Genomic DNA, 54,846 nt, shown 5'->3' on the forward strand with positions numbered 1-54,846 from the left:
AGTTTGCAAATGACCATTTGGATGATACAGAGGAGTCATGGGTGAAGGTTTTGTGTATAGATGAGACCAAAATGGAACTTTTTGTGTCATAATTCCACTAACCTTGTTTGGAGGAAGACGAATGATGAGTTCCATCCCAAGAACACCATCCCTACTGTGAAGCATGCAAGCATCCTCATCTAATTTTATAAGCCCTTTGCAAAACAGAACGGCAGCACACTGCAGTGCGACTGGAAGAGTTAGGCCAGTCTTTAGAACGTCTGATGAAAATTCGACCTTCAAACCAATCTTGACTTTGTCGGACGCCATTCCAGAACCTTGAAAAAGACGGACACTTGAAATGCTTCCTCAGTGTGTTGAAAGGCCATTGGGCTGTTGCCCACCTCGGCCACCTGGGGGCAGCATACGTCAGTCCGACATCTGTACTGGAGCCTACGGATGTCCCTGCTCCTCTAAACTCCTCACGGAAGATAACGAATATATGACTGTGAGTCCTGTTATTTTGAATGTCTAAATGTGTTGCTTAATCCAGCATTTGACATTACTTGTGAGCATTAGCAATGAGCTAGCGGACTGAAAGGCTTTTATACGTGTAATTCTCCTGGCTTTATGTTTAGTTTGACATTAAACTTGAACTGCGACACCGCAACAAATGTGGAAAACAACTACTGCGTTCAAGAGATGCCAAATAGGGTCGATATGATAATTCCAGTTTTGAAATGCTTACGTATACCGACACACTGGAATATTATCCCCGTTTCATCTCACTTCATTTCTCAGATTGTAATGTTTCAATCTTTATCATTCGGGTAAAATAAAATGTTGCCGGAGCACTGGCGAAGTCAAGGATTCCGCAGTCGCTCCAACTCTTGACTGCTCCCTTTTTACGCTTTAACCGTCTTATCTTCTTATATTTGGGTGTTCACTTCCAGCTCCCGCACTGGCTGTTTCCCCCCCCCCCCCCTTCTCTTCGCTCTCCTCCAGAGTTAAGTTTAGCAGGTGCGCTCGGCGGCGGCGTCGGCGTCATCCTCGGAGCACCTGTCAGCTGTCTGCCTTCATCACGAGTGGCGCGCCGCCACGGGGGCCGCCAGGAAAGTAAACCCGCGCACGCACTCCTTCCAACCCCCGCTTATCAACAGCTGCATCTTATTATGTGAAAAACACCGCTGCCAATCAACTTCCGCTGGAGACGATTTATTTATTCCGCTTGTCGCCCTCTACCTCCTCAGGATTCAGACGCTCACCTGGTAAATGTGAGCAATTAGAATGGCGCAGAGGTGGCAGCTTGTGCAAGTTACTTTGAACAAGTCGAATGTAGCTTAGCGTGGAATGTAACGCGCGGCACGGGCGGACGCATCAATTTTGCACAAACGCCGCACTTTTTGGAGAATGAGTCCAAGTACAGGGAGTCCTCGGTCTACGACTGAGATCCGTCCCCACAGTAGCGACTTAACTCGAATTTCGACTTAAGTCGGATTCCACCATTAAAGTCTGAATTTACATCAAAATACTTTGTATAAAAAAAACAAATACATTGAAATAAATAAGATGATGTACTTAGCATGACTGCTGAGAGGTGGAAGGAGAAGAAGAAGAAGGGGAGGCGGTGCTAAGCTATTGCCAAGGAACCTGGTCCTCAAACCTCTCCATCTCGACAAGTATCAAAGAAACTCGTTTTGTGATCATCGTATCCGACATAGGAACGGAACCCTTCATATGCGCTAAAATACGGGCTTTGTCTTTAATAATTGTCACCACGGTCGACCGACTGAAGCCTGCGTGGTGTTGCCGTCTCTCCTTTCTCCAATCTTTTTATGATCTTGAGCTTCGTTTCTATGGTAATAGATTTTCTTTGGACTATTTGCGGCGATAACGTCTAAAAATGCAAAAATACTTTCGGCGCACAAACACGGACAAGCATTAGCCAGACAAAATGGCGGACGGGGGACGGGCGTTGTAAAGCCCAAAACGCCTTCGGTCGAGACCGTCTTAACCCGAGGACTCCCTGTAGTTCCATTTGAGTACCCGCCGATACAAAGTAAACAAACTTGATAATGCCAATATGTCTTGCAATTGTGATGAAAATGTTTCAGTCTGACTAAAATAGCTAAAAAAAAAAAAAAAAAAAAACATTTTTTCACACATGCCATCAATTCTACTCTCACACTTTAAGAGTAACAAGTCTTCACTGTGATTTCACAGGCGCGTACGCACCCGCGCGCACTCGCAAATCTGCACAGTCGAGCACGAAAAATGACACGTGTAAAATCTGTTGGAAGTAGAAATGCATAGATATTGAAAGACATCGCTTATTTTGTGTAGTCTGGACTAATCTTCCCTCTAAGCTGCGCACTTGTCACACACTCTCAACGCACATGAAAATTGATCCAAGCGCAGTGAACCAAATTTTATTTCATTTTATTTTTTTTAACTCGGAAGCACACGGTCTCTTCACAACGAGTTGCTGCTCAGCCTACTTCTACTCCCTAGTTCACCTGACACCGCCTCCCTCCGCTCTTAAAGGGGTACACTCATAATTACAAACAGAACACACACCCGCAACTTTTTATCTGCGGGCATGACTGGCGGACCACACCCGTAACTTTATATCTGCGGGCATGACAGACCTCAATCGTACATTTTTCCAAATGTGAGTGACTTGAGTCATTACAGGCATTTCAAAATCAAACTGCATGCCGCACATTTAGCTTAAATGTAGCCTGTAACACAAGGCATTTAAGTTATGTGGCGTTTCGGTGTGAACAATTAGGGTACAAGAAACTGACCTGCACTAAAGCAGTGATTCTTTTGTGTACCACTACACACTGACAATCACTGGTAGAGAACAATAATGTGACCCCATAAGCGCATTCCAAACCCAAAGCAAAGTGAAAGCAGTTCCGTGCACAAATGGCGAGGTCCCTGCGCCCCCGTCATAGAAACTCGTTTCAGAAACAAAACATTCTCAAAGACTGTCTGGCGGATCAAACCAAAGTCAGCCGGGGCAACGTCCAAGATCGTCACAACCGTTGCGACCACGGCCCCAACGCAAAGCAAACAGACAGACAGACAATTTCTTTCAATTAGCCCCGAGCGGGCGCGCCAATACATTTTTATTTGCGCCTCAAGATGAAACGGCCCTGTTGCACGTCCTGGCCAGAATGAAGACTAATGGGCTATTGTGGCGCCGCCGAGTTCTTAGATTTCGTGTCACACCGCCAGCCCTTTGTCGTCCAACCCGCCCTCCCTCCGAGCAGACTGCTGACCGGGCGCAGAAGCGACGTTTAATACATTTATTCACGACGCGGTTTCATTTTGTTTCGAGCGTTATTGGTGAGAAGCCGGATCTATTCATCACAGCTCGACAACAGCTGCGTATAGAATCATCGCTCACTCGACAAAAGTCGGCCTGGGCCCAACAAGCAGCCTGCTGATCTCGCTTGAGGACGCGTCGCATCTTGTGCAAATTTCTCTCAGCCATAATTAAAGCGTGACGTCATTTGGAGCCTCGTCCTTGAGTTTGGGCAATATTTTCAGGTTAAATGACACTTTTGTTTCACAATCAGAGACAAATAATGGAGTTCTCTCTTTAATCTGGACTGCTTGGGGGTTACATTTGTATGAAAAATGTCCCAAAAAGCCACAATAACAATAATGAAAAAAGCTAAATAATAATAAAATCCACCTTTTGTTCATTTATCTTACAATTACATAATTATACAGTGCCATACAGAAGTATTGGCCACCTTGTCAAATTCTTACGCACAATACAAAAATATTAAAATAAAATGAAATATTCAATATAAAAAGTATTTTACAAATGTTTGCTCTCTTGTAAAAAATAGTAAAATGATTTACGTCGTTGCCTTGATTTACGTGTTTAGTTTCATGAACACGCTCATAACTCAATACATCAAATCATCTTTCCCCAGTGAAATTAAATGTTAATGGCATTAAAAGTCTCTGAAAAGCACCAAAAGATTTTTTTAAAATGAGAAAATTAGCACACTACAGTTTTGAGATTTAAAAACATACTATTAGCATCATTCAATAAAAAGTAAATATTTATTCAACCCTTGCATCCTTCTGATGTGTGTGCCGTAGCCACCAGGGGGCAGTATAATACATGCATGCGTGTATTGTAGACTCAAAGTTGTCCAGTCAGCTGCAGTAATTGTCATTTTTCGCAGGTACAGTGACGCCTCGGTTCTCGACCACAATCCATTCCAGAAAACGCTACGAGAAGTGATTTTATTCAAAAACCAAATCAATGATTCCCATTACAATGACTGGAAAAAGAAATAATGCGTTCCAAGACTAAAAAAAATTGGGCTTTTTAAAGCTTTTCCTGATAAACTGCATAGTAGAAATACATGTATAGTTTAAATACTTTATATAATAAAATATATTTACTTTTTGCTTAAAATGTATGCTAGGTTGGGAGTGCATTGCCGTATCTGTAGTGACTCGGCCTCCAGCATTGTAAACTTTTTTTTTTTTTCCTCTTTTTTTTTTTTTTTTTTTTTTAAAATCAACAAAAGTGCACAATAACTTTAAACAAGCAACTTGCCTTCTTTGGAGCCATGATTGGGGTTAATACGTCCTCCATAAGAAGAAAAACTGTCACCACCGGGACACGTCTATGTACAGAGGCTGTGTTATACAGAATAACAAAAGTCTGCTGGTTGCACCGCGCGCGTTATGTCATTTCCATTTCCCCCGCCCGAGGGGCGTTCGAATTGACAAAGTGCGTCATGGGTGGGTCAGCTGCTTGCACCGCGCGCATTATGTTATTTCCAGGTTTTTTCGGTGGCGTGTTAATTCACAACAGAGCGTGTCGTGGGTCAGCTGGTCTGGCCGCGCGCAATATGTTATTTCCGGGTTTTGTCAGGGGCATTCGAGGATCGATTTTCGTTCAAACGGAAGCAAAAAAAATAGTAATAATTCAAAAAACATTTTGTTTTAAAACTGGTATGAGTCTTTACTGTATATTGCCCATCTTTATTTGTTGATGCAACTTTTGTGTTCATATATCTGTGCTTAAAGGGTAATAAAACCGACGGTTGCTTGTTTTGTTACCTCTGGTGCTTTGCATTTTGTGTTGGCATTAAAGTAGTGGACTTTTGTCAAAGTTATGTGGCGTTTGGGTAAATGCACAGCTTATAACCAGCACTTTGCCTCCGTTTAGAAGAATTATGAATAGAATTTTGATGGAGGGTATGAAAGGGAAGGGTCAATATCCATCCACAGCAGCTAAAGTAGGCATCCAAAGCAGAGTGGAAAAAAAAATAATCTAAATAATAGCTATCAGTACATGAAGACGAGTGCGTCTGGTTAAAAACATTTTCATCCTTTTTTATTTCCCCCCATAGATTCTGAATGAGATCTGCCGTCCCCCCCTGCATGTATTCATGCCACATGCAAACGGTGAGACTGTCAGGCTGACAAACAAGCAATCACCCAGTTCCCAAGTGAGGAAAAAAAGAAGACAGCCCTTTCCTTTCATAAAATATATTAATAAATCAACGGAAGAAGCGCGCGTAATCCATTGTAATAATTTCATTAAATGCCCTCATCATACCTGGAGATAAATCCATTCAGGTTGTGGCAATAAAATTGGTTTTTCATCAAAAGAGGAAAGGCTATTATTTCTCTCGCCTTCAGATAGGACATCATCTGTCGCACTGATACTGAACAATCTAAGAGGATTTATAACTCCCGAATCGAACACATCCACGCCGCTCACAACACCACATTTTTAAAAAGGGGGGGCGTTATCATTTTGACACACACAAAAAAAGGTTGTTTTCATACAATGATGCTGAGATGGCAGAAAATCTTCAGATTGCTCTTTCACTTAATCAGGTGCTAAACACTGTGTTGCTGAACCTGCTCACAATTTCAGCGTAAATTAAAAAAAAAAAAAAAACGTGTTGTCCATGTCGGTGAAAAACTGCTCGACAAGCGCCGTGATGCACAACACGTCCAACACCTGGCGCGAGCACAGCATATTTCCCCCATTGCGCTTAAAAGGAAAATCAGCTGCCTGCCGTGACATTATTAGCATATGGCCAACTTTTATGCTTAAATAAGATTAGTCATTTCATACACTTAACAAGAGAACTTTGACTGAATGCCTCTTTTTTCCCCTCCTTTAGGTTAAAGTGAAACAAGTTTTTTAAAAAAATTGAAATATATTGTTCGGTATGACATTTATTGAGCTTGGCCTAAATATTTTTCTATTTTGTTCATTTAGGGTTAAAAACAGTGCTTCAATATGATTTCAATTCTGCGGGTCAATTTGACCTTGGACAGAAGCGGTGACAAAATGCCAAAATGCAAAATAACATAAAATACAGCTGCAGCTATTAAATAACATCATTGATGAGTCAAGTAATCGGATAAAAAAATACTTTAGCATTATTAAACAGGCAGAAAAAAAAATTGCACGTGAGTTGCTGTCGCCTTCTTCAGGTCCCAAACTATATTTGTGGCTTTGAGTGTGTGTGGCTTTAAAAGCTGTTGGCTGGGGCTGGTGAGTGACGTTTCAGTCAGCGAATGAGACTGTAGAGCTGGCTGCTGCTGCTAACTAGCTAATTGTTAGCCAGTCTGTGTGTTGGGGGCCTCGGCGTCAGTTGTGGCCGTAGCAGCGCATGTAAGAATGATTTTATGATCCATTCAATTTGTTACCGTTACTTCCAGAAGGTGATTTAAAGTGTGCTGATCCTAAACTTTGGACTTTCTCCGTCTTAAATTTTCTTTCCACTTGGGTCGCTGCCGTCGTGCCGACGTATTTCTACACGGAATGGTGAGTTAAGTCTGCAGAAACATCACTCCGTGTGGAAAAAAAAAAAACATCACAACGCTTTGAGGCACAGATTTTGCTTTGATTTATTTTTTTTGGTAATCAAATTATTAATTCGTTTCAGCCTTAATGTAAGAAATATTAGTATTCATTAAAAAAATACAATGGAGTTGATAAGGCCCTATTGGCAGTATTTACAAAGACTTTTTTTCCTTGTTCCTGACACTTTGGGGTAATTAGAAATGCTAATTAGTCAAAATGAAGCAAGAACATTATTGCTATTTCTAAGAAACTAATATAACGGGAGGTTAATAATGAGACGGAAACAACGTTTATTGGGAGCCCCCCCTCCTCACCCCGACCGGTTTATGACACTTGTATAATTGAGCCTCTGAGAACTAGAGCGGCCTAAACCATCTAATTTTATTTTTATAATCAGTGAAATGCCAATTTTGAAAAATAGCGGGTAGTCGATTATTGCGCTCATCACTTTTCCTGATTCATCAGCGCAACAACTGGCCAGATCCCATTTCCACGATGACCGTGCCCATTAAACTGGGCTTCACCAACTTCAGAGACTTCTGAGGAAGACAAATAAAGTAAGCTGTGCTTTAGCGTGGATGCCGGTGCATTTGCATGTTGGCATAGAGCTTGTGCACCTACGTAATAAAAATCACGTGACTGGCCATATTGCCGGTCAAACAAAGCATTGTTCAACGCTAAGTCAGTTGAGACGAAATGAAAATACATCTTATAACACAACATCCAGATTTGTCTGATACCGTTAAACATTTAGAAGGTGATGATAAACGACAGTACGTGGAAAAATGAGAGACACTTGGCATAGAGGACCCGTATTTAATGCCGAAGTCGATGTTTTCGCCAATAAAGTGGATTGTTGATTCACTTCCGCTTGTCTTGGACAACTGGATCTACATGTATCTGGTGAGTAAGTCGTCGAGATTTACACGGAAGAGTTTGAAAGTGTAGAAAAGCCTGGACGCATACATAAAATTCGTTGCTGGATCTGTTCTCAATCAAGAATAAATCCCGCATAGTGATGGAGCCACTCAGATTTTTTCAGTACAAATACCAGTTTTTTTGAATGAATGACCCCTGGTTTTACACAAACTCCCGTTCATTAACTATGATTTGGGGAAAAAAAAAAAGAACCGAGTCGGTTCCTCGTACACGGAAGCGTGTTGCGGCCACATGTTGAACTTCGGTAAACCTCTCTGTTTATTTATTTATTTTTAATATGCATTTTTCTCAAATTAGTCCAATGCGTACTTAAAAAAAGAAAAAAACCGCTGGGATAGGCTTCAGCCCCCGTACACCGAAGCGCATTGCAGCCACACGTTCACCTACGTAAACCTCTGTGTGACCGACAGTTTCAGTTCAGCTTGGAAAACTACTCGATGTATGTGTGTATATGCAAATGCACTCAAGACACGACATAACTCACACTAACAACCCTGGCTAAATTTCTAAAGCTCCTCTGTGGTAACGATACTTCCTTGACACTAAGCACAATTTTCCTGTTAGCTAGTGCAAAACAACAGCAACAACCACACAAATAAAGTTGTGAATCGTGAGCCTCAAATAGGAAAAAGTTCACCGTATGGAGATAATATTAGTCTCTCTCTATGTGCTTCTGCATGAGCATGTGAGAAAATTGTGAAGCAGTGTGACAAGAAGTGCAGAAAACTCAACTCTAGAACTCACGCTCATCTGTCAGCTGCCCGTGTGGAAGTTTTCGACAAAACTCGTTTCACTGTGCTGGCAAAGAAAACGTGACAAAGGAAGAGCGATGGTAGGGAAACTATTTGCCGCCTGGAGGAATTGGAAGGGGTTGGTGTCACAAGCTTTTAAAAAATGCATCAAGGGGGAACTCGGAGGATGACAGTCATGACCGGCGTCAATTCCAAGACTGAAATGTGCTGCTCAATACTGAAAACAAGCCCAGCTGGACCACAGTAACAAAAAAATTATTTTATTTTTTTTAAATATCTAACCAACTTCCTCTAATTCTGCTCACGATGTTAAAAAGACAGACAAAAGGAACCCCCCAAAGGGGTACAAATTGGAGTGAGGAAGAGCAGTCTTACTTTATTTTCACTTCATTATACATTAGTTAACGTCTACGGCAGTAAAGAACCGTATAATAGCATTTTACGCCTTAATTTACATGATTTTCTATGTGGGGAAAAACGGTTTTGACATGAAAATAGCTCATCAAAATCTCATGAACATCTGATATTGACTCTCCATCAGTTCAAGTAACAACCCGGGTTGAACTTAGCCCCTACCTAACATACAAAGTTTGTTTTTGTTTCACTTCGACAATACGGTGAACCCTGCTTCATCGTTGCGAGCATCCTTGTAATAAGTGAAATCCACGATGTAAAAATACCTTACTTAAATACACCTTGGAAATATTTGTATGACATTTAAGGTATTTTTAAGGTAACTAAGCAAAATTTTTTAAACAAACATTTAAATATGTAACATGTTGACAACAAGCAAGAACAATGGATAAGACAAAAATGTCTAAAACAGTATTTAAAAAAAAAAAAGAGTAACAACTGTAATAACACCCTAAAAAAACTGCAATATAGCAAGAATGACTATAATTTGGTGGGAACTTGTAGCTTTTCAGAACAAGTACAAAGTTGAGTATTTTAGCAAATAGGTGGGGAGAGGTTACACAGAAAATAACCTGAATAAGAATTTGTGAACAGTGAACCACAAATACGCAGTATCGCTGTATAAATCACCGATGGGTGTATTTCTCCGAGCTCCCATTGATGGCGATATATCATATGGGCACATATTGACGAAAAAAAAAAAAATCTTTTTTCACTTACAACATGGAGTGTAAATACACCCTGTGTGTGTGTGTGTGTGTGTTTGCTCGCCGATTGTTATTTTTCGCGCCTCTTGAGAAACTCAAAAACAGATTGTGTTGTTTTTTTGCTTATCATCACACATGGATGTTTGACGAGGAGCCTTCTGCTCGAAAGAGTCCCGCTCCTCTCTCTCTTCCCAATTACAAATAATGCCACTCTGTCTAGCGACAACTTTCTTGGGCTTTCCGCATACTTTTGAACCCCGGATGCAGACAAGGCTGAGGTTGTTTGCGCAAGAAATATCAGTAATCCAGTCGTTTATTATTTGGAGGCGGTTAAATGCTGGGGTCACAACATAGCAAAACTATGGTTTCGAATCCTGGTGCCCAAAACTGTGAGCCCAACGCTCGAACCAGTTACCCCACTGTGCCGCCCGAATGCTTAACATATCTTTTAAAATGAGATAGCTGCATATGACCTTCGCGATCCCGCTGACTTATACATCATACAGCTAAAATAAACAACTTGCTGCCGTTTATCTCGCCAAAGTCTTTAGGAGCGTTTTGCTAGCGCGCGCGTTCCGACTCATTTCCCTAAACTGCTCCAACGTATCCTTAATAGCTCATTTTGACCTGATGAATATTGGTTGTTCATGAGTAAATGGGACTCATGGAGGTCCCAAAGTTGATTAAGAAAAAAAAAAAAAAAAAAGTTTCCTCTTGTTTGCATTTTTTGAGCAAATTCCATCCATCCATTTTCTATATTGCTTATTCTGTTCAGGGGCGGCGGGACCTGGAGCCCATCCCAGCTGACTTCAGGCAAACGTCGGACTACACCCTAAACGGCTCATCACAGGGCAGACAGACAGAACTATTTAATCTCACATTCACATTGTCCCCTTAAAAATATACCCCCCTTCAAAAGTAATTTTCGCTAAACAGTGAAAACACTTTCAGCTCCCCCCTAGGGATTTACACCTGGATCAGATAAACTCTTTAAGCACCATTTGTTTGAACCCACCAATCTGTATGTGAAGACTACAAGTAAAATGTGTAACCAACAGGTAAGTCAGAGAGCTGTCTAGTGGTTAAAAAAACAAGCTGAGAGAAGGAAAAAAAAAAAATCAATCAGATCCATTGCGCAAACACTATCCGTATCCAGTACAACCATGGAAAGCCCTGATGAAGAGCGAGAAAACATTGATTGGGAGATCCTTCATCCAACAGCAAGGTAATGACCTTTTACATGCAGAAAAAAAAAAAAAACAGGTGTTTATCGATGGTATAAGTGAATGGTTGGAGAATGGTCATGTCAATTTCCAGACATGAAGACCAGAGCACTCATTTTAGACAATGAGGTGACTGAAGGGAGCAAGTCAGATGTTTTTCCATTCGGATTTTATGATACAGAATATTCAGTAGGTATGGAGGTGTGCAGAGAGCAATGGAGTGTGCGGTAAAGAAGTGGAGAAAAGGGGTCCAAGCAGGGAGGAGCAGTTGGCGGAAGGCGTCTGGTGTTTTCTATGTGACAGAAGAATCTTCGCTAGGATGAAGGGCAAAGTTTAGAAAACAGTGGCGAGGCCCGCCATGATGTACGGATTAGAGACGGTGGCACTGAAGAGACGACAGGAAGCAGAACTGGAGGTAGCAGAAATGAAGATGCTGAGGTTCTCGCTTGGAGTGAACAGGTTGGATAGGATTAGAAATGAGCTAAAATGAGCTAGAAATGAGATGGTTTGGACATGTTCAGAGGCGAGAGAGTGAGTACATTGGTAGAAGGGATGGAGCATGCAGTCACACGATCAACCAAAACTGCCTCGCGATCGACGCATTGAGCACCCCTGGTGTAACTGAATTTCCTTTGACATGGCTCGTAATGTTGATGACTTTCGACGTAATGCGCTCGCGGTACGTGAAGCAGCACGGAACATGTGCTTTTGGCATCACTTCCCTACGTGCTAAGTACGGTTAACCTGCATTTACCGTTTCCGGGTGAATACTGATTAATTAGGAGCAGGTTTGTTTAGTTAATGTTTATGAAATAAACATGAAAAACAATGCAAAGACTCAACAAAATAAGTGACGTCTTTCAATATCTATTTTTTCTACTTATAAATATTACGCGCTCGACTGCAGATTTGCGAGTGTGATGGCGCGCGGGCGGGAACGTACTCGTCAAATGTGAGTGATGGGTATATGAAAGTTTTTTGAAAAGGCAAAAAGTCTGCAGGTAATTTTCTAGAGATTATTGATGAACAACAACAGAACAAGAGCATGGGGAAAGGCTGGAAATGCATCACAAAAGACGTATGCAAAAGTTGGAGGACGCTAATATGTAACAGGTTGAATATTAAGTCTTATTAGGCAAGTTGTGCATTTGATCCAGATATAAATAACTGGAACTGTATAATGAACAGCGGATCTCCAAACCCAAATATATTCAATCCCGGCAAAAATAATCTTGCATTGGGCCGTTTGGCAAACGTTAGCATTCGGCAGGGACCCATTTAGTGTTACAAGCTGATCCACTTAAAGCGAGATCAATGGTGAGTAAGGAATGATCATGACTGCCCCGTTTCCCCCTAGTATAGCATTTTCACGTTAATCACATTAGGACACAGATTGCCGTTAATGAACCGTTCAGGTCTTGACAGATCGATCAGTTACGATCGTGAAGTGGGACAAAAGGTCTCGACCGGCGAACGCTCTGCAAAGCCAGCACTCTTTAACTGCCCACCCGGGGAAGTTTTTAAATTGTTGATTGTTATCTGTAGGAAACAATGGCAAATGATTTTTTTTTGAGCAGACGAGGCCCAACAGAACAATCCGCGGACACGAGGGACTGCTGATGTGGAGGCTAGCAATCGGTCTACTGGAATCATTGTCATGACAGATGCCGTCGCTACATAATGCATAATCATCTTTATTGCTGCGTTGGGAACTTAAGTCTCGACACTGGACAGTTTACAGGCTCTCATTGGTTTGGTTAGCAAAGCACAGTTCAAATTTGCTCAGGAACCCTGGAAATTACAATTAGTATCGACTTGTTTCAAGTGAATGACACAGCAGCGAATAGAGCTATAACTATTTGAAGGAACTGGGTAATAAGGAATATTGGCAATATGGCAGTAGACAAAAGACAAAGTTGCCCGGTCTATCGCCAAAAATCTGTCACTTTGTGTCTTTAGTTTCCATTTTTTTGTTGTCCCTCTCTATCCACAGCCTGATTAAAGGCTTGTTATCAACGCGCGTTCTCCTAATGAGCAAGAAGGCAAGTGGCAGCACAGATGTTCAGAGAAAGTTTGAAACGGCGACGTCGTCTCCACGCACGCAGCTCCTCTCGAGCTGCGTGGGCTGACGACAGATGTTGCAACCCGTGTGACAGTCATGCTGTACCATTCAGGTATATTAAATCTCTGACAACCATGTGTGTCCAATTACTGTATTTTTTGGGAACCCCTTAAAAAAAAAAAAAAGAAACATTTCACAGTGTTTATAAACATCTGTTACTCGACAGATTTAGATCTAGAAATATCATAACTTCGCTAGTTTAAAGAAACCTACAGTCTGTGTTGCCAACTTTAGGTGTTATTTTCTTTTCCTCCTCTGAGGAGTACTGTAAATGAGGAGTAAAATGTCAGTAAAATATAAAAATGAAGGGGTTCAAGCATAGTGCTAGCCTGTGCTTGAGCCAGTCATGGGAACAAAATTCAACCATCCATCCATCTTCCGAGCCACTTATCCTCACGAGAGTCGCATCCCAGATGGGGCAGGAGGGAGAGAACACCCTGAACTGGTCGCCGGCCAATCGCAGGGCACATGGAGACAGACAACAGTCACACTCACAATCACACCTACGGGCAATTTAGAGTCTCCAACTAATGCACGTTTTGGGGATGTGGGACGAAACCGGAGAGTCCACCTGGAGAAAAGCCACGCAGGGACGGGGAGAACATGCAAACTCCACACAGGCGGGGCCGGGACTTGAACTCCAGTCCTCAGAAGTTTGAGGCAAACGCTCTACCGCCAAATTCAACTATAATTTGTGAGAGAAAAACAACAACAACAAAAATCTATCGTATTTTCCACACGTTAAGGCGCACCTTCAATGAATGGCCTATTTTAACACTTTTTTCCCCCATATATAAGGCGCACCGCATTATAAGGCGCATAGAATAGATGCTAAAGTAGAGGCCGCGGTTACGTTACGCATCCATTAGATGGAGTTTCACTAAAGGCTCAATATTGATCTGTATATGAGGCGCACAGGATTATAAAGTGCACCGTTGGCTTTTGAGAAAATTAAAAAAAGCATTTAGGTGCGCCTTATGGTGCGGAAAATACGGTAAATCAGAAATGACATACAGCCCAGCCCTATTCCAGATGTACTGTATAGAGTTTGCAGTTTGCGCACAGGACATGAAAGGCACTCTGGCCTCCTCTGAATAATACAAATACTGTACGCTGCAGCGGCGCGCCGAGCTAGAGGACATCACGGCGACCAAAAGAATTTTAAAAGTGTGTCAACAGGGGCGGACTTAAAGTTAGGCAAAGATGGGTCATTGCCTGAGGCCTCAAAATTTCTCGGGGCTTTAAACTTTGCAGAAATGAATCATATATAAACTTCAACCAAAAAAAAAAAATGTATTCTTGGTGCACATACTTAAAAACACACCAAAATGCTCCATGGATCAGAATCACCTCGAGTGCTCCCCCTCCATTCTCATGCAATGGACTTTTCCATCTTCTCACTGATTTGATTCAGGAAGAGCGCAGTTGATTGTTTATGAATGTTCATATCAATGAGATTTACCTGCTGGATAATAATACTGAATATTGCCTAGCTTGGAAAATAGATGAACTTTCTCAAATTTATGTTTTTTAGTTGATGATAAACAATATTCAAATACACTGCACTACACCAGTGGTTCCCAAACTTTTATTTTTCTTTGCAGCCCCCTTCCCCCCTTTGGAGATGATTTGATTCCCCCACCCCATTCGTAACACCGCACTCCCCAGTTTGAAAACCACCACAACTGCACTACAAAGAAGTGGAAGATCCCATGAAAGGGCCCGAAATTTTTTGTTGTTGTTGTTTTACCTTGCCGCACATTGCTCACAGAATAACGACTCTCTTAAATATCGGTTCGTCAGAGAGAATCAGAAGTTATGAGTATGTCCTTCAGAAAGATATTGCAAACGCTGTGCTAAATCTAAATCTTTAGTGGGGAATTTTCACGGAATGTCACTTTATAACAACTTTTTATTGCTCTTGAAAAAAATGTGACAGTTATACAAGATGAAATCAAAGCGCCGAAGAATAGATGCAGAGAAAATTATGGCAACACCTTAGGTTGGAGTATTCATTTTATTATATATTTTTTGTGTTTTTTTTGGGTGGGTTGGCTGGAGTATTCATAATGCAATATCACATGACCTCCACCGGCGCCGAGTGAGGAATTGCGTTAAAATATTCACGTGTGTGCGTTTAAGCATGCAGACCGCGTGTGCCGTGTATGTATTTCTATGCGATGCTGTCTCTCAGCCTGACGGGTATATTGTTGAGTTAGAGAGGAGCTTGTGCGCACGCACACTTGCCACGGCAACGCGTCCTTGCCCGCTCAACCCCGTCTGACAGCGAGCCGCCCCACACACACACGGCCTGCGCCTCATGCATATGGAGGAGAGGGCAGAAGTGGGGGGGGGGGGAAGAAACAACCATCTGTGTGCGTGCGTGCGTGCGTGCTCGACAGAATTCGTCTATGATAAGAATCGCCCATCACAGCCTGCCACTTAAATATTTGTCAGCGTAACAGCTCTATACATGAAGGAGTACTGGTATTAGTAGTCCCCCCACCCCCACAGAGTAAGAAGCAAGTACGGATGGAGTGATAAACATGCTGGGTTGTCAACCAGTAATATTAATGGGGTGATGTGAATTGGTGATGGGGTATTTGTTAGAAGAGGTACAGCTAGGTATGGGGAGAGTGACAGTGAAATTCAGTTATTTGACCATAATTCGATTATACTCACTGGAAGACAAAATACAAATACAGACATCAGGACTGATAACCTTCTGTCATTAAAAGAATGACTATTCTTGGAAGACGACAACTTTCTTTCCCCTGGAAATATATGAATACTCTCATAAGAAGCTTTTCCACCCCACATTATCACCTTATTCTTGTAATGATTTTTTTCTCAGAAAAAAAAAAAATACAATTCTTAAAAAAACTATTAGATATGGAGTTTGTTGGCTTTGAAAAAGTATTGCATTTTTTTCTGAAAAAAAAAAAAAAAAAATTTAAATTCTTGGGAGAAAAACTACCACCCCAAAAAAAGATGATTACTGAAGGATTACACTTTTTTTTTTAAATAAAAATACAACAACATGAACCAGACTTTATTCTCCTAAAAATGTCCTTGAAAAACAGTTACTTTTTTCTCAGAAAAATAACATTCTTGCATTATTCTTAAAAAAAAAAAGGGGTCTGTAGCTATTGGTTTTCTGTAATTAGTCTAATTTTAACCAACACGCTCACACCGAAGAAAAGAGAAGTAAGACAATGAAAGTCAGTGACTTAACTTGGAACAAATACGAGCCTCACGATTCTCTCTCCTCTCCCAACTCCTCTGAGGTGGCTGCCCTTGTGCAAGTGTTCATTTGATAACTTATGTACAATAGTTTTCACAGTAACCCCCCCCCCCCCCCCAAAAAAAAAAAAAAAAAAAAAAGACTATTCTTGTAACATTGCATACATACAGGTACAGGAACATTTTGTCCTTCAAACAAATATAACTATTCTTGTCAGATTGCAACAGTATAACTTGACATTCTCGTTTGATTTTAAAAATACTGAAAGATCGTAAAAGAAAGAAATGGAAGTATTACCGTAATTTCCGGCCTACAGAGCACACCGGAATATAATACTCACCCAGTACATTTGTAAAGGAAATACTATTTTGTACATACACACGCCGCAGCTGTGTAAAAGCCGCAAGTGCCCACATTGAAACATGAGATATTTACAAAGAAAGACACGGTACACGTAAAGTTTTCAACAACGCGATAGCGAAAACAGAGCTGTAATAAATGAATAAATAAATTAATTAATTAAAAAACTGCTGTGGCAGCTACACAGTTGCAACACACACGGTAGCGCTAACAGGGCCGGTTAAAGAAAAAAGAAAAACCAACATACCGGTAAAAGTCACTTCCTCGCCACATTAATTCCACCGTCTCACTCTTACCTTTTCCGCTCAAGTGCCCCCTTGCAGCCGTTAGAAAAAAAAATGCACAAATTAGCAGCATTAGCGCTAAAAAAGCATGTTAAAAAATTTGCGGCTTGTAGTCCAGAAATTACAGTACAATTTTACAAATTTTTGAAATATACGACTTTGTGGATTTTTTTTTTTAAGGAAAAATGCGTCATCATTTTTCAGATTAGTTTTTCTTGAAAAAAAAAAAAAGATAAAATTAATGAGAATATTCTATGACTGGGGTGAAAGTCAACCAGTGTGATAGATTGCAGGGGTCAACCTTCCAAGTGCCACAATATTCCAGAGATGGGGGGGGGGGGAGAAAAAGAGTCAGACTTCTTCTGTTTGAACAAAAGTCAGATCTGGTGGAAAGAAATCCAGAATTTGCGAGCAATAATTTGCTGCCTCTCTCCCACAAGGTCGCAGCTGGAGTAGTTGTCATAATAAAAGAATATAACCGTGATGTGAAAGACGAAGGAAGCGATAGATGTGAGGTGCCCAGAACTTGCAGATTTTTTTTTTTCTTGAAATTTTATTTTATTAATAACACTGGGAGCAGAGCATTTTCTCGGGATTTCAAGGTGTGCCTTGCGTGCCGGCGGAATGAAAGTCGCCGCAGACAAAAAAAAGGTCGGCATGCGGCATGTTTAATTCTCTGCAGTGAGGCAAAGGTCGTGCATCGAAATTCCACTGAAGTCCAAAGGAGGATCGTAATGAGGAAGGAGGAAGAGTGGGAGGCGTCATCATCAGAAGACCAATCAAGGGAAAATACTGCCAGGCAGAAAATAATTCAGGGGTTGAAAGGCCGCGTTGACGAGTGGAACACGGACAACGTGCGTCCGTGAAGCCGATCCATGTACGATTTTTTTCCGCTTACAAAACAAAAAGATCAATATGGTGGTGCCTTCGGGTATGAGGTTCAATTAATTCCGTCAACTCCAAACATTCATATCTTCAATCATCTTTTTCCCCACTGAATTAATCCATTCAACCCTCCAATAAAAGCATTTTTAATAAGGTGATACTAAAATGTAGTACAGGGGCCGGGAACCTTTTAGGCTGAGAGAGCCATAAATGGCAAATATTTTTAAAATGTAATTCCAAAAGAGCCATCCAATATTTTTAAAACTAAACAAGTGCATTTTGTGTAAGATAAACACTTTAATAAATCTTTAAATTCATTTAAATATTATACTGTTGCTAACCAATGATGACAAAAGTACTTTTTACCATTAGCGCGACTTCTTTGCTAATGGCTTAGTCGTCTGTTTCATACGTCATTAAATTAAATTTCATGCAGTGTGAGTCTGTTATTCATGAACGTAGTTTTTTTTTTTTTTTTTTTAAATGTGAGAAAGACTTTATATGCGTAGGTAGAACAAAAAATTGTCAGTCCAGCAACATTCACACGCCGCAGTGTGTGACGGGAAGTCCCGATTTTCACAATCAACTGGTTTGCAGGTTGAATTTTTTTCATTTGTCCCCACTTATGTGCGCTTGCCAACAGAGGCATGTCTTAATGTAAAAAAATGGTGGGCAGCGCATAAGCACTCTGTCATTATAAACCACATTGATGGGCTGCGTAAGGACTGTAACATTTGTAATTATGAGTGTACCCCTTTAAGAGAGGAGGGCGGCGGTGCAAGGTAAACTAGGAAGAAGAGTGTGTGGGTGTCATTGGAGGCTGTGCAGCAGGTCGTTGTTAGAGAACGTTACATGTGGTGCCAAAATGTTTAAAAAAAAAAAAAAGTCAGACTGACGCAGTCATGCAATTGACCAGAACTTCCTTGCGATCGATCGCAATGGACATATCGAGCACCCCTGCTGTATACACTACGTCGTAATGAGGGATATGCAAGCCATATGCAACCACCAAAAGAGCCAGGTGTGGCTCCCGAGCCATAGGTTCACGACCCCTGATGGAGTTCTTTACAAAAAGCAATAAATAAATTGCCTGGATAACAACTCTTATGTCGTTGGGTCACTCGTATCTCAAGACACCACCATTTATTTTGTACTTCTTTCGCATATCACACAAAAACTACTTTCATTCTTGTAATAATAAATATTTTTCCCAGTACTTCCTGACAATTTTTGCCTGTGGACTGTGCGTTCGTGCACACCTATTTTTGTGTTCTGGTTCTGCTAGAATAAATATGATTTACACATCTCGTCAACAAAGTCACACATGAAGCTGCACATCACGAGGACAGAAATAGAACTCAGCCGTGAGAGATGAATATTTGTGTGGGTCACAGAGCTTTTTTTTTTGTTTTGTTTTTAAGAGTGTGAGAGAAATCAATGAAGTGTTTGATCACCATTATTATTTTCACTTCGGGATACAGCACTTAAAAAATAAAATTTCTCAAAATATGCCTCCTGCTGTGTTGGAGAGTTCATAGAATGATTTTTTAAAAATTATTTAGTGTTTTTGAACTACGACTGCGATTTGTGTGCATATGCTGTAATACAGTACGTCACTCGGTATCAACGGACGCCAGACGACAAAATCCGTCTCTAATGACTCACAAACGGTCCCATTGTCACACTCCTGGGTTCTTCTAATATCATCCTTAATGGACAATCTACGACACGTGCCCGCATCTGGACATTCGTGTGCGTTTTCACTCCATTAAAAAGCAATACGTTTCCGGCAAGTGGCTGTGACCTGCCCAGTGGGTATTGTCTATTGCTAGTTGGTGATATTTGTGTTAGTGTCACAGTGAGTGTGCACAGAAGCTGCTGACAGGTAATCGGCGTCACACTGGGGTGCAATCACAAGGTCTCACACGCACACACACGCGCACACACACGCACGCACGCACGCACACACACACACACGCACACAAAGTGGTGATTGTGTTGGGAAAGGGGCTTAGACCTTCAGGGCAAAAAGCCGAACGGAACGCAAACAACTTGCCATCAAACAGTTTAGATGCAAGCAGCAACGGGGGTGGAATTCTGAGAATGTTACACATTTATACTTCCATCCACCCATTTTATAAGCCGCTTATCCTCACAAGGGTCGCCTATCCCAGCTGTCAACGGGCAGGATCAGGGTACACCCTGAACTGGTTGCCGGTCAATCGCAGGGAACATGGAGAAAAACAGCCACACTCACAATCACACCTTGGGGCAATTTAGAGTGTCCAATTAATGTTGCATGTTTTTGGGAGACATTGGGAGGACAGGCAAACTCCACACAGGTGGGTCCCAGGATTGAACCCGTGACCTCAGAAGTGTGAGGCCAACGCTTTTCCAGCTGAGCCACCGTGCCGCCTACATTTATACTTCTCATTCAAAACCACGCAATCCTGGCGCAATTTGTGTTTTGGTCCAAAGACAAGCTGGAATGAACAAAATTTAAAATAAAATAGAACAAAGCTTTTCAAGAGTAAAGTGTAGAAGTAAAAAGCAACAAAAACTCCAGTCAAGGATAGATACCCAAAATTTCTACTTCAAGGGAAATTCTGGTGGTTTGGATTAACAATGTATCCAATAGGTCATGCAATACGTCCTGTATCTTGAAATTGTGATGTGACTCTCTCTCATTTATTGGGATTTTGAGAAGCTTTTTATCAACTATGAATTTTCAGGGGCGCCGTCATTTTGGAGAGTCACATGACCTGTGCGCGCCATTGTGATGTATTACTTGCCGCACCAAAGGCTTAATTACATGGGACACCATTTATGCCCAGGGCTGATTTCTCGGATTTAAGTAACGGATGATCAGGAAGACGGAGGAATACTTCCATACAGATGAATGTAATGTGGATAAATGTAAATAATGTAGAATTTTTGGATAGTTCTTCAGACGGGAATGACACGGAGTCTGACGAGCAAGCTCCAGTGGTCGGGGCGCTCGTAAGCTCGTCAGACTTCCCGATCAACTGCTATTGCTATTTCGTCATCAGATGAGGATAAATCAGAGAAAATAACGCTGGCCATAATTGTGTCCCGTCGTAATCGAGCCTTTGGTGCGGCACGTAATACGTCACATCCGCGCACGTAGCTCATGTGACTCGCCAAAATGGCGGCGCCCCTGAAAATTCACAATCGTCGATGAAAATCTTCTCAAGACACCATTAAATGTGAGATGATTAACATCACATTTTCAAGATAGAGGACATATTACATGACCTAATGGATACATTGTTAATCCAAACCACCAGAATTTCCCTTTAAGTAAGTATTTTTACATGAAACTGATAAATGTGGCAATAAAATCTGGGGACCGCTGCACCGTACCGACTAAAAAGAAAAAAAACGATGTCACCGATTAATCGACGTCAAGCCGGGTTTCATCACGACAGCTTAAACTACAAACATCGTTAATCACGCAGCCCTCAGGGTTCTGTGAGTTTCGGGTTTTAAACTTCACTTTCTGGTGCCAGTCCCCTCACACTCCACAATTAGCTCGAACCCAAATCATCCTGCATCGGTACCGCAGACATCAAACAGCGATGGGCGCGGCGCGAAAGGTGGCTTCAGTTCCGTTCCTACTTGTCAGCGGGAAAGAGAGCGTCTCTTCCTCCAGATATTTTTAGAAACGGATTAATTTCATTGGGCGAGATAAGACGCCAGTAGTAGGACGGCTAAATAAGTAAATAGGACATGGTGGGAAAAACAGGAGGCGGTGTCGGGCTAGTTTGGCCCTGGGCACATCCATTGATGCGCCGGAGATAGAGATGAGATGCCTTTCATCGTTTCCCTCTCAAAAGCGAGCACATCAAGTTCCACATCTGATGTCATTCAGCTACTCCGAACGGGGATGACCCCGTCTCATTTGCGCTCCAGTAAGACAGACTTTGAACACGACATTGTTAGGATGCACACAAGAAGCATTTACAAAAATCTCGAAAATCCTGACACAGAATACCAAACAGCTGCTTTGATAACGATGATACCTGTAAAAGCCCAAATTTTCCATTGCTGCTGCTTAGTAAAAACCAGCAATCACACTAGCGCCATGTTAACAGGGCCGGACCGGTAAAAGTCACTTCCTCGCCACATATATTCCACTGATCTCACTCTTACCTTTTGCCCTTGAGGCCCTTAGAAAAAAATGCACAAATTAACCGCATCACTGCATAAACCGCAGGGTTGAAAGCGTGTGAAAAAAGTGACGGTACTTTCAGAGTTGAGTTTGCATTTGCAGGAACATTAGCATGTGTGGAAAACTAAAGTTTCAAGACAGATTTTGCAGTCATGTTATTCGATTAAGTGATTTCAGTTTTATACATGAAAACCATGCATTTGTGTATATGTCGCCGCTCAACAAGTGTCTGAAATGTATCAAATTATCTATCTGCACAAGACCATTTTTATTTTTTTCCTACCTGCCTCCCATTCAGTAAAAATAGAGTTACGTGGGGGAGGGGGCAATTCTCTACCTTTGGATGTAATTGGGGAAAGGTGCAATGGACCTTTCCGACTGGCGATCTTAAAATCCCGCCCCTTTAGCTACAGTTGCCATGTCCCACAAGCTTCCAAAATGGCGACTGAACAGAACAGGTTTGAAGTCGATTCTCTATCGCGTATTCCAGATATTATTGCGGTATGTTTTTTGTCAAATGCGTCAGACTTGTCCAAGAGAGTTCCACAGAGAGGTCTCAGCTATTACACGCAAGGACATGTACACAGAATTAAGATTTTGTACAGAGTGGGACGCAATGTCTGAGTTATAGCGAAACGTTGGCGATTGATGCAAAAAAGTTTGATGCCTCACAAACTTCATATTGAAATCCAACAGGATAAAATAGTGGAATCGTACTGCAAATGTAAAGCAGGGTGAGTACTTTTTACTCAGAAAGATCATGAGTAATATTGTAGTCTTTAGAAGTGAGTTAGGTTCGATTTTCTACATTTAATCAATGGTGATTAACTCAGTCAGTACCGTCGTCACCAGATGAAAAAATTGACTTGGCCCGTAATGGAACCCGCTGCTCTGTCTTAGAAGTCTGATGTGATAAAAATAGGCAAATAGACATTTCTCTTGCATGACATCGCGCATTTACGTATCACTAATCCGACTCTTCGGCATAAAACATGACATTTCATTCAGCAGGTCAGTGATACGCTAACACAGTGAAAGTTGTTCTTCTGCAATGTATAAAGCGCTGATAATAATTCAAACAAACTCAGAGAAGACACTTCTCCCTCACTTACCTTGTGTTTGTTGATATTGTCCACATTTAGTTGTACGTGCAGTCTTCCGTGAGCCTTAATCCGTCGTAGACGCTTCGTCAACTCTGCTTTAGGCTTTGGAAAAGGAATCAACCGGGGTCCCTTGTAACCTAGCAAGATATCTTTCATCAGAATTGCACACTCCCCAAGCGCATCTGAGGATCATTTTCTTCGCAACATTAACTTTTCCAAGCGCACGCTACTGACAACCAGCATTGCTTGTGGGCCAACATGGCGACAGGGTCGCGTCAAGCCAGGGGTTAAGATAATGTGGCTATCTGATTGGCTATTATTGTACGAGTGATTGACAGGTCAGAAAGGTCCATTCAGCCCCAACTGCCACTCACTACTTAACCTCTGTTGTGTCATATGACAACCAGCGCTGACACTGTGACATGTGGAATTATCTGACTGAGGGATGTGTGAAAGTGGAACTACCCCACGGGTTCTGTATCAAATAAATAACGAGGTGTTAAAGACAACTGAGCATTATTATCCTCATCTATTCACTAGTGCAGGTATACCCTTGTTATCTATCCTCCAAGTACGCAGACCGATCTACAAGTCGATGGACAGTTTTCTATGATGGGTTGCAGCTGCATGAGTAAACATCCTGTGCTGATCAATACAAAAGCACAAAGTTGCTGCAAATGGGAGATTTAAAAAAAAAAAAAAAAAAAAAAAAAGCCACTAAAACTGTATCGAGATGCCAAGTAGCATCCCGGTTATATAAATTCCTGAATATCCCCGTGGCATCTTTATGTCATACGATGAGAATAGCTTGCATCGTGCGGAAAGCTGAGCTGAGAATTATGCTGCATTGGCAAACTCAAAGTTTCTCCCCCCTCAGCTGAAGAAGCCATAAAAAGTATCACCCCCCAAAAATAAATAAATAAATAAATAATAAATAAATAAATAAACAGCTCTGATAAAGGAGAAACATAATCCAGTCAGTCGGTTCTGGTAGAAAATTGTTGGGACATTCCAAACTATCGATAGAGATCGTGGACCAATAAAATGATGGGTCAAGCACTACCCATCCATTTTCTTTGCCACTTATCCTCACAAGGGTCACAGGAGCCTATCCCAGCTGTCAACGGGTAGGAGGCAGGGTCCACCCTGAACTGGTTCCCAGCCAATCGCAGGGCACATGGAGAAAGACAACAGTCGCACTCAAAATCACACCTAGGGGCAATTTAAAGTGTCCAATTATTGTTGCATGTTTTCGGGATATGGGAGGAAACCGGAGTGCCCGGAGGAAACCCACGCAGGCACAGGGAGAATATGCAAACTCCACACAGGTTGGTCCAGGATTGAACCCGTGTCCTCAGAACTGCGAGGCCAACGCTTTACCAGCTGATCCACCGTGCTGCCGGGGGTCAATCACTAGTTGACCATAATTACCTCTTGATAAACTTGCTATATTATGCTTAAAACACTAACAACTTTTTGATTTGAATACACGTTGGCTGGCAACCAGTTCGGGGTTGATATAATAAGATAGCTGGGATTGGCTCCAGCACTCCTGCCACCCTTGTGAGGATAAGAGACTCAGAAAACGGATGGATTGGAATACACGCTCATTCGAAACAAGTTCAGCTACGACAAACTACATATTCAGTCATTACATGTACAAAAGGTAACTAATAAACCATGATCATAGACAACATCATTATCAACACGTACTACCCGAGTTGTGCATCTCTTTCATGTCAAGAAGTTAATGTACATAGAATTCTTTCATACTTGGCTACGCTTCCTCCGATGACCTCTGGAGCTTTTGAATCTGAGCCTGGCAGACACAGGATTTTGGATTTAGTTCCCCTCTAAAGGAATTCTTCATCCATCCATCCATCTTTGCCGCTTATCCTGACGAGGGTTGCGAGAGTGCTGGAGCCTATCCCAGCTGTCAATGGGCAGGAGGCGGGTGGGGTACACCCTGAACTCGTTGCAGGTCACATCGAGACAAACAGCCACACTCAAAATCACACCTAAAGGAGATTTAGAGTGTCCAATTAATATTGCATGTTTTTGGGATGTGGGAGGAAACCCACGCAGGCACGGGGAGAACATGCAAACGCCACACAGGCGGGTCGGGGATTGAACCCGGGATCTCAGAACTGTGAGGCAAATGCTTTCCAGCTGCCCCAAATTCTTCAAAATATGAAAATACTTCAACATGATTGTTTCAAATGCTCCAGGCCTGCCTTCTCATGCAATAAACGAATGCTTCTTATTTCGCATTCCCAACTTCATTCAGGAAAACAAAGACAATTTTTTTCTCAAAACTACCAAAGATTTCAGCCTTTTTTTTTAAAGTTGATACTGAATGTGGGTAAAAAAAACAAAAAAAAAAACATCAGCAAGGTCAACACTAAGGCTAGCTGAAAAAAAAAAAATGGTATCAGTGCATCCCTAATGATGAACTTTATCAATTACGATAACACAACGCAAGTTATTTACTTGCTAGATAATTCTCAAGAGTAATTCTCTCTCTCTCGGGAAATAGATTTATTTCAAATTCACACATTTTTACAAGATAATCAACATTTATATTCGAGATCCCCCAACTGATAAAACAAGCCCACGGCCAAGGATCACCTCTTCTCCTGCTTCGAACCTTGCGTTTTATTTTTTTTTGCTATTTTTACGATCACGTCTTCATGCGTCGTGCCCAACCTTTACAAAACCGACATTATTAGCAGAGGCGGGCATGACAGGATTATTTTACAGACAAAGACACGCCGTCAAGACGCGTGCAACATCTGAAACATGACCACCATTAGGACACAATTACAACACGTTAGCGCTGCTTCGATGTCTCAATTACATCCACACAGCCCTATATTTAATTTTTTTATTTATTTTTTTTTTTTACCCCTCACGTCAACTTTAATGATGTCAGGTGTTATCATGACACACACCCTATTAATTGCTGACATTGTCATTTATCCCGCTGCTCATTAAACAGACATGATTTATAGCCACACGGGCTCCCCTGGTAACGGGATTTTTATCATCTCGTCCTTAGAAACCGCGTGTGTGTATTCTTTCAATATAAGAGAAGATTAACACGGCCTTGATATATGAGCAACATTAGGCCAGAGAGTAGCAGATGGCCGATACAATGCGCCATTATGACAAATACAGACACGGAGTACTTTTTCACACCGTGTTTTCTTGCTTACAGACCCGCTCTTTGAACGCGCTACGCCGCAGTCAATTTAATCACTCCTCCTCATTGTGATGAATTTATGTTTCACGCCGAGGCGTAGTCATTTGTTTCTCGTTTTATAATGGACTGCTTCGAAAGTACAAGTCCTTGGCGATTTGAGCAGTTACATTTATTTGCATTTCTTCAACTTATAAAAATAAATGTCTACAGTTGGAGGGACACTAAATTTAAAAAAAAAATTCCATTTTTATATATTTATCACATTCAATTCTTAAATTTTGGACGTTTCAAGGGGAACTCAAAAAGATACGGCTCATTTCTTCTTCTTCTTTAACTTTCGGTTTATCCCGTTAGGGGTCGCCACAGCTGTGTCATCTTTTTAAAAGACAGACTCATTGAATCTACTTTAAGTCCTCAAAAGTCTGTACACGGTTTCTCATTCAATAACACTAAATAAAACTTCGACGAACAAGTTGAATCACAACTTTGCAAAAGTAAAAATCGAGCAAAGAGAGACCAAGAACAGTCAACTAGTGAATTAGCATCAGGTAGCATTTGGAACAGATACAACACAACACATAAACATTAAAATTACACACACTTACTTGATGAAGTGGCGACGTCGACTTGGAGGCTTTGTTCATTTGTTTGTTTATTTTTAGTAGATATTTAACATCCCTCATGATAGCAAAATTGAAACAGGGTAGACGTTTAAACTGTGCGGGCGGTAGTCACAAGATGATTAGGAACCCGGAAGCCCAAAAAGTCACGTGAGGTAATTAGCGAAAACCACTGATCGGTACGTATCTAGCGGCCATCTTGGTACTCCCAAAACGTGTGGTGGACACAGTCTACAGGTTGGGTTATGGTGTTTTTTTGTTTTTTTTTTTCCCCCCTAAGTTTGGCACGTAGAATTAAAACTGGTCGTCTGAGCTTGACATTTTTCAGTTCTGGTAACATGAAGGATTTTTAATTCGACTTGGTAAGCCAAAAAAGGCGAAGTGCAAAGGAAAGACTACCAACAAAGCTTGCATATTAACAAGGGCCTCATTTCTGTGACGTTAACTTTTCCCAAAATACGATGTGAAGCACAACCATCATAACATAGCAAAAAAATATGAATTTTTTTGTCATAAAAACATTACATTTTAAGTCAATCCGTTACATATATTTTTGGAAATAAGCACTCGCAATGGGCAAATACCTGCTAAACGCATTGTTCATTTGTTGTCTCTGTGACGTCCTATTTCAGAAAGAAAATTCAAACTTGTTGCCTTGCATTTGAAAATCAAATTCAATTTGCAGGGTTCTCTATTATGAAGTTCATCAAAAATTTCACAAAGTGTGTTTTGTTGCTAATCCACTGATGAATTTTGGGAAAATATTTACATCGCTTTTGAAGCAGAAGCAGAGTGAACGGTGAACAACTGCAAAAAAAAAAAAAACTTTGTTCAAGTGAATTAAGCTCATCAGAAAATTTAAAAAAAAAAAAAAAAAAACTTTACAAACAAACTAACAGTGTCAAAGTAAATCTTTCTAAGTTACCTGTGCAATATTTTCCTGAGCCACAAAACTGATGATTAAAGCACAGGTCAACATGGTTGATTTGGGAGTAACAAGATGGCGGCTATCTGCTTTCGCAACTTCAGTTTTAGTGGCCAATGACCTATCAAGTCTTTTTTTTTTTTTAGATCAGTGGCAAAAACGACATTTATTCTTGATTACAGGAATGCATTTTTATACAATTATTCTGCGCATTAATGACATCCATTTTATACCACAATTACCATTTCGTATATTGTGCATGTCAACTAAGCTCAATTGTCCTTCATGAGGACTAAAGCAAATTAAAACGTAAAATGTGCCCCCACACCCCAAAAAGTACTGCATAACTTCATTTTAGTGACTAGAATCATCAAATTAAAACAAAAGTTGCAACTCATTTGGCGGAAAAACGAATGTAAGAAAAAACTATTTTGTGTAACCCTTACATAAACATTTATTTTTCTTCATAAATTACATTAACCCAATACGGAACAACTGACAAACATTTGACAACACACTTTTCCTTATCAATGACATTTTATTGGGAATAAAATGCGTGTATTTTGGCAAAGTGACTCTCCTTCAAGGGATGCGGCGCGTGGAAGAAAAGACAGACCGGAATTGATCACTGATGCAGTGATTAGGGCGGTCTGTGAATCCCAAAAAAGGGACGAGACATTTATTTCAAATATGTGTTATTATAAAAAAAAAGAAATTGGGGAGTTATTCTGTGCTTCTAAACATTCGAAATAATATACTTTAGATTTTTAATTCCAATATTCTGCAATAATTTTGCTCCCAATTATCGCACCGTCTGAATATGCCGCTGGCCCGTGCCTAATAACCCTCCTGCGTATGCATTTGTGAGATTTTTTATTTTCAAAATGTAAAATATGTGCCTTGACTCAAAGGTCAGGGAACAGTTTTCCAAACGAATGACGCTGGTAAATCTGCTTTGCAACATTAAGACTGTAGAGTGCATCTGAATGAGCAGTGGCAACTGTCGGGAATTATGAACAATTTTGAGACGTACAATAGAAAATATGTTGTATAAAATCTATCAATTTTCATCATGAAACCTCAATACGAGGCCTTGCTTTTCCTTTTTCTTCTCTCTAATGGTCGTGGAAGCCCGGCATGGGGAAAGGCCTGGCGAACTCTTCCACGCGATGGCGTAGCTCGGCGATACGGGCCACCGTCTCGGGGTCCTCCAGGAGGAAGTTTTTGAAGTCCTGGAGCTTCCCTGCACGGCAACGGGAGACGAGATTGAAAAGCCATACCGAGGCGGGTGGGGACAGGCGATTTATCACTAATTCGCAGCATCGCCATCGCAACGTGATCCCGTGCGCTCACCTGTCTTTTTCTTCACATCCAAGGCAATGTGGAAGCCCTCGTCCATGAGCTCCACGACCCGAACAAAGTCGGCTTCTTTGAACTGCCTGGAGGTCAAAGCTGGAGCGCCTGCAACACACGCCAAGAAAATACATCAAAATGAAGCAGCACAAGCAACTTTTTGCCTTCAGAAACTGAGCGGAGGAGCGTGATGGGGATCATCAAAAACAGTGTGGAGTACTTTTGGTATTGTGGCTTTGTGTTACACGCATAGATGCATATAATGCCACTGACCATTCTTGATGAATATTGTTCATATTGCTGCATAAAGTGTTTGCGTAGTACAGTCTTCTGAGAATTTATTTACCATCAGCTGTCGATCAGTCATCAAAAGTGATCAGATGGTGGATATTTCAGGCATGTGGAAATTGCACCCAAGGATGAGCCACAATTCTTTCCCTGATTTCCTGATGGAGTTCAATTCATTTTGCCATGATTTCAAACAAGGAAGCGGAGCGTTTCAGGTGGGGCCTGAAATAGATGTTCTGTCAATTCATTGACATGTTGTCAGTTAACCTACCAGGAACTTCCTAAGTCATGACCTTCTTATCTGGGCTTCCCTGTGTTCTTTCAAGACATGGTACTTTTGTGTATGTAAACTTTTGACAAAGACAATAACAAGATGAATTTCTGAAAGAAATACTCTGTCTCTTGTGTTATTGTGGCATTTTACTAAATTAAATAATTTTGGTGATCCTGTTCAAATTGCCACATATAGTGTTTGCGTAGCACAATTTTCTGAGGATTTATTTACCATCAGCTGTCCATCTGTCATCAAAAGTGATCAGATGGTGGACATTTCACACATGTGGAAATTGCACCCAAGGATGAGCCACAATTCTTTCGCTGATTTCCTGGTCGACTTCAATTAATTTTGCCATGATTTTAAACAAGGAAGGAGAGTGTTTGAGGGGGGGGTCTTAAATAGATGTTTTGTCAATTAATTTACATGTTGTCAGTTAACCTACCAGGAGCTTCCGAAGCCATAACCTCATTATCTGGGCTTCCCTGTGTTCTTTCAAGACATGGTACTTTTTGTGTATGTAAACTTTTGACCTCCAATAAAATGAAATTCTGCAATAAATTATCTCTCGTGTTATTTTTTAGAATTTGTATTATTATTTTATTTACAAAATTAAATAATTTTGGTGATCGTGACTGACCTGAAACAGGAGAAGTTAAGTCAGATGACTTCAAACAGTGAGACAAAAAAATGAAACGTGTTTTTGTGCAGTGTACATAAACATCTGTCTTCAAATGTGTGTGTCTGTGTGTGTATTCTTATGTTAACGTTGCCTTGCTAATAATACAATTTTCCCATTGAGGAACAAAAAAGGTGTACTGGTATTCTATTTTATTCTAATGTCTCAGTTTCATAGTTGCATGGTCACTTATGGGGGGGTGGGGGGAGTAAACACGGGGAATAATATAAGATCTAGCCTTGAGATTAAGGAAAAAAAAAAGGCTGGGTATGTGTGGAGCTTCTGAACTTACTGGAAGATGATTAAAAAGCTAAACATATTTAATTAATCATGCCATGCTTAGTGCTCGTGGCTTAATTGGCGCCTGACTCATTTCCGTATGCAGAGCTGTATTTTTTTAACTATTGAAAACAAACTTAAAAGCATTATGTGCAGAGGCTGTGAAGCGCAAGGTAAATATGATGAGAACCTCACCAAGTTTAAATCTGTAAATTACTTTTTTTTTTTTTTTCCCTTTTCTTTTGAGAGGTTAAAATGATCTGGATCATGCTTCCTACCAAGCCTGAGGCCTCCGGGGGTCAGGGCGCTCTTGTCGCCAGGGCAGGTGTTCTTGTTGGCCGTGATGGAAACCAGCTCCAGTACTCTTTCGGCCCTGGCGCCGTCGATGCCCTTGGGCCGGAGATCCACAAGAACCAGGTGGTTGTCGGTTCCCCCTGAAAAACATAAGATTCCAACCAAAAATCTATCGTTAGACTATTTTTGAAAATATGTCTGTGAGCGAGCCATTCTGCACTTCCGCTCTTGTGTGACCTTATTTACATAATTAACGACTTTAGACAGAGTTGCTCCACCCGTGACTTGGTAAGTGTAGGTGGGGAAGCTCCAGGGCTGCTTTCAAGAATATTGTACCTAAAACACCACCACAGTGATGTTGTATGGTTTATTCTCGTTTTTATGAAAAGTGGGTAATTAAAAAAAATAAAAATAATGACTGGCACTGAAATAAATTAACAGTTTAACAAGTCCCCATCCTTTTTCTTTGCCGCTTATCCTCACGATCCCAGCTGTCAACCAACAGGCAGGAGGCGGGGTACACCCTGAACTGGTTGCCAGCCAATCGCAGGCCACATGGAAAGAAACAACAGTCGCGCTCACAATCACACCTAGGGGCAATTGAGAGTGTCCAATTAATGTTGCTTGTTTTTGGGATGTGGGAGGAAACTGCAGTGCCGGGAGGAAACCCACGCAGGCACAGGGAGAACATGCAAACTCCACACAGGCGGGGCTGGGATCGAACCCAGGTCCTCAGAACTGTGAGGCCGATGCTTTACTAACTGAGCCACCGTGCCGCCCCATTTAACGTTCTCTCTTTTTTAAATTTGTTAGCAGAATTAAAAACGAAACTGACAACGGATTTCCATGTAACTTTGTGGGGATTGGGGAAGTGGTGCAAATGGGGAAAAACATTTGACCTTTACGTCATATTACATTGAGCTCTCAGGGCTCAACAGTAAATAATTCATATTGATTTTATTTTTTTTTCACCTTTAAATTTTGCTGGTGTAATCAACGTTTTCTTAAATGACCGGCCTATCCAGTGACGTTAGCTTGTTGCACTGACTTAATAAATTTGCATTATTGTCATTGCATTTAAAGAGTATTTTTTTTTTAACTTTGCAATTGATAAAATGTTTTGTTTATAGTGAACATATTAACTGTTTTCGGGCTTAGGCCAAAGTGATCAAAGTATTGCTATGCCACCGTCTTCACGCCAGGAAAATATGTTGAATTGAGGATCTCGATTTATCCATCTTACCCCACCGTGGAGCCAAGGAACTATAGTGAAGTGAAAAGTAGGGCTTGCAGGAGGTGTTGTGTGGTAATTGTAAACATTTTTAGAGTGTCTTCAATGACACAGAAATACAAAAACAATATTACCTGATACGAGGGTGTAGCCTTTGCTGAGCAGCGCGTTAGCCATGGCCTTGGAGTTCTTGATAACTTGAGCGATGTACTCCTTAAACATAGGAGAATGCGCCTGGAAACAAAAATTACACTGAGGCTGTAAAGTTAACATTAAACGGATCAAAAAGAATGCGTCAATTAAAACAAAAACACTGACCGTAATTTCTCAAAAATAATGCGCACATTTCTCCCAAAATATTTTCAAAAAGTTAATAAAGCGTATTATATTTAGGTACGGATGAAAAATAAAAAAATACAAATCACATGGTATAGTCATATACAGGTCCATAGAGTGTAAAAAAACGGTATACATATACATTTCGATATGATATTCAATGTCTTACGTTACACGTTTATATATATTACGGTAATGTGCGCCCCAACCTGAGCAGCAAATTGTTTGTTGGCATTGTACATTGGTAGAAGTGTTTTTACAGATTTTTTAGGTCAACTTTGGGGGTGGCCATTATACTTCAGGACGCAATATACTCCTGAAATTACGGTACTAATGGGCACAATTATTGTTGCATTAGTATTACCGCACTACTGGGCACTTAATGAATCTCTGTACTTTAATGTTTATGGCCTAATTGTACATTTTGTCATAGCAGTTTCTTTATTGTGGTACCAGTACGGCTTTACCTAACAGAGAAATTCTCAGCATTTTACTACCATTACTTCACCAACAAATGTGGCGTTGATGATTCCGATTGAATTGTTTTTTTTTTTGTTTGTTTTTTTACCTGTCTTAGCGCCACAGCGACACCAGCGATGGCGTGGTTGTGAGGACCACCCTGCAGCGAGGGGAAGACCGAGAAGTTGATCTTGTCCTCCAGGTCGTACGTGACCTCTTTGCCCTTCTTGTCCACGGAGCGAACGCCCTTGCGATAGAAGATGAGACCCGCTCTGGACAAACGAACGAAGCGCCCAGGAAGGTGACGGAGGCGTCCGACGTGAATATCTCGAGTGAGCCGGTTAGCGCGTTACCTGGCTCCTCGGAGGGACTTGTGTGTGGTGGACGTGACCAGGTCAGCGTGTTCGAACGGCGACGGGATGGCTTTGGCTGCCACCAGCCCGCTGATGTGAGCCATGTCAGCCAGCATGTAGGCCTTGATGTCACCGCACAGCTGAGGGAGACAAGAAGAAAAAATATATACCAAAAAAATTGCATTTCCTGTTGCATATTTGATGTCTGCATGCCGTTAGCGTAATCAACAGGTTAATGAAACAATCTTTGGTCCTTCTCTGTCTAAATTCATTCCATTTAAATTAGGGATGGTTATTTGACATTTTAATACTGTATTTAACAACAAACGAGTGAGCGGTGCACCTTTTTTTTTATTTAGTGGTCAGGACGTCTGCCTCACAGATGAGCGGTTGTGCGTTCAAGTCTCAGTTTAGGCTTTCCTGTCTTAAGTTTGTATGCTCTCCCTTTTCTTGTATCCATTTACTCTGACGTCTGCTCACATTCCCAAAACATGCGTTAGGTTGACTGAAGATTATCAAACTGTCCAAAGGTGTAAATAATGTGAATACTTGTTGCTCATGCCCCTACGTAACCAAAGTCACGTGACTGGCCATATTGACGGTCTAGCAAAGCATTCTTCAATAATAAACCGCTGGGATAGGCTTCGGCCCCTGTACACGGAAGCATATTACGGCCACATGTTAATCTATGTAAACCTCTGTGTGACTGAGGATTTATTTTCTTCTTTTAAATACGCATTGTACTCATTTGAGAACAATCCATATTAAAAAAAAAATAAATAAAAAAGTCTGTCGGGGAGAGGTTTATTGAAGTTTTAACGTCTGGCCGCAACACGCTTCCGTGTACGTTGGAGATGACTCCCTGCCTTTTTTTTTAACGCATTGTTCTCAAATGAACCAACTTGGCATTAAAAATACTTCTTGGGAATTTGAGATTGAGAAGAATAATTCTCATCTGAAATGAAGTGATAGGGTTATGGCTATGCAGTCGTGTGTATTTGATTGGGCACCGTCCATCATGTTTAATTGCCGAAATCCACCGATCTTTTCTGGTCTTTTCAGATGGTATTCTATAGAATTGAATATCTGTCTCATCTTTTGTAACAACCAACAGCACAACAAGTCTCGGGCATTGTGAATATTCTGCGCCGGTTCAATGTCCCCCACACTGTCGAGGACCTCTTATTGTCTGGCAATATGGCGCCGTGAAAATGGCGACGTTACGTGCACGAGCCTGCGATTGACTGGGAACCGGTTTAGAGTGTCCAATGTCAGCTGGGAAAGATGGCAAATAAACCACAACCCTAATGAGGACAAGCACTATAGAATAAGGGATAAATGGATGACAAAGGCATTTCAAATGAGAGCTGGTGTATTGAGCATTCGTCCGAGGGGCCCACATAATATATACGTCTTTGCCTTCTCTTGCCAACATTTATGGAGATGAGGCCCCAGTAATAAACAGCTCGCAAGCATGCAAATGACTCGCTGGCGAGGGATCAGAGCGCCAGATCCTTTTAGCGCTTCAGTAAAAATTGGGAATTATTATGAAAATCGGCCATATCTTAACTGGATCGCCGCACGTTTGTTAGTGGGCTCTCTTGATGACAAAGGCGGACGATCACCGTCTGCTGGAGGGTTGGGGTGTGTGTGTGGTGTGTGTGTGTGCGTGTGTGTGTGTCGCTCCAAAGGCTACCCAGGTAACAAACCTAGAAATCTGTCGAGGAGCCCGCCGGTTTGTGCCATAAAACAGTGAACGGTTCCACGGAGACACACTATTGTGGAGGTGTGGGGGGGGGGGGGGGCAGTTTGTGTGTGGAGAAATATGGCCCCACTTCAGGAGTAGTGGCAGAGCCGTTATGGATCTTAATAAAGACACACAGCGCCATAATGGCGGGACACTCCATCTGATGACACCTTGCAAAGTGGAGCTGTGCAACCAAGACAAATCAGCGGGTGGGTTTCACAAAAAGAAAGAAAGATAACAGGCTCTCTGGTGCACTCTGCGAGAGTGAAGTGTTGTTTGAAGTTGCTCCGTGTGTCCGCCTTCATTCTGGGTGAGTCGACAATAGCGGAAGATAATAATGGATGTTGGCATGTATTGTTGTTACGTTACAGCTGATCCAAAAAAACAAATTTTTACTAAGGAAAGGTAGGGCTCCGATATTGTACTTTATGAAGACAGATTAAATAAAATGTAAAGAATTAAAACAGTTTGTGCATCACGATTTACTGCAGCAATTCAATTCGGTCTGCTGATCCTTGAGGTGTTCCCGCATTAGCCACCGGGTGCAGTCATGCAGACACAAACAAAGAATAGCGCCAAAAATACCAAGGTGACTCAGTAAGTTGCAGTAATAGTAGTCATTTTTCACAGAGGATAAAGAATATATGCCTGTGGTTATCGTTACATTCGATTTAATTCTGTTCCTTCACCCTGTGTATACCGCAAATTAGAGTCACGAACGGGCTGCTGACTTTGGGCAAGAGCAACATGGTGCATCTTGGAAAAGTTGCAAATCAATTGCAAGGTCTTCAATTAATCTACATACACGTTTTATGGATTTGGGTGGAAGCCAGAGTATCGGGGGGGGGGAAAAAAGGTACTAGGAGGGGGAGAATATGCAAACGGAAATAATTCGGAGATCAGAAACTTCAGGCTGACCAGAATCCCTTCCTGTGATGAGAAATGGCCGCTTAAGTGGGGATGAGTCGTACTTTTAAGCATTGTCAACTGTTCTAGTCAACAAACAATGTTTAATATGTTAATATCGTGTTTATTTTTCAGATCAATACTGTGATCGGTTACAGTTATACAGGAATTTCTGGTTGTAGTGAGCCAAGGCTTACACAAGTCATCCGTGTTGGCTGTGAGCTTCTCTCGTTATGACCCATTAATTATGCTTTTGGTTCCCAGCTATTTACAAGCATGGAGAAGTCAGCATAGAAGTGTGTACTGTCATCCCATTTTTCTACATCACAACAAATTCTACTTTCTGCTCTGTTATCATCACAATCTTGGTCGAATTTAATATTCTATAACTTCACGGGGATAAACAGTATTTGATGTATTGGACGGGCCAATTATCGGCGCAGATATTCGGCATTTTGTTGCATATCAGCATCAGCCATTTTTCTCCAAATTTGAGAGGTGATAAGATATCAAGTTGACACTAGCTTTAGTTCAAAACTATTTCTTTGATTATTTTAATTTTAAGTTAACTTCAGAGATGCTCTTGAAAGTGGGAAATTATTTTATTATGTATGTTGTTACGTTGAATGTGTGGAAAACATTTGGTGTACAAAAAGTTATGTAGCTATTTATTAGGGTTCATGATGTTGACCCAGAGAGCTCCCTGCACTTCAACTTTTTAGATATCTATTGGCTAATATGAAAAAAAAACAAAAAACAATAACCTGTTGTGGAAGAATGGTGGGACAGCTGGTAAAGCGTTGGCCTCACAGTTCTGAGGACCCGGGTTCGATCCCGGCCCCACCTGTGGGTAGTTTGCATGTTCTCCGCGTGCCTGCGTGGGTTTTCTCCGGGCACTCCGGTTTCCTCCCACATCCCAAAAACATGCAACATTAATTGGGCACTCTAAATTGCCCCTAGGTGTGATTGTGAGTGCGGCTGTTTGTCTCTATGTGCTCTGGGATTGGCTCGCAACCAGTTCAGGTTGTACCCCGCCCCCTGCCCGTTGACAGCTTGGATAGGCTCCAGCCCTCCCCGTGAGGATAAGCGTCAAAGAAAGTGGATGGATGGATAACCTTTTGTAAATGGGAAAAGTAGTGTAACGTAAACAAAGTTAAGTGTTGGTGTATACACTAAATTTCCCTTTTGCTCCAACTGAATATCAGCTCCAAATATGGATTATAGTCCTCCTTGACCACAAATAATCGGTATGAGAGGTAGGGAAGGTGGGAGGGGGACACATCAGTCTACCCATAATTTAACAGTGACATGTTGTGTAAAATGCGCTTTACCATTTGTTTGAAGAAAAACAGCTGGGTTTCTGTAGTCCCTGTTCACCCGTGAAGTGTGAAATTAAACAACCACGTAAATAGCTATCTACCCATTTCCGAAAACGTGCTAGTGAGTCGTACAGACGTGATTTGCCTGAATGGAAAAAAAGCCGGGTGTTGGGGGTTGTAAGCATGATCAAAGGATGAATAACCGATTTTAACGCGCAGGTTTTATAAATTGCATTATGAATGAAATATATATATATATATGAATTTGACAACAATTAACGTCATGTGTCGTTACCAGTAAATAATATAATAAAGTAATTGCTCTCACCTCGTTATTGTGGCGGTCGATCAATTTCGCGAATGAAGTCGCTTAACAGAGTGCTAACTTTCTTCTTTCCAACTGTGTCGACGATTTCTCGTTCCATCCAATCCCATCGGGATTTATTTTTGACATATCTGTCAATTTCTTTCACTCGAGAGGCGTCCTTCCTCTTGACCATCGGTCATCGCGTTCGCTTGAAAATGGCCCCATGAACCACCTCGTATAAAACAAGCGTTTTCATTGGCCAGGAGGAACACATTCGACCAATCAACAGACGTGTATCTAATCTTCCACCTCGCTTGCAAAAGTCGCACCGGAATATGAACGAGGGTGGATTCTGGCGCGGGTTACGGTCGGAATATTGCAGAAAAACGGAGAATGTTTATATCCTTTATCAATGGGGCAATTTAAAACGACGGAATTCCGCCTATAAACGGAAAAATCACACGTCTGGTCGTTAAATTAGCCAGCGTTAGCTTTGTGCAGGCGCCATACGTTTGGAGTCTGGACTCGGGTGGGTGAAGTATGATACCAAAGCCAAAATGTAAGCACATCTGAACTGAGTTTGTTGGAAGCAGAGATTAGCGCTAGCTAAAGCCGATGGCATCTGATAAGTGGCACGTACTCGACTGCTTGGTGAAGTTGTCAAAGTAGGGCATACGTGTGTACAGTAAAAACTTGCACACTTGAGCTTTGGGATTAAAAAAACAAAAACATTTTCTTACTCCCAGATATTTGGGTGCAATCTATCCTTCATTATTCACAGTAAACTGACTGGTTTCAGGTTTCACAAGAAATATTTGTTCGGTGTTGTCTGGTGACACCTTGGTGCTAAGCACTTATGTTGAACTTCCTTCCTTTCAAACGGCCTGATTTTAGTCACGAAATATTGTGTTTCAAGTGTTCTTCTGATTTGAAAGTAACTTTGACAGAGCATTAAGTACCAAAAAAACAAACAGGCAAAGCGAGACAGGGTCAAGGGCAGGTGAGGCGTGGGCACCTTCTTGATGCGAGCGTAGTCAATGAGGCGGGCGTAGGCGCTGGTGCCGGCGATGATGAGACGGGGCCTGAACAGCTTGGCCGTCAGCTCCATCTGGTCGTAGTCGATGAGTCCTGTCGCAGGCTGGGGGGTGGGGAAGTGGCGAAGAGCAGAAAAGAGCAGGGGCGGGGGGAAGATTTAGGGTAAGACGTCGTTGGGAAGGAACCAGATTATATTAAACAGGAAAGAGACAGAAGGAGTGGGGGAAAAAAAAGTTAGATATGTGAGGCACCGTTACAAATAACATCAAAGAGAGATTATTTCCATTCGACATTGCAAGATTTTAAATATTCCAACTACCTTAAAAGCAGGAAGGAATTTATTGAAAAAGATATTTTGATGTGTTATATCAAGAAAGAGCAATAGAGCTAATGCGGTCTTAATGCAACTTTCAGTCGAGGCGGAACACATCGGGAGTTTGCTTTTATTGAAATAAGTCAAATTACAAGAAATGGCTGAAGCGTCCCCCCTCCTTTCAAGTTGGACAAAAGCCCAAAAGCGAGACGGCAGGGAAAAAGGGAGGAGTTGAAAGAAAAGTGAGACAAGTGAAAGGAGGAAGAAGGGGAAGGCTTTTATTTCGACAATCTGCTAATCTCCCATCTGCGGAGCGCATCCTCGGCTGCCCCCCTCGCTCTATCAACTGGACCGTCGTGAGGGCAGAACCGACGGTGATGGCCGGCCTGTCGATTTCCCATTATCTCTCCCGCAGAGGAGTCCTGGCTGAACATGCATCACGGAGGCCCGAGGAGGGGAACTCCCAGAACCATCCGTCAGCCAACTCCAGCTATTGCGGCTCGATGGACAAAAAACTCAACGATGCTTATTCTATGCAACGGACATCTTTATTGTGAATAATCATCATTATTATAAAACAGAATAATAATAATACTTATGATTATTACTACTATTAAATCACTACTCCAATCACATGATTTTAACCTTTCAATATCTGAAAAAAAAAAAAAGTAATTTCTCAAATCAAGAATAACATATGTTTACTCAATCTGAACTAGTTAAAAAATATATATACATCATGGCGATGAAATAACTTTATGTGATTAAACAAAAACATTTTTGGCACTTTTTTTTTTTTTTTCTTCTTCATGCGGTGCCGAGATATCGGATTGCCATTTGGTATCTACATTAATTCAATTTACTTCATAAATCCTTTTCCATTTAAAAGAAAATATTACAATGCTAATTAGCACGCAAACCAATTGATGGAGGACAAAATATTACAGCAATTTTCTCTGCTTTATGTGTAAGTTTCCATGTTAAAGAGTAATTTTTCCCCAGAGGAGACAGAGTGCAGCAGGAAAATAAAGCACTAGAACAAAGTGGAGACTGTGGACTACAATAATGTTAATGTGTGTATTGTTGTCTTTCAGTCTATTTTGATCAAAAATATTGAAGTCCCAACGTGGCAAAAAAAAAACCCAAAATGCTGCTGAGTTTGGATGGAATGGCCACTTCAACCTGGTCATGAGTACAAACCCACCAAGAATTTTGAAAATTTAACAGACCGTAATTTCCGGTCTATCAACCGCAACTTTTTTCCCCACACACTTTCAACTCTGCGGTTTACGCGGTGATGTGGCTAGTTTGTGCACTTTTTCTCATGGCCGCGAGGGCGCACTCGAGCGGAAAAGGTTAAGAGTGAGACTGGAGGAATATATGTGCCGAGGAAGTGACTTTTACCGGTCCAGCCCTGTTAGCGCTGCGCTAGCGTGTTACAACCGTGTCATAGTGATTTTTACCAGTATGTTTTTTTTTTTTTTAACTGGCCCTATTAGCGTGGCGCTAGCTTTAGCGCGGCGGTCCTAGCGTTAAACTCTTTGTGTACCATCTTTTTGAATAACACTTGTTTTAATGTGGGCAGTTGCGCCTTTTACACGGCTGCGGCTCATGTATGTACCAAATGGTATTTCCTTTACAAATGTACTCGGTGAGGCTTATAACCAGGTGCGCTCTGTAGACTGGGAATTATGGGATTTACATGCACAGCAGTGTACATACATTTTCATTTGGAAAAACACTCCTGGAAGTTTGAATTTTCAAGTATTTTGCTCCCCCTCCAATTGCCAATTCATTTGTCAGACGAAGAAGGATAAACGCAGCGATTGAGTGAAAAGTGCATAAATGTGAGGCTGAGGCAGTGTCAACCCATTTTATGTTTCTTGAAGTCTGACTCCCCAGACTTTGAAAATATGACTGAACTGTATGCTGACATGGTTGTGTTTGGATTCATCTCTACTGTTGATCATGGATTTGAAGTGTAAACAAACTAAGTAGAGGGTAAGGGAGTCTGTACTTACATTGAGTTTGTAGGGCATGGACTCAAAATAGATGGAGGTGGCTGAGATCCTCTTCACATCAGACATATAGCCATGGGTCAGACTGGGGAGGAGGGTGGCAATAAAACACAACATGACTGAAAGAACTGCGTCGAGAAAGGGTAAAATTGATCATTCTTAAGAATAAATGAAACTGGAATGCATATCAAGTGTAAATATACTGACTGTCCTCCGTCTGGAAGGTCGAGGCCCATGATACGGTCGTGGGGGTTGAGTACGGCGGTGTAGACGGCAAAGTTGGCGGGGGAGCCCGAGTAGGGCTGGACGTTGACGCCCCACTTGGCCGGGTCCAAGTCGAAGGCCTCCAGGGCTCGCTTTTGGCACAGGAGCTCAATTTGATCTACTACTTCTGCTCCGCCGTAATACCTGTGAAAATGGATACCAGAGACACAAATTGTCTCTTTTTTTTTTTGTCAACAAGGGAAATATTATACAGTGATGCCTCGGTTCTCGACCACAATCTGTTCAAGAAAACGGTTCAAGGCGTGATTTGTTCGAAAACCGAATTGATGTTTCCGCATTACAATGAAAGGAAAAAGAAATAATGCGTTCCATGCCTATGAAATTAGGCCTTTTAAAGCATTTTTTTTTAGCTTTTCCTGATAATAAACTCCATATTAGAAATACATCATGAACCATGATTGGAGGTTAATACGGTAGTCATCGATAAGAAGAAAAACAACAGTCACTACCGGGACATGTCTGTGTACAGAGGCTGCATTATACAGAATAACAAAAGTCCGCGGCTTGTGCCGTGCGTTTTATGTAATTTTCTTTTTTTTTTTTTTTTGGGAGGGGGGGGGGGTTCGAATTGACAATAAGAAAACCCGTCATGTGTGGGTCAACTGGTTGCAGCGCGCGCGATGTTATTTCCAGGTTTTTTCGGGGGAGTTCGAGTACCGATTTTTATTTGAAAAAAATAAAAATAAATAAATAAATCGCTAAATTTTCACAAGAAAAAAGATTTGTTTGAAAAGGGGAACGTTCGAGAACCGAGGCTTTACTGTATACTATGGATATAAAAAGTCTACACATCCCTGTTCAAAGAGGTTTTTGTAATGTACAAAAGTTAGACCAAGAAAAATAATTTCAAACTTGTTCCACCATTATTGTTCCCTATAGCCTCCACAACTCTAACCATTTTTTACCCCTTCTTTTCAAAAGCGCAAGTGAAAATAAACGGGAACTCTGAAATTCCCCCCCATCTGGGAGATTTTGTTTTGTTTTCTGTTATAGATATGATCTGAATCACTAAACACACAAAATATGATGGTGACATGCTTTGGCAGCGGGAAGGAATGATGAAGAATTTGAAAAAGCCATTTTAAAGACATCCACAGTTATACGACAGGTATGGATGCTACTACACATTAGTTCATCCATTTTCTTAGCCGCTTATCCTCAGGAGGGTCGCGGAGAGTGCTGGAGCCTACCCCAGCTGACAACGAGCAGGAGGCGGGGTACACCCTCAACTGGTTGCCAGCCAATCGCAGGGCACATGGCAACAAACAACAGCCGCACTGACAATCGCACCTTGGGACAATTTAGCGTGTACAATTAATGAAGCATGTTTTGGGGATGTGGGAGGAAACCGGAGTGCCCGGAGAAAACCCACGCAAGCACGGAGAGAACATGCAAACTCCACACAGGCACGGCCGGGATCAAACCCGGGTCCTCAGAACTGTGAGGCCAACGCGTTACCAGGTGAGCCAGTTCAATGGTTTAGTCTTTATATAAAATATAACCAGATATTGTGTTGAGTTCAATTGAGCTGTACAGGTTGGAGGTCACAGTAAGGATGGACAAAAATTGCAAAATTATTTCGCTTCACATCTCATTCGAACAGGGATGCATCTTTTCATATCTACTGTTGCTAAATGGCAGTATGGAAGACTAATTTACTCCAGGCTGCAGTCGATCCTCTACTATGATTTGTTCAAAAATATTCCAGTGGAATTACACACTACGGCAACAGAGCGTTCAAGTATTTCGTCAGTGAGATTGATTGCACTTTGCTTCCTTCCATTAAAGAGTCAAACCCAATGAAAGCGCAGATCTGCGAGATTATTTGCTTTTGCAAATTTGGATGTTTGCCGACAGTTGCATCCCAGGATTTTAACATCTATTAACATAACTAACAAGATTGTGTGCGCTAAGATGACACGCTCACCTTCTCCCAGGGTAGCCTTCGGAGTATTTGTTGTTCAGACAGGAGCCCTGAGCCTCCAGAGCTGCTCGGCTGCAGAAATTCTGTGGGAAGGACACAAACAAAAAAAGCATTCCCATGAATTGCAGAAGTCGACAGAGGCGACAAGGACGGAAAATTAAAATGTGCTAGGCAAGAAGACGCAAGACATCCTTTTCCGTCATGTATTGACTGCGGCGGATGGGCGAGAGGAGGGCTTGTGTGACTTTGGGGGCGAAATGTTGATGTTTACTGGGAAGGGCTCACAAAAACATAAATAAACAGACATTCAACCGACAATCGTAACAAGCTAGTTCAGGAGAATCTTTGGCCCTCAATTTATGAAAAAATGTAATCATTTAGAGGGGGTCTTTTCACACTGTCCATTATGTTTTATGGGGGAGAACATGAGCAAATCGGACGTTTAATAAAACTAAATGCAATGACTTAATCCGCTGCACCAGGTTTTTCCTCCTCTCGTTGCCTTTTTCTTCATATTTAGAATTGGGGTTGTGGTGTTGGGGCACATTTTCTGGGAAAATTGAGTTGTTTAACCACAGCTGAAGTTCTGATAATTGGTCTTGACTGAACAAAGAGAAACGTCGCTGAACATATTGCTAGTAACCAAAAAGGAGAATTAGTGTGGATAGGGAATAGGCCCAACCGTGAATAGAGAAAATCACAATTTCTTTTATTGATGGCCAATATGATTGCAATGGGGGTGGAGGGTGAGGGATTTTTATTTTATTTTTTAACTGAAAAGAATTCTTGCATGAACAAAGATGCACAACCAATAAGTGTTTTGGAATTGTAGTTGTACCTCAATAATGGGAAAAAAAGTCAATAATTTGCAAAAAGTAAAACGAAAAAATTGAAAGAAAAAAATTGTGATGAGAAAAAAAACATTTATATATATACACCGGGAACTGGCCCGAGTGGACTCTGCGGGGTCTCCAGTATTAATAGGCATGATCATTAGGAATTCTGTAAATTTTATGTAGTGGAATCATACAAACCATTTTATGTTTATTACTTTTGAATATCAGTACTTTTTGCCATCTTTTATTCATTGCAAACCTAATTGATTGATGAGTTATTAATTTTCCCAATAATCCATCAAGGAAATTAACTCATCCCTAATCAATATTATTTTATGCTGTGGAACAGCAACGTTTTTGGCGGCAAGCCTATGATGTATTTGATTTTATGATGGAGGGTGAAGGGGGGGGCAAGCATTTGTAAGGACTTGTATAATGTGCAATCCAACACCATCATAAATCACAGCCTCCAAAATGACCACTAAAATAAATTATCATAAAAAGCGCCCTCCTCACAGAGATTAAATTTAAAATAATCCTCGCAATAGGGAAGATTTATTGCCCCGGTGTAGGGTAAGATTTATTTATCTCTAGTCATGCCCTCACATATGCACATACGTGCCCACCAAAATTTTGCTTTAAATGCCCGCAGCCGGTTAATTTACACACGTATTTGTGTATAGTTGCACTTGTGAGGAAAAAATACACCCGAGAGCCTGCCTGAGCCCCACCGAGCTCTCCTCTGACTCGCGGCGCGGGCCGTTGAGGAGGCAGAATGAAGATATCCGCGTTATCTCGCACCGGAGCGGCACGGCTTTGTGCGGAGAGGCGGCCGACACGCTCCGCTGAACATTGACTGCGGCGAGGAAGAAGCAGCCGGCGGAAAACCTTGTCAAGTAACATTTCACCGCTTCCGGCCTTCAAATGAAAACAGGACGCTGTCCAAAGCTGCTTTGGTGCAAGTGAACGGGTTTCTCCACAATACAAGGAGAGATTTCAATGTTTAGCCACTGCTTAATATACATCAACTGACCTAGAAAACATTATTTGATCAACAGTGGCAGTGCTTAAAAAAACATCATCCATCCATCCATCCATCATCTACCGCTTTTCCGGGTCAGGTCGCGGGGGAAGTAGCTTCAGCAGGGATAGGCAGACTTCCCTTTCCCCAGCCACTTCTTCCAGCTCTTCCGTAGGGATCCCGAGACCCCAAGATACTTGAACTCCTCCACTTGGGGAAGAATCTCATCCCTGACCTGGAGAGGGCAAGCCACCCTATTCCGACCGAGGAGCGTGGTCTCGGATTTGGAGGTGCTGATTCCCATCCCAGCCGCTTCGGACTCGGCTGCGAATCGCTCCAGTGAGGGCTGGAGATCACGGCTTGATGAAGCCAACAGAACCACATTATCTGCAAAGACCAGAGATGCGATTCTGAGGCCGCCAAACCGTCGCCTAGAAATTCTGTCCATAAAAATTATGAACAAAATCGGTGACAAAGGGCAGCCTTGGCGGTGTCCAACTCTCACCGGAAACCAGTCAGACATATTACCGGCAATGCGGACCAAATTCTGACAGGGGTCGTACAGGCATCGAACAGCTCGTATCAGGGAGTTTAGTACCCCATACCCCCGAAGAACCCCACACAGGACAACCCGAGGGACACGGTTGAATCCCTTCTCCAAGTCCACAAAACCATCAAAAACCAAAACAATCAATAAAACTCCATCTTCAGAACGTTGCTCGTCATTTATTTTGTGTTTCTAGTTTGTTACCTCGGATGCAATTAGCTCCAAGCCACGACACTGCCGGTCTTTCTCCTTCAACAGCAGGTCCCACATCTCCGGGTCATCCTGAGCCAGGCTCTCCTGGCCCGTCCACGGCCGCTCCTCGTCGGCCGCTCGGCTGGCGGCGTGGGACTGTTGCCTGCGTACGCAGATGCGAGCCGGCGTGCGTTGGCACAGTGGCTGTCGGAGGGGAAGAAAAAAAAAAAAAAAGGATGATTTTTTTTTTTTTTCTATTTACATGATATGGATTCTGATAATCTGAGAAGAATCCATATTGAGAGGTTCTAAGAAAGCCATTACATTGTATGTTCTATAATGAGGATCACAGTTTTAATAGTCTAATACATTTTTTTTCTCCCTTCAGTTGAATTTGAAAATGTCTCAAATTTAGCCTGATGGAATTGGTCACTTGCATGTTTTGTATGATATGAATTATCAGCACAGTTGTTCATTACACTGCCATCAGCACTTCTACAAAGCAAATTTTTACAGCCTCAGTGTCCCGAAAGAGAGAATGAATTCAGCATTTCTATCTTATCTAATCTGGACTCGGCCTGTTCCAAGGCTGCAATGTTCGACCGTGGCAATCTGTGCGTTATACACGTACAAAAGTATTGAGACATACCTGCACAAGATTAACCTGAATGTATTTGATTTGAAACAGTAAAGACATGATCAGATGAGTCTGCTGTGGAAGCCCTGACCTCCACCCCACCAAATAAATGATATTTTCTTCCATTTTCACATGGACTGATCCCGGAGTACATCTCAACGGACAGACAAGGAGATCGCGTAAGCGCAACAAAAATGTCAGAAGGCTGATTGGACTCGCGACAAATTGGTGGCCTTACGTCACTTAATAAGCGGTTAAAAACGACGACTCTCGCGTCGCTTGCGCCCCGCCCACGCAGGCGTGTAGTTATCGCCTGTCTGCGTGTGCAGGGGTGTGAGGGACGGCCTCCCTCCAACAGTGCCATTAAGTGGAAATTTAAAAGGTCGGAAGTTGGCGAAAAGTGAATACAAAAAGTACGTCAGCACACTCAGTCAATGCACCGAGTGATGATTTGGACTTGAAAAACGGAAGGAAAGCAATGGATGGCCATGTTTGCTGACAAGATCTATTTCCTGTATTGCCTATCATGTTCTGAGCTGGAGTCGAGGTCATCAGATATTAATACTATAATATACAGCAGCGATTCCCAACCAGGGCGCCGCGAGAGTCTTAAGTCTAAAAACTGTTGCGCCACACGTTCTTAGTAATTTCACCATCAATCTTTCTCATGACAGCTTACGGCCATGCTACCCCGAGAACGCCCGATCTCGTCAGATCTCGGAAGCTAAGCGGGTTTTGGCCGACTTGGATGGGAGACCGCCTGGGAATACCAGGTCCTGTGAGCTTCTCTCCCCGGCTAAATGCAGAGGGCTTGCATAAGGAAGGGCATCCGCCAAACAAATATGCGTTCAGCTAAGATGACACGCTGTGGCGACCCCTAACGGGACAAGCCAAAAGGACAGAAAATGGTATTAAGTATTATTGCATTTCTAATTTTTCAGCAGTGTGAGTACTGCTTGCTCATTTATCCATCTTGATATTGTGACAAGAGTTAGTCCAGGTGGCCAACCCTCCACTGGACCGGCGGCCAGTCAGTCGCGGGCCAGTTGCGATCGAGCAACTGCTCCCGCGCCAGCTACTTTGAAAGTCATTTGCGCGAACTGCTACTCTACACGTTCCCAAAAAAAGATGTGAAAGAAAACACCTCGTGATTCAACATCCATGCCGCCTCTAGCTGTGCTGCTGCAGGTGGCGGAAAGGACAACGGTGACACGCCAAGGGAGGCGGCTGGCATGTTAATGGCGGAGGCGCTCGACTCTGTGCCCTGGCCTTCTGTCACCTGTGGCAGTGAGTTCGAAAAGGGGAGCGCAACCCCCCCTCCAACACACATACACACTATTCCCTGGAAGATGAGGAGGAGATGAGGGCTGGCTCCCTCTTGCTGAGAAATCACACGGGTCATTAAACCTTGACGGAAACTGTCCTTTGCTGTCTGCACTTCTGTGGAGGGGGGGGGGGGGGTCAGCGATGGCACAGAAAGCCAGCAAAACTCTCACCGTGCCTCATCCCTGCTTCCCCCTCCCTCCTCCCGTCACATAACGCCGCTAAGCAACTGCCTGAGTAGCACCAGCGTGGCGTTTTTATTAGCTTTTTTTCTTCAAATCAAATTTGTTTCAGAGCGGAATGGGGCTGCTTTTAAACAAACACATGGGGCAGTTCCCTGAGGTCTATCTGGACGCCTAATTTTGCCTTCCTGGCGGTTAGCGGCGATGAATTCATAATCACGGGATAAAGTGATCTGAGGAGAACGGGAGCCAAGACACGAGCACCAAATGAGCTATTTTTAGGCAACATATTACCTGTCTGTCCAAGGTGAACTTGAAGAAAACTAAAAAGGAGAGGCTACAGATTAAATGAATCTCACTCGAAAAACAAAGAAATAAACCCAAGATACATGTTTTTGGAATGCGGGAAGGCGGAACAACTGGAAAGCGTTGGCCTCACAGTTCCGAGACCCTGGGTTCAATCCCGGATCCCCCTCCCCCCGTGTGGGGTTTTTCATGTTCTCCCCTTGTCTACGTGGATTTTCTCCGGGCACTCTGGTTTCCTTCCACATCTCAAAAACATGCAACATTAATTGGACAATAAATTGCCCCTAGGTGCAATTGTGTGGTCGTACTTGGGGTCAACAATACACCTAACCCAATATGTTGCAATGGAGAGTGCGGTAAAGAAGTGAAGAAACTGGTCCAGACGGTGTGGAAGGTGTCTGGTGTTCTATGTGACAGAAGAGTCTCCGGTAGGATGAAGGGCAAAGTTTATAAAACAGTGGTGAGGCCGGCCATGATGTACAGATTAGAGACTGTGACACTGAAGAGACAACAGGAAGCAGAACTGGAGATGTTGAGGTTCTCGGTTGGATAGGATTAGAAATGAGCTCATTAGAGGGACAGCCAAAGTTGGACGTTTTGGAGACAAGGCTCGAGAGAGCGGACCTGGATGGTTTGGACATGTCCAGAGGTGAGAGAGGGAGGAAATTGGTAGGAGGATGGTAAGGATGGAACTACCAGGGAAGAGAGCGAGATGAAGATCAAAGAAATGGTTGATGGATGTTGGGAGGGAGGACATGAGGACAGTTTGGGTGTTGGACAGGAGGATGCACGAGACAGGCTAAGATGGAAAAAGATGACACGCTGTGGCGATCAGGACAAGCCGAAAGGAAAAGAAGAAGTATGATTCTGAGTGTGACTGTTTGTCTCCATGTGCCCTGCGATTTCCTGGCAACCAGTTCAGGGTGTACCCCTACCTCCTGCCCCTTGAAAGCTGGGAACGACTCAAGGCTCAAGCACGCCCCGCAACCCTTGTGAGGATAAGTGGCAAAAAAAATGGATGGAGAATGGATGGAATGCGGGAAGATGCCAGAGTAAACAGAACACCCACGCAAGCACATGCAAACTTAAACACCTCACAAGAATTCCCCAGTTGAGATTTGAACCCAGAACGTCGGAAGTGTGAGGCAGCCGTGCTAACCACTCCTTCACCATGCTGGCCAGGGTAGATATTGTGCAGTGGCCAACAAGTGTCGCTGAATTACATATTTTTGACGACAACCAAGAGGGTTCTAATGCATCTGCTTTACGTTTACGGCAAACGCGGCTACAGCCATTCCACAAACGCACCCGACGGTCGATACGGCTCGTGCATTATCGTCCTGGAACTGCGCCACTCGGTAGGAACGTAACTTAAGGCAGTTTGCCTTCCCTATCGCAAAGAACGGTGGCGGGGAAAGAAAAGTAAAAATGTTTCATTTGTCCTTCCTCTGTATTATTGTTGCCCATTTCCTGAGGCGACTCTTGAGGCGAGTCAATTTTACAGATGACTGCCGTCCATCAATGGGCATACCAAACAATCAGCCAGGTAAGACAAGAGGGGGTGAAAAAAGTGGGGGGGATTAGAGAAAAGGAGAAAGATACGTGAGCGAGCAGCAAAAGCAGAAGCATCCGTCAGTCTGACACAGTTTCCTTTGCTCTGTCAGCGGCTAATAGGAAGGCTGTCCGTTACAAATTGCCCCGTGATTCAGTCGGGATGACACTCGACTGAGGAAATCGGAACGGGGCTGAGGAGGGGTGCGGCGACGGGAGGCAGAGGCCGCAACGGCTTCACTCTGCGCCGGTCGGAGGTTTGTCAGGGTGACAATCAAGACCTTAAACGAGTCGCTCGGCTGCATCTACGCTACACCGGGCACCGTTTGAATCCGCGTAGTGTGGTGCGGATTTTCACCAGCCTGAAACCAAAGGTTTTTAAAAGTAGCTTAGTGAAATTGTGCGCCAATGTTGCGTGACAACGGTGGGAAATTTTGCACATCGGTCCAACAGAAAAGCAGGAAAACAAGTAGGGCTGTGTGATTCAGTTCACCTCTAACTATTTCCTTGTGGTTCCAATTCCAATGGGCATATTAAACTGAGGCCAGGAACCGCTGCATCAAATTGGAGACTGCGGACTGACACAAGCGTAAAGTGATTCAGTAGCTCGCAAAAATTGTTACTTTATGAACATTTTTACATGTTGAATTCATCAGTCCCTCAGATTTGAAAAGCGTACGGGTGTGGTCAGTCATGCCCGCAGATATAAAGTTGCGGGTGTGTGTTCTTTTTTGTAATTATGAGTGTACCCTTTTAAGAGCAGAGGGGGGCGGTGTCACTTAAACTAGGAAGTAAAAGTAGGCTCAGCAGGTTGTTAGAGACCGTCTGCTTCCGTGTTTAAAAAAAAAAAAAAAAGATGTCAGATGTGGTTCACTGTGCTGGATCGGTTTTCATGTGCGCTGACAGCGTGCGACAAGTGCGCAATTGCACAGTAGCACAGCTTAGAGGGAACATTGGTCAAGACTGCACAAAAGAAGCAATGTCCTTCACTAGCTATGTATTTCTACTCATAACAAATTTTATGAGCGTGATTTTTCGTAGTCAACTGCAGATTTGTGAGTGTGATGGCATGCGGGCGTATACGCGCCCATCAAATCACAGTGACTGAATTCATGGTTAACTCTTAGCTGCAAAAGGCATAAGAAATCATGTAGACTACAGCTCTGATATGAGATTTTTTTCTGGTTGGAGGAGTTACTCTTGTACGACAGTCAGTTAACAGAAAACACACGTGAGACACTGCGAAGAACTGTCACTCGGCAAGAAAAAAGTACTCGTAGTCTGGGAATGACCGTACAATTAGTGGTTTTTATTTTTTGGACAGTTGTTATTGACGTGACATGAAATCTTATCATCATATTTACATTTTAACAACACGTCATGTCTAAGTTAATTCATTCCCGAGTCCAAGTGCGCACATCTAATGTTCAAAATGCAAAGTTGATTAAAATGGTCTCGATCAGAGGTTCTCCATTGGTGGTCACGTATTATGAAATGCACTTTGCAAAGGTTGTAATGTACGTATGTGCGCAAAAAGAGGATGTTACAAGGGTATAAAACATTTTTGGGGGGGAGTTGACACCTATATAAGACTACTGCGACCTAATGACGATGGGGAAAAAAAATGGAATCCAAAGGTGAGAAGATTTGACCTGTTCTCAATGATGCTACAAGTCATCTGGACACTTTGGAATATTGCTAACGATTACGTTTACTCAAAGATGTACAATAAAATCTGGGATAAAAATTATTTATATTGTTAAGAAAAAAATATGGAAATTATTTGAACTCAATAATGGAAAACATTTTTCATTATCTCCAGCATGTTATTTTCAGCCGAAAAATATAAACTTAAAAAAAAAATCCACTCCAAAGACTGAATTTTAAATGATAAATGTTATGTTACAATGTAGAAAGCTGAAGTTTATTTTTACTTTTTTTACTTCAGAGTTCAGGATGAGGCCAACAAAGTCAAACAAAAACTCTTCTGACCTTACACATTCACAAGTGAAAGACCAACACGGCTTTGCCAAACCAAAGAAAAAAAAAGTTAAACGTTCGCTTGTGATGCGTGCTTAAACGATTAGCAGCGAAACGATTAGCGGCAGATGGAAACACGTGAATCTAAATAACGGAACAAATAAAGGACTTGTAAGACCGTATCTGCGGCCACATGACACTTTGAATATACTCAAGGTCATTCCTTGTCATTTAGGAGGAACCACGAATGAATTCCATTTCTGACCAACAGTTGGGTAGAGAGAGTTAGGATATGTTGAGGTAGCCATTAATAAAAATGTTCTATGTTTAACAGTGAAAATGAAAGTGAAAATTGGGTCAATTTCATTTTTCAATTACATTGATTAATTGCACGTCCTACTCACAACTATGGACAATTTAGAGTCCATCCAGGAAAATCAATCGTAAAAGTTAGACTGGTCCAATCCTCACAAAGGTAAAATCCATTGCTACGTGGTCATAACTGAGTTGGCCCGAGTCAAAGGTTAAGACCGGGGTGTCAAACTCATTTTTATCGCGGGCCACATTGTAGTTACGGTTTCTGTCAGAGCGCCTTTGTAACTGAAACCATGAAAATCTTTAATTGACCCATCATATTTACACATTAAATATATTAACTAGTTTTGGAATCAGAAATCAACTATTGTTGATGTTTGGTAACACAAAAATGCTTGCAATCACGTGATAATGGCCGCCATTTCTACAGACGAGCTCGGCGTTGCGGACGACATCACCATGGCAACGTCCACAGACCCATGTGCAAGCGGCGAGCGGTGGATGGTTTCTGCCGACTTTAATTCACTTGATGATGTCGCCAAAGCTAGATATGTACAGAAAATCAAACTCTGTGAAGATATCGATCGGTATACTCTCCACAACGACGTACTTTCAAAAGATCTGAAAAACTTCCCTGAAGGAGAATATCCGGACTCGAAATACACATGCTCACCCCTTACAAAATGATCAGAACAGACTTTCAAACAACCATTTGCCTTGTGAACCCGAGCTTCGTTCGGACCTGCACGTCGTATATTTACAAGTTTTTTTCCCATAACTCCATTGTATCTTCTCCTTCTAATCTTTGAAACACAGGAAAAAAATCACTTCCCAATGTCTCTGTTTCCGCGATTTCCACATCCGTAGATGCAACAAAAATCTGGCACAACCACGATGGATAGCTGATTGTAGTACCCGGATGTACAAGCGTGACGTCACGTGCAACCCAGCCATATCTCAACGTCATCATTTATGATATGACGGTTTGAAGTTTTGTTTCAAATCCAAACAAAAACCATGGAAATTGATACACATGATTTACCTTTGCGGGCCAGATGAAATCATGTGGCAGGCCACATCTGGCCCTTGGCCCTTGAGTTTGACACCTGTGATCAAAGCGGTTTGTTCTGTTGCCGGACACAAAAAAAAAAAAAAAAATGGTCGTGTTCGGTGTTTTGATAACGTGTCTCACAAATCATTCACTACAATAAAAACAGCGAGGAGAAGAGTTTGCCACCGTAATGTCGTTGCCAGATAAGCCGACAGCTACTCTTTCTTTCTATCGTGATGTGGTTGGTGGCGTTTTGGTCTTCTCGGGGACGCTAAACACGATAAGAGCCATAAGTATAATCTTTCGGATTGGTTTTTTTCCCCATTCATTTGTCACGTTTAAAAAAAAAAAAATATGTACCCCTCTTATGGTTTGTGCCCTCCAATCATCCCTTTGCACACACACACAAAAAAAAAACCTGTTATCGCTTACATAACTATCAAAATCCGTGAGTTAATATTTACTAGCTTCACTTGGGGTGTTTTTCCACGTTCATTTTGCACTTTGGAACCTTTATTGAGGCCCGAAGACCAAATAATGATAAACCTTTGTAGGGCAGTTGACACTGATGGGGTTGGGGGGGTTCGAAAGAAGCGCCTGAAGGTAAATATTGTCATCGTGAAGGAACATTTAAAACGACCTAAACACTTTTTTTGTGTGTGTGTGTGTGAGGTGATGTTCCATTCAAAGAGTCGAGAAGCCGAGCAGCTCATGATGAAACTGAGCAGTGGCTGTTGCATCATGACTTCAGCCGCACACACTCACTCACTCACTGACACATCATACAGTACACGTTAGCCGGCTAGCTTGACACTTTCAATGAACACAATTCTGGGTGACTAAAACGGACAGCGACATTAATATTGAAATACATTTGTGAAATGTGAACGTGTACACACGGGAACAGAAGCAGGTGTTTTTGACAACCACGTTACACGAGAGGCAGCTTGCGTGGAAGCTTAGCGAGCGACGAGAAAACCGAAGAGTCCAAACACGCGCGAAAAGAATTCAAACGCGTCCATTATTGGGCCACTCACCCGGGTTAGTTGTCTCGCAGCGAAGGACAGCATGTTTCCAGTTTCGGGGTGAGGAGAAGGAGCAGCTCAGCCTGCAGCCAACCGAGCTCCGCCGCTTGTCACAGGCACACGCCCGAAAGAGGGCTGAGCGAGTCGGCGGCGGCGCTTGGTGACGTCGACGCGCGACCGCAAAAAGGCACGACGGGAAATGTAGTCTGGGGGGGGGGGAATTTACGCAACCGCGACACGTGCAGCCAAATTAAGTAACTTTCCTTCTTCGTTTATTGCTCTGCACAACTATTTACTCTTCCGCCAACAATACCTCCGAACGCTTTTGTAAATGACGGATCTATTCATATTTTTTAATTTATTGAAAATAATTAAGAAAGTACAGTTGCACAACATCACTCCGTGCTATTGGATAATGAGTCATACATATGTGAGTCATTTTCATATACAGCAATTTGATCAATGACCGTAGCACACTGAATTTCATTTGAAAATCAATTCATTTGACAGATTTAAAATTCGGATTTATTGGCAGTTATTATTCACAAGTTTCCAAGACAAAAAAAAAATACGTTTCCATGTGATATTTTTTCACACTCTTCATGCTAAATTGTCTTAAATGTTATGTGTCCAAAATTAAATTTCATTATTTGGTGTTGGT

General features: G+C 42.1%; 1 protein-coding gene across 1 annotated transcript; it reads right to left on the reverse strand.

Moving 5' to 3' along the window:
• Nucleotides 1-28,337: 28,337 nt before the first annotated feature.
• shmt2 (serine hydroxymethyltransferase 2 (mitochondrial)) lies at nt 28,338-54,359 on the reverse strand. The gene is made up of 12 exons (XM_061833191.1): nt 54,198-54,359; nt 45,828-46,019; nt 43,223-43,302; nt 41,218-41,418; nt 41,014-41,095; nt 38,660-38,782; nt 33,366-33,505; nt 33,122-33,284; nt 32,352-32,451; nt 30,971-31,126; nt 29,173-29,280; nt 28,338-29,062 (listed from the first exon to the last, which is right to left on the reverse strand). Exons 1-12 carry the CDS (start codon nt 54,228-54,230, stop codon nt 28,935-28,937), a joined length of 1,506 nt encoding a protein of 501 aa, XP_061689175.1. The 5' UTR covers nt 54,231-54,359; the 3' UTR covers nt 28,338-28,934.
• Nucleotides 54,360-54,846: the final 487 nt, after the last annotated feature.

The sequence above is a fragment of the Syngnathoides biaculeatus genome, chromosome 10 (genome assembly GCF_019802595.1).
Source record: "Syngnathoides biaculeatus isolate LvHL_M chromosome 10, ASM1980259v1, whole genome shotgun sequence".
NCBI lineage: Eukaryota > Metazoa > Chordata > Actinopteri > Syngnathiformes > Syngnathidae > Syngnathoides > Syngnathoides biaculeatus.

Coding starts and splice junctions, on each gene's coding strand:
- shmt2 (XM_061833191.1), bottom strand. CDS start 54,230: ATGCTGTCCTTCGCTGCGAGACAACTAACCCGG. Junction 46,020..54,197: donor CTGCGAGACAACTAACCCGG/GTGAGTGGCCCA, acceptor CCCCTCCGACAG/CCACTGTGCCAACGCACGCC. Junction 41,096..41,217: donor GACCTTCCAGACGGAGGACA/GTCAGTATATTT, acceptor CCTCCTCCCCAG/TCTGACCCATGGCTATATGT.